General features: G+C 27.2%; 1 protein-coding gene across 1 annotated transcript; it reads left to right on the top strand.

Moving 5' to 3' along the window:
• Nucleotides 1–19,048: 19,048 nt before the first annotated feature.
• On the top strand, nt 19,049–62,134 carry LOC136076780 (NACHT, LRR and PYD domains-containing protein 3-like). Its single transcript, XM_065790231.1, has 4 exons — nt 19,049–19,313; nt 35,945–35,992; nt 36,788–38,134; nt 61,366–62,134. The coding sequence occupies exons 1-4, from the start codon at nt 19,067–19,069 to the stop codon at nt 62,004–62,006; spliced, it is 2,283 nt and encodes a 760-aa protein (XP_065646303.1). The 5' UTR covers nt 19,049–19,066; the 3' UTR covers nt 62,007–62,134.
• Nucleotides 62,135–72,089: the final 9,955 nt, after the last annotated feature.

Raw genomic sequence — 72,089 nt, 5'->3', positions numbered from 1 at the left:
TTCTATAGAAAATAGTGTGGTATTAACTAGGAAAACTTTAAATTAATTGGGTTTACTATCTTGTAAAAAGCCATTTTAGTCTAATTTCAGTTAAAATATATAATGCAAAACTTTTTCAGCATTGTGAAAAGTAAAAGATTGCAAACATTAAAAGATAATTTTTATTATATATTTTTATTTAATATTCAAATGTTACATTGACGTTATATTTATGTATTCATTTAATATTGTCATTTGAAAATATTAAATAGCTGAATACTGACCATAATTCCAAGGATTAATTAATTTAGAATTTTAAATTTGTTAATAATATATATATATATATATATATATATATATATATATATATATATATATATATATATATATATATATATATATATATATATATATATATATATATATTGTATATAAATCTTCTTGCTACTTCTTATTTTTATTATTATATAACTTCTAGAACTAAATAGTCTTCGTAAAGTTCCCCACAAATAGAAAAATATTTTTTTGGTTTGAATAAGTATATAAAAGCGATATATAATTGCATTTATGTTGTATATTTAGTATACACACATTAAACATTGACTGAGTGTTTTGGCTGAAACTTTGTTTTGCAAAGTATGCAAAGCATGGGGATTCCCATGGTTTGGAAGCTATGCAAAGCATGACAATCTCCATGCTTTCTTTAGAAATAAGAAGTGAATTGCTGCTCCTTTTTGTTAATTATATAAACATAATGTAATGAGCTTATCTTTGCAAATGAAGCTACATGTTGAATGATGATGCATAACTTCATTAAAACTGTCAGCCGGTAATCTTCAACTAAGGTTGAATAATGATTCTTTCATTACTTGTTTGAATAATAATCCTTTAGTGAAATGTTTTTTTTTAATATTGGCTTTAAATTTAAACCAAAACAATAATGAATAAGGATTACTCTTTAAGAAGCCTTTTTAATGCTTGTAATGAAATGGCCTTTTTAATGCTTGTAACGAAATAGCCTTTTTAATGCTTGTAATGAAATAGCCTTTTTAATGCTTGTAATGAAATGATTGTAATCGAAATGGAAACAAGTATGATACCCAATTTTTATTATCTTTTTGCTACCATTATCATTATATGATCTGTTGTTGATTTCGAAACATCTAAAGCTTTTTTAATTTTTTAGATTATTTTGAATTATATAATTTGTGTTGTCTTTTAATAAATTAAAATTAAATACATTATACAAATTAAATTAATTATACATACACTATATATTAATATACATTATAAATAAATTAAATACAAACTAAATACATAATGATTACATTAACATTATTTTTATTATACTTAATTTTTTAAGTTTTAAACTGAAACTAGTTTTGAGAAAAAAAATTTTTTTTATCCAATTACTTGCCACAAAATTTAATTGATAAAAGCTGTTCAGATATAAATGAATAGGGTTCTGAGTTTTCAAAAAAAAATAGACCAGATATGATACTGATTTAGGAAAAACATGCAATGGAGTGATGATACATCTACTGATTTATCTATGCCCCAACCCAAACCCTGTGTAACAGCACTCTCTTGCATGTTATTTCTAAATCAATCAATATAGCAGCTCTTGCATGTTTTTTGGAAATCAGTATGATGTCGGCTCTGCGCTTTTTTTCTCTCAAAACCTCAATTTGAGCCATACTATCTTTTGCTTACCTTCATATGGCTGCCACAATTAATAACTACAATTTTAAGCTAATTTATCAACAAGGGAGTATATTAAATATAGGATTATCTTTACGATTTATCTTTTTTTTTATAATAAAACACTTATTTGAAAATGTTATGAATTAATAAGTACTGGAATTAGGGCATCCAAACTGCTGTATTGTTGTCAAAATCGTTCTGAATATGCCACTGACCATGCAATGCAAAATTGAAAACATGATTATATAAACCATATTTTATACAATTAATTAAATATAATTAAATATCTTTTATATATTAAATGCCATTAAATACCAGCTTACAAGTTAACTTAAAAGTTATACTTTTGGTTTAAAAACAAGATAAAAATCTTCACAATAAAACTTTGGTTACATAAGTGCAGGTTTTGTGTGGGATGTTGTAATTGTATTTGATTAGATCTGTGAAGAAATTTTTTTTTTTAAAGTAACAAGTAATTTATTACAAGTAAATTTTAACAAGTAAAGTATAACAAGCAAATTTGAACTGCTATTTATAAAGTATTGATAAAAAACTAACCTTTTTGCTTTTTTAAGAAACTTTTTCTTCATCATTTTTTGTTGTAAAATTAACTTCACATTAAGTTGTTAACACATGAATTCATGAAAATTCATCTGCCATGACATAACATAAAGTCATGCCAGGACAAATATTAAAATTTTCAATGTATCATAGCATATACATATAATAATGATAGCAAGTTGATCAACTTCCCATGAAAACAAGTTGTTGTTACCAAGCCCTAAATTAATACATATAGTATAGATTTGAAAACCACTAAAGTCGTCAAGAAATATTAATATATAATTCTATGGGAAGTAGAATGACAGCTGTTTGAAATTGAGTTTTTAATAATAAGTTAATATACAGCTGCCCATAAAATAAGGCATTCAACAATTCTGACCTAATAATGTGATTTTGGCAAAAAATAGCAACTCAAACACAGAACAAGAGAAATAGAACAGAACAGTCTGCAGTAGTCACATACTAAAGACATTACACATTACGAATTGACTGGGACAGTTGCAGAACTCCAAAATTGATACTAAAAAGTTCGACCAGAAGGTTTGTGAGGTACTTAAAATTCATTACCATGCAATGCCCTTCAATAAAATAGTAGCAATCTAGACGAGGAACCATATGTGCCAACAAAAAATTGGATACCAATGTTTGTGTATTTATGTCAGAGAAGGATGAAAACATTCCAGCAACGTAAAATGGAACTGGCTGAATGAAGAGACTAAAGCTGTAACAATATTACTTTCTATTTGAACTAATTGCCACAAGATATATATTTTAAATATTAAAAAATGTAGTATATTAGTAATATAGGTATTGTATTAGTAGTAAACAAATTATGTAATAATGTAACTATTGTATTTAAATAAATAGTTTGTATTTAAATAAATAGTTTGTGCATTATTAAATAAAACTACAACTATATCCAATTCCAAATTAATCAGCTAGAGTATGTAGAAATGTTAAATGTTTCTTTGCAAACTGTTTTAACATATGGTATCACAATGTTTTATCTTGTTTCTGAAAAGGTATGGATATGAGCGGGGTAACGTTACAGAGTATTAATATAAAATTAACAATAAATTATAATATTCTGGATTTAAGCAGTCATTGAAGCTTTTTTGCTCTTTAACACACTTTGTTTTCTATCAACTCCAAACATATGCTTGCAGCTTTATTTGCTGTTTATTACAAAAAAAAGTAACTCCAAAAAACAAAAGCATCAAACAATAACAAAAACCATTACAATTTTGAAAAGTTAAAAAAAATAAAAAGCATTATAATGGTTTCAGGGAGTAAAACCATAAATAATAAAAAACAAGTAATTTTTGTTTTTTGGTCCTTTATCTACTAAAAAAAACTTAAATTTTATTAAAATACAAAAAGTATTTTATGAAAAAACACAACACAACTGATGAACTCTTCTCCTTAAAATGCTGTTAAGTTTTAAGTTTTAATTTTATGTATTTTTAACACTATTTTTACAATATTATAATATAATTTTCAATTGTTGCTTTTCTTAAACAAATTAGTACAATTAGTAAAGTATAACAAGTAAAGTTTAACAAGTAAAGTATAAAAAATAAATTTAACAAGTAAAGTTATACAGTTTTTTTATTTTTATTTATTTAGATTTACTCCCAACAAGGTTACAAGCAATCCACTATTAAGTTGGGAGTTACTAGAAAACAAATAATATTGTTAAAAATGTAGGTTGCATGAGTCAGGAAAACATGATGGGAGAGAGTTCCAAAAGAGTTGAAGTGCAGAAAGAAGAATTAGACAAATAAAAATTTGCAGAGCATGTAGGGACATTTACAGTATAAGGATGAGACTTAGCTGAATAATGAGTCAAGCAAGAAAGAGTTTTAATTGATGGAACTAGAGTTGATACCTCTTTTGAGCAGCAACCAAAATATTATTTATGGAAGAGAGAAAAAGATGAAACTTTATGTCAAGGGGAGAGAGCCTCAAGCTTGACAGATAAATCAGGTCAAACTACATTTACAATGCATTTTAGGACCTAGTCTAGAAGAGAAAGAGCATCATTGTGATACCATATAACATCAAATTAGAGTGCCTTCCTCAAATTTTTAGATCAATGTTGTAATACGATCCTTAATTAGCACGAAATTCTCTATCAAAATTAATCATAAAATGATTGGGGTAGGCAACTGAAACAGTGCCTAAAGTTTAACAAGTAAAGTTTAACAAGTAAAGTATAACAAATAACTAAAATATAATTTATCAGTTTTAATAAATTACGAACGCATAAAACATAAATTTAAATTTTTTTTTTATATTCATTAAGGATTATTAAATCAATTAAACAGATTTCCAACATCCATTCTCATCAAAATACCAGCTGGTTTAATAGAACTATTTGTTTCTAATTGCGGATGTGAAGTAAACCAACTGAAAGTTACGTCATTGTCATTAGCTCTAGCTCTAGAGCTAATGACAATGACGGTTCTCTAGCTGCTAGAGCTAAAGATCCAGCAGCCGGTACCGTAGCCACTGCGTTAATTTTACACACAATAATTATGCAGTATCTGACATTACTAAATATAAGGTTTGATATTATAAAATTGATCAAATACTTGAAAAAAAAATAATTGTGCATCATTAAAAAGATACCCTATGTAATGTTAAAAGACACCCCCTACCTTAAAAAATAGAAAATAATTTAAATTTTTTAAATTTTTTATGAAAATAGAACAATGTTTTATTCCAAGCAAGTCTAAAAAGTATATTTTAAAAATGCAAGAGAATGTAGTGGTGATTGTTTGACACAATCAAGTGTCAAAATGTTTAATTTTTATTAATAAACTTATCTGTATTAATTAGTGAATAAATGGCTACCAAAATAAAACTTGAATTAGGCTTTCGATATAATCTAAATTTTCTTAAATATGAGAGATCTGCTTATTTAATAGTTAATTTAGTTTTTTTTAGTAAATTGGTCTTTATTAAAACTAAATATTTTGAGATAAACGATAAAACCATGTTTGTTTTTTCATTGTGATAATCATAGTAAATTTATTTAATATTTATATTAATAAATATTAAATAAATTATTAAATATTAATATTAATGTATATATATTAGGGTGGTTCAAAAAACAAATTTTAAAATAGTCTGCTACTCTTAACTAAATATGTTCTCTATAATACAAAAATACTAGATTTAAAATTTTTTTGAATAAAAAATATTTTTAGGGGTGCCTCAAGACCCTTAAAAATTTGATGAATAAATTTTTAATAACTTAGGGGGACAGATACAGTAAGCGAATGAGACTTTGCTGAATGACAAGCAAGAACAAGTTTTAGTTGATTAAACTAGAGCTTGTTTGAGTTAGGACTATAATAGTATTTTCAGAAAAAAGAAACAGATGCAACCTTACAATGACAGGAGAGTGGTTCATGCTTGGCAGATTCAACTACATTTACAATGTGCTTTTAGACCTTGTTGAAGATATGAATGTCAACAATATAGGTAATGTCAACAATACATTATAAGAATCTAATTAATAATGTTAAATTTAGTGCTGTTACTGCCCACACATGCATTTTGACATTGAACTAAAGGCAGCCATTACACCTAAGATATTTGGAAAGAAAGAGTCTCTTAGCACTTTTATATAGAGAGTGTAGAAAGTATATATACAGATGTAAATATGCGTCTAATTACAATATGTCATTTATAATTAAGCAAATGCAAAAGTTCCATTTATATAGTATTACATAAAAACATTTGTAAGAGTAAATGTCTAGGTTTTTACTATATATATTTAAAATAGCGGCAAGGTTATAAAAGTTGAAAAATGTATAATGCTAATGAGTGGATTTGAACTCTTGGAAATGACAGTACCCTCAAGGTCATCCGGTGGCATGGGACAACTCGTTTTCTCCAAGGGCGACTGAAATTTGTCTGTCAGTAACCTGGCACGACGACTAGACAGTTTTTTACTTATAAGAGTGTGTTTATTAATAAAACTATATTTTAATTGAAGTAGAAAAGTATCTAGAAAAATAGAGTGGATATTCAAGTAATATTTAAAACTTATTAAGGAGCTTAAACAACTTTATAAAAATATATACTGTATAAAAAGTTTAGCATTATAAAAACATTACTAATGGTCCGTAAAAGCGCGCGTTAGTTTTACAATCAACTAATAAAAACTTTTATTAGTTGATTTCAAAATTGATGCGCGTTTTTGCAGTAACATTTTTCATAATGCCAAACTTTGTAAATAATATACTATATTATTAAACAAATATTGTTTGCAAATGTAAAAAATCCACTTATATATTCAACTTATATAATAGTATATAAAAATGTCAGCAAGTATAAAAATTAATAGATAAGTTGAGTTTGCAGGTCATAGATAGAATAGTTGTATATATATAAGGAAATCTTTTTTCAAAAAAAAAATCTAAATTAAAAAAATTATATTGCTATATGTAATAAAATATCACATCCGCCTAAAATATCACATCCCCCATAGAAAAACCGAAATCGAGAATGCGTTTTCAAGTTATTGCACTTAGAAGTGTATCTAGTACGTCCGAAATATTTATTATGTACAAAAACAATAAAATTAAAAGCGCAACGATCAAGATTCATAAAGTGGTTTGTAAATAATATACTACAAATGAAGTTAGCATTAAATGGTAATATATTTTAAATTCATAGTTATGAAATTTTGATCTTAATATATTGCGTGACAATAATTATATAGATTACACATGGGGGATGTGATATTTTAGATACCAAATACTAATACTTTTCATTATTTTAAATGTTACATAGGGGGATGTAATATTTTAGAAGCCTGAATAAGGGGGATAAGATATTTTACGTAGGAATTTCAGCTTCTTATTGTGATATATATACAGATTACATATGGGGGATGTGATATTTTAGATACCAAATACTAATACTTTGCAGTATTTTAAATGTTACATAGGGGAATATAATATTTTAGAAGCCTGGATAAGGGGGATGTGATATTTTACGTAGGAATTTCAGCTTCTTGTTGTGATAATTAGTCACCACATATACTGAAATAGTGGTAGCACTTTTTTATTTCTTTCAGCTTTGTTGGAATATGTTTAAAAATATATGAAATATATATGTATACTATTTATGTTTATTTACAAAGCTTATAATAAATTTACAATTTTTTGTATTCTTTATTTTCATTATTTTTTTTAGCTTTTTAATTTTTAATTTAATCTTCTATTAAATTTAGATGCGATTGAGCTAACAATTAAAAAATGTAAAATTGTTCAACCAAGACTTTGAAAAAGCTTTTTAAAATGCATAAGGCTTCGAACAAGTTAATGAGTTCTAAAGATTCAAAAAGAACACAACTAACACATTTTTATGCTTGTATTTTTATGTGTTAGTGCATAAACATTTAAGGAAAAGAAATAAATACTGTTTGTCATTGTTGTTTCTTTTTTTGTATGTTTTTAAATTTAAGGAGAGAGGGCTAGAAAATATTTGGAATCTTTTATTAAATAAAAGAAGCTTCTTTATTATCCCAATACAGTAACAATTTTAGAATATGATTAAATTAACATTTTTTTGTGGGTGGTATGAGAGAAGGTGCCTCTGATTCTTGAATCATTTTTGAACCTTCTCAAGTCCAGTTTAGAAATCGATTTATATATATATTTATAATGATAAATGTAAAATCATTGTGAATTTTTTTATTAAGAAACATTAAATACCAATGTGTAATGATAAAGAATACTGTACCAATACTGTATGTGCATTGTAGTATATTTATAGTACTGTATAATATTATGGAAAAGACGAACATAAAAAATTTGGGAATTGCGATTATTTACTGTTAACTAATTTGAAATCAAAACAGCATGTTGATTATTGTTGTTTTAAGCCCACTGCGACATCGAAATGCTTTCGCGAATATTTTAATCATTTCGACAACGAAACAATTGAGCAATAATAAAAAATTTCTATTTGTACACACTTATAATATTTGGTTTCTTTATTTACTTAATGATACAAATGCTTTAAACCGTGTCCCACATTGTACGACGAGGATTTCAACAACAATTAAAAATCGTGCTTATAATGACAGCCAGATAGCGAGGAATTTGACAAGTTTAAAATAAGGATGGAAGCGTGGTGGTTTAATTAAAATGATTAAGTTAGATAATAAAATTGACTATATCGATTGGCATATGAAAGACTTTTTAATTTCAATTCAACGAGTCGAGTACAAACGCGTAGCCGTGGTAACAAAATTCCGAACATAAATTGCCGGTAATTATAATATTTGTCAAACAGTTCGACTTGAGCAGTTCAGGAAAGGACTGAGTTTAAGCAAAGTGAAGTGAAATTATATTAGTAAATATTTATTATTTGAGGTTAAAAGTTGAGCGCACAAATTTTTGTTTTGAATACACCTTCGTCTGACGTGTCAGAAACCCAGAGCTATTCAAATTTTATTACGCATAATACTGGTCTCAAAACATCTTTAAAAAACATTGAAAATATTTAAATAATATTTTTGTTACTTTTTTATTCAAAAGTTTCTATTCTACTAATTAAGTATTTTTACTTTTCTTCAACTTAATTTAATCTAAGTAGTTTAATTTTCTACGTGTAATCTTAATACAAAGTAGGCATTGAAATTTATCCCCCTTCTACTACTTGCCTTACCGAGTCACACTTTACCTACCAAGGCTAGTTGTACAGGTTAGTCAACAAAAAGCCTCTCCAGACCACAACATAAGTCACAATCTTTCGGCGAAGCCGTCAGCAACCCTTGCATGTGGAAATAGACGTTTTTAGAGGAAAAAAACATAAGTATTAGAAAATAGAAATATAAGCGTTACAAAGATAGGCATACAGAAAGGAGACAGAACGCTCATTTTAAAAGACAAAACTAAAAGAAAACAATAAATTTCTCTACAAAATAAATGATATTAAATGTTGTGTTTTTTCCGTACGAAAGACATAATTTAGTATAATAAAAGTCAAACGTGTGCAGCACATTTATCGTATATTGTATATGTAGCCAAACTGCTTTCCGTATGAGCCATTAAGACATACTTATTGATTTTCTTACGATTATGTATGTATATAAATAGTCCCTAACTCAAAATATGTAAACAGGTTTGATATACTCATTACAATTTTGAAAAACTTAAAAGTTAAAAATGGAAAAGGTGGAAAAAAACGAACATTACTTTAAAAACATTTTAGCATATTTAACAGAGAGCACTTATCCAGCTGGTTTTCGAAAAGATGAAAAACGAAGTTTGAGAAATGTGTCAAAAAGTTATTGTGTGCTAGGTACTGGTAATAAAAAAAAAAAAACTAAAATTCAAATATTTCATTGAAATAAATGAAGTTAAATGTATACTTGTTCAATATTTACTATCCTTAGATAACAAGTTGAAGCGTAGAGTAAAGATATGTGGAAACTTATATTATGCGGATATTGTTGTGGATACGGAAGAGCAAAAAAAAATTTTTGCTGCGGAACATGACAGTCCTTTAGGGGGTCATGGTGGCACAAACAAAACAATAATGAAAATAATGGAAAAACATTATTGGCCCAACATTACCGGAGATATTAAAAAATGGGTAAAGTATTTTGCTTTTAAATTTATTTAATTGCATTATTTTTATTTTATTATCATAGTAAGTTGTAAAACCACTACCATCGGCCTTGGGAAAATAAGATAAAAGGTTAAAAAAGGAATAAAAAAATAACTCTTTTAATAGATAAAACAATGCATTCAATGTCAAACATCGGGTCAACTGCTTTCCGCATCCGAACCTTTACATTCCATAAAGGTAACTTAATAAAGTGTTTTTAAATATCTTTCTAGAATTCGGAATCTTTAATTTAGTATATTATACGAATGTATAATGTATTATGTTTACTTTGTTAAGTTGCATTATGTTGAAATTTTGTGTTTAGACCACAAGATTATGGGAAATTATTGGTTTAGACTTCGCCGGACCATTTACTAAAACATCAATGGGTAACAGATACTTCATGAGTTGCACCGATTTCCAAATGGCCTATTGCTTACGCATTACAAAATAAGGAAGCAATAACGGTAGCAAGAGCGATTATTAATTTAGTTACAACCTTTGGTTTTCCATCCGTCATACTTACTGACAATGGAACTGAGTTTTGCAATGAGGTATTTTTTAATTTTTTTATATAATGCAGACCCGTAGGAACAACATTAGGTCGAATCCTTTAAGGATGAATTAGAATAAAACCTTTTGATTTTGTATAATACAGCATTTACGATAGCAAGTAATAAAAATAATTCATTTTTTTCCGTTATTTAATTAGTTAAACGATGAGGTATATAAGATCTTGGGTATCGAACGACGAAGAACTGCTGTTTATCACCCTCAAACAAATGGACAAGATGAAAATACAAATAAAAATATAAAAAGGTGTGCATTATTTTATCATTGTTTAAGTTCAAAATAAAATAATGATAATAACATCATTATTTTGAAATTACGTTAATTAGAAAAATCAGAAAACTTGTCGACGAAAACCAGTCAAACTGGGATAAGTTTCTCGATATAGTTTTATATCCATTACGAATTGAAAGACAAACGTCTACAAAAGTGTCACCTTTTGAGTTGATGTTTGGTGGTCGTTCACCTGTTTGCAAAAGTGAGTTTAAAGAAGTAAGTATATTTGGATATCATTTTAAGCAATTATATTTACTTTACAATCATAATTTAGTATACCAATACCAGTATGCATTGTTATTTAGGAGGTCGGTATTTTCCCCGCAAATGAAGATGAAGTTAAAGCTGAAATCGAAAAAAATAAAATTCATATTGAAAACTTAACCAATTTGGTCACTAAAGTAATCACTTATACCACTTAACTTTAATTTAATTTTTAAGATACCATCTTTTTTTTTATTTTTTTCTAATTACAATAGTTATAAATTTTAGAACATTACAGAAGCTCAAAAGAAACAAAAAAAATATTACGATAAAAGAGTTTCGAAAAATATCAAATCTAATGAAGAATGCATTGAAATTGGGGACAAAGTTTTGTTACTTGATATTAGAGGGAGGAGAAGCAAAGGCGCAGCTTTCAAGCCACGGTTTAAAGGACCTTATGAAGTAAGCGATATTACAAAATGTGGAAATTACAAACTGAGTAGTAATAAAGTTATTATAAAAGGAACCCACAAAAGAGCTCATGTTAAGAAATTTCTCGAAGGCATTTGTGATAAAGGTATGCGCACAACTTATATACAAGTTTTCCAATAACTACTTTTTTTAACTTTTAAAAAGAAAGCTAAAGAGTTTCATGAATATTATTGCTAAACAACCAATTTTTTCTAATTTGAAAGACTTTTGTACCCTCTACTTTAGAAACAACAAAAAATGAAATAGAAATCAAAAAAAAACATTCATTGGTGGAAAGCATAAAGGGTAAATAGTAACAACAGATTTTCTTTTTATGTTTCAACTTTTGGTCTGCTTAAGCATTTTTTTTCCATATTTTATTTTTTGTTCAATTTTCTAGAAGCAAATAAGGCAGAGCAGATAATTAAAAGCTTTGTAGTTAAAGATAGTGAAGGTATGTCTTAAAAAATTACCTTTACATTTATATTTGTTATCTTTTTATTTTAATTTCTATCCAATTTTTTAGAGGCAAATAAGGCAGAGGAGACAATAAATAGCTTTCTAGTTGAAGATAGTGAAGGTATGTAATAAAAAACTACCTTTTTATTTATAAGTGTTAACGTTTTATTTAATGTATGGTTTGTTTTGTAGAGGAGGCAGATTCAATAAAAAGCTTCGTAGTTACAGACAGTGAAGGTATGTATTAAATAATTACAGTTTCATTTATATTTGTTATCCTATCATTTTATATTTATGTTCAATTTTATAGACGAGACAAATAAGGCAGAGGAGACAATAAAAAGCTCTGTAGTTGAAGATAGTGAAGGTATGTATTAAAAAATTTTCTTCAAATACCTTCATGTTGGCTTTTATTTTAATTTATGTGCAATTTTCTAGAGATGTTTTATACAAAAAAAAGCTGCATAGTTGAAGATAGTGAAAGGTATATACTATTCAGTGGCGCACTAGTAAACTGAAGATTTCTATGTAAACTTACCTAAATAAAATCAATTTTAAACATTATCCCTACCCGGTGAAAAAATAAAGGTCTAAAAATTTATAACATTATGTTATCTTCTGTAAATGTAATACTGTCGTTATTTTATTTGATGAATCTGTGCTTGAATAATTAATTATTATTACATTTTATTAATAGGTCAATAATACAATATCTCTGTATTGTAAACCCTGTAAAAGCCATTATGGGTATATATCCAGATTTAGGTGGCTGCAAGATATATGATTATTCATTACAAGACACTTTAAACGAATGTCTCAGTGACGAAGTTGTTTATATTTATCTAAAACTACTAGTAAACAGTAAAAAAAAAGTATGATTAATGAATATACTTCAAAATTGAATTTTTGTACAAAACAAACAGTATTAATAATTTGTCTTTATTTAAATTAAAAAAATTTTAATTTAGATATAAAACAATAAATTGAATGTCATTCCATTTATTAATGCTGTGAAGAATCGAATCGAAGTATTGTCACCAGCTGGGTTGCTCTCACTGGACGAGTTGCCAATTAATACTGATTTAATACAAAGACGGCATGAGGTATTCACAAACTTTTAGCTAAAAAATAATGCAAATAATTAATGATAGTTATTAATTAAATTACATATAAATATATATATGTATATATATATATATATATATATATATATATATATATATATATATATATATATATATATATATATATATATATACATATATATATATATATATATATATATATATATATATATACATATATATATATATATATACATATATATATATATATATATATATATACATATATATATATATATATATATATATATATATATATATATATATATATATATATATATATATATATATATATATATATATATATATATTTATATATATAATTTAATTAATACAAATTTATTTACAGAAAGAGCTCTTTAAATTAGAAATGTTAATATGCTGCATGGTGGCAAAATTCCATTGGACGCTGGCTGTATGTAAAATAGTTTTTTGAAATAGTTAACTTCTTTGAGTTCAAGAAACCTAATTTTCAGTAAGCTTTTTTACAGGGAACCAAAGTTAAAACTTAACATTGAAACTTACTTCTGTTTTAGATAATTAAACCAGATGATAAAACCATTCATTATATAAACCCTATGGGAGAGCCAATTAATTCCATAAAAAAAGAAGAATCAAAATGGAAGTATGATGACTTTTTAATCTAGTGATTGGTATCTCAAAATTTTGTTTTTACATCTTTTATAATTTTTCTACTATTATACTTCAGTCGTTACTTACAACAGAGATATGGTATTATTGAAAAGTTTAAAATATTAACATTGCCACATGCTAAACAAGCTGACAGTATATCATGCGGAGTATTTTGCCTTAAGGTAACATTATTTAACTAAACGAAAAAATGATATATTTTATATAATATTGTTTTTATTCTTATATCATTATTATCATTATGTGAACAAGTAACCTTGGCATTTACAACATCATCAGTTGAGTTTCAAAATGTGTGTGAATTTTCTCACTTGTGATATATATATATATATATATATATATATATATATAGAACCCTTAGATGTTGTCCGAAAGTTTTTTCGATATTTTGTTGACAAAAAGTAAAAATTAAAATGCAAGACCGGAATTTTTTTTTTTTTAATAATGATTGACTGCCTGCCCCAACCAAACCCTCAGTCGATGTAGCAGCACTCCCTTGCGGGTCAGGCTATTTGTCAGTCGATGTAGCAGCACTCCCTTGCGAGTCAGGCTATTTGTCAGTCGATGTAGCAGCACTCCCTTGCGAGTCAGGCTATTTGTCAGTCGATGTAGCAGCACTCCCTTGCGAGTCAGGCTATAAGATAGTCGATGTAGCAACACTCCGCGCATGATTTACAGTAAAAAAAATAAAAGTAAAAACATTTTATTAAAAAAAATAAAAATAAAAACATTTTATTAAAAAAAATAAAAATAAAAACATTGTTTATATTGTTAAAAACATTCAAAATGTTATAAAAACATTCAGAATGTTTTTAAAAACATTCTGGTCAATTAAATTTGCGTTTATGTGGTTTTTTTAAAAAACGATTAATTTGTAATTAAATTAATGGTTTTTACTTTCGTCCAACACGGAAATGTTGGACGAAAGTCAAAAGTAATTAAAAGTGACGTATGTGTTGGCGTAAGAATCACTTTTTTCCTTCCGCTCTTCCTAAAGCCAACAAACTATAGAACTATATATATATATATATATATATATATATATATATATATATATATGCAGACCTATTTTAGTTTGCTGAAAATTATATAAATGGAGAAGAATTGGTGACCACCTTTCCAATTGAAGAAGTGAATGCATATAGGAAGAAAGTGGTGCAACTACTATTAGATGAAGGAGGTTAGTAAGGTTGTTTATAGTGTTAAAAATATTTATATTACTTTTATATAAAATTACATTTAAAAAGAAACAAAAAAAAAATGATAAAGCTAAATCAATAGGTCAAAAATGTTGGCAGGATAGTTTGTGTCGTATTTGCGGAAGTGAAACTGGTCCAAAAACTAGAAAAAATCAAAAAAAAGATAAATGGGTATTAAGAAATATTTCAATTACTTTTAAACATTATTTTCAAATAGAAAAATGATTTAACCTTAAATATTTATTTTTAGATAAAATGTGACTTTTGCATCCCGAATCGATGGTACCATATAGGATGCATTGTTTTTAAAAATGAAACTTCATTTTGTTGTGATCAAATTTATTACTAAAAAGTAAAATTAATAATACATAATATAACATTTATTACATAATAATTTGTGTAAAAAATTAACTAATACAATATTTATAACTTTAATAAATACATATTATAACATAATAAATAAATTTATACAATTTATTTAGGTTTTCCGCAAAACACTGCTAGAAGTTTAAAAAGAAAACAAGAAATCTCTCTCTCTCTCTATATATATATATATATAAATAAATATATAAAAATATATAAATTAACATGCAAAAATTTGTAGCACATAAAAATTTTGAAATATATTATTAAACGTATAAACAAACTTTGGTTTAAGTTTAATTTCACAAATTATCAAAAGTCAAAATAAGTAAAATATAGTAATTGACTTTAGACATTGAAGTAAATAAAAAACAAATTTGCATTCAATAAAATTGTATAACAAATTACATTAGAGTTCAAAAAGTTAAATATCAGTTAAAAAAAAGAATTTGCTTATAAAATAGTGTGCGAAAGAGATCCCCCTATGTAACATTTAAAATACTGCAAAGTATTAGTATTTGGTATCTAAAATATTACATCCCCCATGTGTAATCTGTATATATATCACAATAAGAAGCTGAAATTCCTACGTAAAATATCTTATCCCCCTTATTCAGGCTTCTAAAATATTACATACCCCTATGTAACATTTAAAATAATGAAAAGTATTAGTATTTGGTATCTAAAATATCACATCCCCCATGTGTAATCTGTATATATATCACAATAAGAAGCTGAAATTCCTACGTAAAATATCTTATCCCCCTTATTCAGGCTTCTAAAATATTACATCCCCCTATGTAACATTTAAAATAATGAAAAGTATTAGTATTTGGTATCTAAAATATCACATCCCCCATGTGTAATCTATATAATTATTGTCACGCAATATATTAAGATCAAAATTTCATAACTATGAATTTAAAATATATTACCATTTAATGCTAACTTCATTTGTAGTATATTATTTACAAACCACTTTATGAATCTTGATCGTTGCGCTTTTAATTTTATTGTTTTTGTACATAATAAATATTTCGGACGTACTAGATACACTTCTAAGTGCAATAACTTGAAAACGCATTCTCGATTTCGGTTTTTCTATGGGGGATGTGATATTTTAGGCGGATGTGATATTTTATTACATATATCATTTTTTTAATAGTATTTTATATTTTATATTATTCCGTTAAAAATTATACGCACAATTTATCTAGAAAATGAAGAAACACAAATTAACAAGTCATAAACTTTATATTTGATTGAAATTTTAACATTTTTTATGAGAAAAGTTTTTCTAAGAAAATTTAAAAAAAGACAATTTAAATACAGACCTCAGAGGTAAACTGCACTATGTCATTATTATCAACTTTTCAGTAAAAAGTTTTACAACAAAAATTTAAAACTTTTCAGTTTAAATTTTTGTTGTCAACAATAAAAATGGCAGCAATAAGTAAAAACAATTATTACTTTTTTAACATACTTTCTACTTTAAAGCATGTGGAGAGTTCTTTCCATGCATTAATATTAACATTTCTGTTTTATATGTAAGATGTGATATCATTTTATAATATAATAATTTAGTATAAGGTTTTTTTCAAGAAAGTATAGGAAAATAAACACTAAGCTCTGATATGAACATTTCTATTAAAAATTTGTTACTGAAAGAACGAACAGCAGGTTTAACTTTATGTTGGGTTTTTCCCAAAAAGGTTTATCTTTGTGTGGCCACTTAAAGATAAACATTCTTATAAAGTGTAACTTTTATAATTGACAGTGTGAAAATTTATATTTGTTAATTCTCGATTTCGTTTTTTATATAAGTCTTGTCATTTTTTTATTTTTATTCTAGTTTTCCTCCTTATTTGATGAATTTACTCATGCTTGCCACTTTTCAAGTTCATATAAAATCAATAAATATGCCAGGTTAAGAATTTTGTTTTTTGTTACATAAAAAACAATGTGCTTTTGCTTTTTTTTACTGTTGACATCACGTGATGTAATATTCAAAACTTGATTGGTTTTGGCTTATGGCGATTCACAATCTGACAAGGCCTAATATATTATATATTTTTATATTATTATGATATGTGTAATTATTCGTGTAATTATTCAAATAAAAATTTAAAAATTAAAATACTTGGAATTTTGTTGAATCTGAAATGTTTATATCTTAATGTGATAGCTTATGTTTAACTATCCACTAAAAATTTTTAAAATATTCATTAAATTTTTAGTTGAGGTTTTCTAATTGAAATTTTTAACAAAAAAAAAGAGATAAAAGCAGGTATTAATGAAGGTATTAAAGCACTGATAAATAACAGTTCACACAATGTGCACTGTAGTATTTAAAATTTTTAAAGTTAATTTTATTATAAAACTAATTTATTTTTACAACTTTAAAAAGTAGAAAACATAGTTTTCTCCCTCTCCATATATATAACTTTTTTTATTGTTTTTTTTTTGTTGGAAATAATTAGAAAAGTATTTAAAATTTCTATAAAATATAAATTTATTCAACTTGCCATGACTTTCTTTTTTTAAAAGGTTTGCTAAAAGTTACATCACAATTTAACAATGGGCCAAAACTGGTACTAAAACATTCTAATATCTAATACAATATATATTAAATATAAATTTATTTAACTTGCTACAACATTTCAATAGATTTCTGTTTATTAAAAACTACATCTAAATTTAACAATTGGACAAAACCTATACTAAAACAATTAAATATATTTTATCCAAATGGATATTATTGTCTGTTGCGGAGACTGCTGCTTATCGGAAGGTTGGATATTAGTTTTTGTTTTTAGTTTTAAAAAGTTTTAAAAGTAAGAAACCACAACCAAAAATTTAATAGTTTAATTTATTAATATCTTTATATATAATATATAAAGTTTATATATTATATATTTATATATTATATATTACTAATTATATTTTTTATGTTAAATTCTTTTTATTATATGAGATTAAACATGACTTTAATTATTTATTATACTTTACAGCAGCATTTCACAACCTTTCCGATGCCATGACCCTTTGATATTTGATATAAGGTTGCTTCTAAATCACTTCATTTTTGGAGCTAACTATTATGTTGTTTGACTTCTATATATCTAATTTTATTTATAAGCACCATCTTTTTTGTAACAAATTTTTTATAATTTATGATAATTTATCAACAATACAATTATATGTTTTAAATTATGCTCAACTTTAAAGTTTTAATTACATATTATAATTAATTAATATATTATATATTATACAGGATGCAGCAAATGCAGGACTTGAAGAAATAATTAAAGCTTTAGCTTTAATTATTTCTTCAAGTCCTTTAATAAATGAATCACATGCTGGACAGATGTGAGCCTGAGGTATTTTAACCCATTTCCGACAAAAAGCTGATTTTAACGAGTCCAAACTTTCAAAATTTTTAGAACATACTTTGTCTTCAAGAACACCCCAAATGGAGAAATCCATTGGATTTGTATCTGGTGAATTTAACAGCCACTGTTTAGACAAAATAAACCATGCAACATTTGCACTTAACAAATCTTGATTCACCCAAGATTTATGTAATGGTGCTGAGTCCTGTTGGAAAGTCCATGGTCAGTTACCGAAAAAACAGCTTCCAGGACTTATTTTTGACAAACAGTCATTATATTTGACCCGAGATTCCAAAATAATCAATAGTTACAGATCAATTGCTGCACCCTGTATTATATGTTCTAATACACTATTATCATTTTAATATACAATATGTTTTATATTAAAATTTAATAAACAGTTATTAATATTATTATACAATTCTAAAATGTTTAAATATTTAAAATGTATAGAGTTCTATAGTATTTTGAAGAAATGAATGATAAAATATATAAAGAAATTTTGCTAAAGATTGGAGATAATTTGTTGGAAAAAAATATTGAAGATCTTAAATATTATTACTCACAACAAATTGGTGATGGTATTCTTGAAAAGATTAAAAGACCAACTGATTTTTTTAAAGCTTTAGAATATCGTATGCTTCTAGGGGTTGATAACTATGATGCGTTTGTCAAGGCACTTAGCATAATTGGAAGAAATGATCTGGCAAAACATTTTTCTGGTTAGTTTTATAGTATTTTTATATTTATATTATTTTATTGCTAATTCAATCTATCAGGTTTAATTGCTCTGAAATGTCACATTGATGTGGTAAAACAATATATATATATATATTATATATATATATATATATATATATATATATATATATATATATATATATATATATATATATATATATATATATATATATATATATATATATATATATTTATATATATATATATAAATATATATATATATATATATAAATATATATATATATATATATATATATATATATATATATATATATATATATATATGTGTGTGTGTGTGTGTGTGTGTGTGTGTGTGTGTGTATGTATATATCAACTTTTTAGATGTCTTTAACAGCATGTTTCTCCATCATTAGGTTTATCAGGAAGAAAATAGAACTTTTTATTAAAAGAATTTGTTGGAAAGCCCATTTTTTCTTAAAATCTCAAAACAATAAAAATTCTATAATTGAAAAAAACCAAAAAGAAAATTTTGGATTCAAAACAAAAAATACCCCACCTTTTATTCCCAACATAGAAAACTTTGAAAACGATTTAGTTGATTAAAACAATAAAATTTCGAAATGTAAACAATGATTTCCAAAAAGAACTTAAATTAAACATTAATAATATAAAATCAAACCCTAATATTTTAGTTTTTGCTGATAAAACAAGTAACATATAACAAATTGCCCCAGATAATCACCATAATTTACTGTGCGATAATATTTCTAAAAATTACGCTAATGCCCCTAAAAACTTATAAAATTCAGCTAATTTAGAAGGCCAAAACATTGCTAAAACAGTTAATTTAGAAGCTATAATTGAATGAGTCACACCAGCGCTAGTGTTTATCACACTAAAAGATCATAAACCAAATTTTCAAAATAAACTCTCTTGTAGACTACTAGTACCTACAAAAAGTGAACAAGGGCACGTTAGTAAAATTAAATTAGACAAAATAAAAAATATTATTCGAAATAAATTAAAATTGCAACAGTGAAAAAATACCACTGTTGTTAAAATTTTCTAAAATTAGTAATAAAAATGAATGCACGCATACTATTTGATATTAATTTTTTTACTCCTCAATTACAGCCAATATTTTAGATAGCATCCTGATGAACCTAATGATGGTGAAACATGCTGTTGGAGACAACTAAAAATTAGATAAGCGTTTTTACTAATTTATTACTGCTCTGCTCTTATATACAGGGATGAACCCAGACCTGTTTTAGTACCGCTAATGCAGTATGGGCGCCCAAAAATTTCTTTTATCTTTTATCTTTTCTTTTGCTTTTTTATTAAAAATATAAAAAAAAGTTTTGGTTTTAAATACAGTATATAAATAGTTTTCACTTTATTTTAGCTACTTCACCCTTTAGGACAATGAAATGAATTAAAAAACAATTGCTTTTTTCACATAATTATGTGGCATAACTGTCATTTGGTTACCGACTGAATGTTAGTTAAAAAAATGAATATCACTATGAAACTTAATTTTAAAAACATGTTACGAAATTTTATAACAATAATATGCATAAAAAATTTGCTTTTTTGAAAGATAGAACAATTTTATAAGATCCATTCAGATAAAATTAACTTTTGTTTGTTGGCAATTAAGAGTGAATTGCTTTTGATAATAAATGTACAAAAGTATAAAGTTTTGGTCGTAAAAACTATTGTGCATATTTAATTTTTGAATGAATGAACTTTTGATCTTAAGCTTGCAATTTTATAAGAGGGAAACAAAAAAACGAAACATAAACTTTTTCAGAAAGTTTGGTTTCTTTTCCATACTCTTTTTTACTTTAAAAATAATAAAAATAATGAAAACAATTACTTAGTATAAGTTTTATAAAGATCTAAGTTTTTTTTAATGAAAAAGCTAATTTTAATTTTACAAATATTACGCGGTTTAATATTTGTAATTCACATAATATTTTTAAAATTAACAAAATAGATTTAAGTCTTGTATTCGAATAACTATATGTAATGTAATTATTGATTAAAAATTGTTCAAAGTATATAAACATTTAGTTACTAATTATTTAAAACATTAATAGCCATTAAAATTAAATTTACTAAAATATAGTTAATAAATGTTTAAAATAATTTAAACAATTTTCAATAACTATTCACAAAAAGCGTGGTAATTCCAACAAAAGCGTTTACTAAATTCTTAAGTAAAATAGTTTTTCAATGTAACTCAAGTAACATGGTTACGTTTACTGGTAAATTCATGTATTCAAAGAAATGCTCTTAAATCAGCTACTTATCGCAGCACCAGTTTTAACTAGGGGAGAAGGGCAGGGGGGTGGGAATCTCAAGAACATTCCCCCTCCCAACATCGCAAAAAAAAGTAGTATTCCCAAATAAGTTCTAGGTTCGTCACTAATATATTTATATATATATATATTTATATATTTGTATATATGTATATATATATATATATATATATATATATATATATATATATATATATATATATATATATATATATATATATATATATATATATATATATATATATATACACACACACACACACACAAGTTCTTAAGACTTTCAAAGAATGTATAGTGCTTACTGGGACACCATGGAGTTTTGTGAAAATAATAATACATTAGTTAAAATACTGAATATAATAGGAAGGCGCTAGTTACAATCATTATTAAATGTTTCTAAGTACTAAGGGACTGTATGCATTCCCTACTTAAAACCCAAGAAATATCATTCAAGTAACCATGAGCGAGACTAGGTTTTTTCAAACCGAGACGAAAAGTTCTCAAACCGAGACGAGAAGTTCTCCGAGGCGAGTACTTCTCGTGAGAACGAGACGAGATATTTAACAGTTTTTGAAATCAAATTTATTATAATCCAAGTAAAAAAAAAAAAATGTAAACATGGTTTTGACAAATAGACACAAATGACATTTGTCAAATGTAAACAACTTTTTCAAATATTAATTCAGAAGTTTTTTGCCAAACTTTTCCAACAAGACAATGTTTTCTCTGATTAAGATGATTTGTTCTACTTTTTCTGGGTGTAAGTTGTGTCTGGATGATCGGACGACATTTCCACCTGAGCTAAAAACTCTCTCTGATTTAGTTGAACTTGCTGGAACAGCTAAAATTTGTCTAGCTAATGAAGAGAGTTCTGGCAATGTATTTGAATGCAATTTCCACGAATCAAGAATCTGAAAGTCTTTTTTGGCATCAGTGAGATATTCATACTGGCACATTTCGCTCAAAATAGGATTCAGTTCAGATGTTGGCTCTTGTGTTTCAAGTCTGACGTTTAACTTGCGCTTCAGTTTTGAATTAGGGGACAAATCTGCTGAAAGGACTCTGGCAACAGGTTGGCACTCAACATTATTCTTAACCTGTGAGGCTAACCATTCTTTTGTTGTTTGAAATTTTTTGAAGGGCTTCAAGTGAAGTGCCTTTAAAGCAGGATTTAAGTAGTTTGCTGCAGCACTCAATAAGTTTCCAGTGTGACAAAGAGGAAATCTTTTCTCAATGCAGCTTTTCAAGTTTTTTGCATACAAGACACCGTAGCCATTTTTTTTATCCGTCTCAATAAATTGATCAATTTTGTCATGGATTAAATAAAGAGAATCGGCGACAGTGTTAATTGTTGGAATAGACTCAGCCGACCACGTTTCTGTAGCTTCTTTAAGTGGTGCCAAAATTTCTACTGCTCCCTCGATTGATTTCCACTATGATGCACTGATGATCTTTGAAGAAAAAATACCTTCATTTGCACATAAGCTGATAATTGCACTCTTTAGATGTACGACAGAAGCCATGCAATCCAGTTTACTATTCCATCTTGTGTCAACAGATTGGCGTAACTGTCTAAAATTGATTCCTTGAGCATCTGATTCTGATTCAAGCAACTCAGCTGCAACTGTTGACTGGTGAGTTAAACAAGCCAAATCTTTGCATGTTTGCAACGCATCATCCATTCCAGCAGTCATTCCAAATGAGTCTCGAACTGCACATTGCAAAATTTGATTGTTGCACAAGTAATGGTCAAGGCGCTTTGACAATTTGACTGCAAGTTTCATGTTTCTTGCCTGGTCGTTCACGCAGTACATTGGCAAATCAGCAGGCAAATTTAGTTCTTCTAAGAAAGAATCCAGCTTTCCTTCAATTAAGATACCTGTGTGTCTGCCTGGGAACTGTTGGACATGGGGTGTCCAGTGATGTAGTCTCCAATTTTCGTCAATAGCATGAAAAGTCCAAGAGATATAGCTGTACTGAGCTCTAGAAGTCCAAAGGTCAGAAATAAATGCAGCACTTTTTAGATTTGGCGTAATCTCCGTTATTATGCTCTTCATTTCAGCTTGAACTTCTCTTGACCAAATTGAAAGCTTTCTTGAATGTGTTGTTCTGTGGTGAAGGCTCAGTTTAGGGTTTGCAATGTCAAACAATTTCTTGAAACCTCTTCTTTCGACTGCTGAACAGGATGCCAGATCAGTGCAAAAGTAATCCAGCATTGCAGAGTCAAACTGTTTTTAAATGGAATTGTCTTTGTCATATTTGGACTTTGTTTCAAGCATTTCGACCATGGTTCGTTGTTTCTTCTTAGGAGGAGGAAGAAGAGAGTCCTCAGTTTTTTCAGAATACTTAACGTAATCTTGGCTGTGTTTTTTTTCGAGGTGACAATGAAGTCCGCTTGTGTTTCCATTTTTTTTTTCAAAGACTTTTTGCACGCCTTGCATTCAGCGCTGTCACTTGTTTTTTGAAAATATCTCAAGATTTTGTTTTTTCTTGGTGACATTTTTGATCGTTGAAATGAGGCAAGAATATTTCTTTTCAATATGAACAATATGTGTCAAGTTGAATTCCACTGGTAAACTAATGAAATTAAGTCGAAAGTGCACCATTTTATACAAAAAGTTTTTGTATTTAAAATCTAATTAAAATTTTTTAATTAGATTTTTAAAAAAAAGTCTAATTAAAAAATCTAATTAAAAATCTAATTAAAAACACGGAGTCAAAATATAAATTAATTAAAAAAAGAAATTATTAAGCATTTTGTAAATTATAATAATTTTTAATTTGGAAAATAATATAATATTTAAGTCTCGTTCTACTTCTTGCGAGAATTTTCTATTTCTCGTTTCTCACGAGAAGTCCCATTTCTCACGAGAAACGAGAACGAGACGAGATCTCGATCATGGTTACATTCAAGTATTCAGCAAAATAAACTAAATTTAGTTTTTTAATAATAAATTAACTTCAGATGTTAAGATCTTCTGATGAGACTAAAAATAGAAAGAAAAATTAAATGACACAAGACACGATGCACGTGTGATCCGTCAAAGCCAGTGTTGCCAAAAAGATACCAGCAAAAGCATCTCCTTTTACTTTCAATTTAATGAGTACTGAAATCTTTTTTGAAATCACCCTTTACTTTCCTTTTAATGAGTACTAAAATCTTTTAACCAAACCCCTAACCAAACCCCCTAACCTTTATTTCCTTTAACTGGTCTTCAAGGAACGCTTTGTCTTCCACTTTAAAGTTCTTTCTCTTTTTTACTTTAGCAGGATTATTTTTTTTAATTATGTTTTTCAGCTTCATCCAATCCTTCACTATATTTTAGACCTTGATTTTATAAAATGGAAATATTATTAAGTACTTAATAAAACTAGATAATATTTTTTAGTATTTTAATAAAGTTATACAGTTTGATCTATTTTTACCTTCTGAGTTCTAATGAGTTCATCTTGTGTCCACAGAACTACAAGTTAAATATTATGTGACTATATAACTGACTGGTAGAACAATTTGGTGATAAATGATCCACTTTTTTTAAAGTATCCAACAATAAAACTCAGTTTAACTTAAGATTTAGATTTTAAATAAAATTTTAATTTTTAAAATTAAAATTTTATTTAAAATCTTTTTTATTCTTCATTCAAAACAAACTTTGATCAGCAAAAACAAAATCTTTTCAAATATAAAATCATACAAAAAATTATTAAAGTTTAAATGTAAAATATATTTAAAAATACCTACTAAAATACCTTGAAGGTTTATTAAAAAAAGAGCCCCTTAAACTTAATTATTAGAACTCATTGCCATATTAGTGAATAATTTAATTTTTATATTTGAGATTTAAGGGTCCTGCAAGCAAAGTTAAGTTTTCCTAAAACAGGGGAAAAATTGACCATTTTGCCCTCTGTGGGAACCTTTCTGAAGCTCAAGAAAGGACTGGAGCTTTTTTCACTATATATATATATATATATATATATATATATATATATATATATATATATATATATATATATATATATATATATATATATATATATATATATATATATATATATATATATATGCTAGTGGCCATAGGAATGGACACCCCTTGAAAATATATGAAAACTTCACTTTGGTGTGTTTTTAAAAGAAACTAATCATATTTATGCGGTTTTGTATATTGATTATTATTTTTTGATGTGTTTAGATTAAAAAAACTAAAATTTTGATTAAAATTCACAATTTTAATATAAAAATATAACAATTTAATGACAAAGTGGGAAATTATGGTAAATTTATGTTTTACAGCTTACAAAACATGTTATTAAAAAAACGGCTTATTAAAAAAAAACCTAATATTTTGTTGGATATCCTTTATTTTTTGTTACTGCAGCAATCCTGCAAGGATTGCTGCAGTAATTCCACACCATTACACTTATGGGATGCTTCATTGTAACCAATGTGCACTCAGGTAAAAGATCTTAACCGGGCCTTCTTCTCACATAATTGATTCCATCAATTCCAAAAATGGAAATCTTGCTTTTATCACTCCAAATAACTCTTGCCCAGTCTTCCTTTGTCCACTCCTTGTGTTCTTTTGCCCAAATCAAACGATTTTTCGTTGTTTTTTGTTTAAATATGGTTTTTTTCTGGGTCTTCTTGCTTTTAAACCATTTTCAAAAAACCTTCGGCATATTGTTCTTGAACTGACTTAAACTCCAGCTGCCTCTAAATCATTTTAAATTTCTGCTGAAGTTGCTCTTCGGTTTTTAAGTGCAAGCCTCATTATCATCCTGTCATCGTTGGCAGTTGTCTTCTTAATTTTTCCATTTTTTGACATATTTTTGAAGGTATTGGTTGCCTTTAACCTTTCGTACACCTTCCTCACTTCAGATTTTGTTGCTCCATTTCCCAACTTTTTGACAATTTCCATGTACGAATAACCTTCTCCACGTAATGTAACAGCTTTGCATCGCTTTGTAGGTGACCAATCTTTCGCCATTGTAAATAAAAGTACAATTTTAAAAAACACACTAAATCTTTGACAGCACTGTCGACTTTTCACCTGCAATTGTTGAAACTCAACTAAATGACTACAAAACAATGATCTTGTATTTATAGCTTAAAAGATTTATGGATAAAAATGTTAATTAATAACGTAATTAACTATTAGTCATCACAATAAATAGACTAATTTTCACAAAAGCACAAAAATAATGAGACATTCAACTTTTACTAGAGAAACCCATTAGCTGAGCAATGACTCTCTTTTGACACCAATTAACAATAATAATCCATAATTATGTTTAAAATTGATATAAATGATTAAAATTTGCGGTTTCCTATAAGCGAAATAATAGATGACGTGGTTTAAATATAAAAATAAATAATTAAATCCACCAAATGCATGATACGTCAACTTTTCTAAGAAAAATGGTAAAAATTACCGGGGTATCCATTCCTATGGCCACTAGTGTATTAAGTTTATAATCTGCCCTGAACCCAAATTAGTACTTGAATTTTTTAACATAAATTAACCCATTATAACCCATAAATTGACCCATTTAATCTTGGTTATATATCTAATCCAATGTTTATGCCTAAAATAATATTTTAATGCTCCAACTTTATCCATAATACATTTTTCTCATTTATTCACAATGTGAAATAATGATTATCACTACCCCGTGAGCAAAACCACTTAAAGCCCATCATAGGTTACTGCACTTTGTTCCTTAGTGTGATTGAATTTTTTTGAATTTTTTTAATGGGACAAGTATTTGCAAACACAAACAAAGTTGTAATATCAGGCTAGTATAACCATATTTGGATATCTGCCCACAGTATAACCATCTGTTCTAGTATAACCATACAATATGGACATCTGTCCATATTATTAATAAAAGTAAGTGATTTATTTAATATTTTTTTTTGTTTATTAAAACAAATTTTCTTTTCAGTTTGTGGTGTGTTTATTTTTAATTTTTCTTCAGTTTGGTTTTTTTGAGATTTTTAAAACATGCAAATTGATAAAACATTCTAAGTGCTGTGGCAAAATAAAATATTCATCATTTTTGATGAGTCTTATTGATGTCTTATTAATGAAACAGTGTTAAATGAAAAAAGTTTGATAAGTAATTTCTAATAATTTATTGCTCTGTTCTTTTAAGAACATTGAGCACTCTTTTTTGTACAATACATTTAAAATTATTTGTTATATATATATATATCAAGCCTTCCTGGGAAGCGCATGCAGTCGCACACCTTGTTCGTTCACAATTAAAGTAATTTTTTTAGAAAACTTGACTTAATAATAAAAAATGAAAATTGTTGTCAAAAAAATAATATACTTAAATATTCAACGTTTTTGTTTTCTTATTTTTAAAGCGTTTGTTATTTTTAACTACCAAAATTGATGCAAGTCAAAGAAAAAAGTAGATAAGAATAACGAAAATAAAAATATTTTTCGATATAAAATTTTTTCGCTACTTTTTACAGTCAGTATATAAAAGAAATTAAAAAAAAACTTTATAAATTGCGTTAGAAACTCAGACAATTTTTAATTTTTTTTTTTAATGTCTTTGCTAAACTTTACTGTTTTAATAGCGCTCGCTTCATAAGCGAGAGGTTCCGAGTTCGATCCCCACCACGTCCCTGGTAGTACCGCGCTCAACTTGTTTCTCCGCGCAGCGGCCTTGTTCGTCAAGGTTCGTGTTTCGGAGTTATAGAGTTGAGAGAGGGTTATAACCACTATTAAGTAACCTCCTCGTCTGTAGTGGCCTTCTCGGCCTTGAGGAGGTGAATAACAAAACAAAAAAAAAAAAACAACAAACAAAAATCAATGCACAGGAAAGCAAGAAATCTAATTGGTATTTATTTGTAAAAAAAAAAAATTTTTCATCAAGTTTTCTATGTAAAAAAATGAAATGATGATGCAAAACTTTGTGGGCTAGTACATTGTTAATTTACTGAACTTTCTTAACAAAATTTTTAGGAGCAAATTTAAAACTTTTTTTAAAGTTTTTAAAAACAATTTTTTAAACAGAGCAATCATTATGCTCATTATTTCTGATTCGTATTAATAATGGAAATACGGCAATATAAAAGAAATAATTTCAGACATGCATCAAATGCAGTAAATACATTTATTAAAGAGACTATGTTATTCTTTTGTTTAACTTTTTCTGCCGTGGTCAGTTAGTCTAAAAAAATTACTTTAAATGCGGACGAACATGGCGTGCGACCAGACAGGCTTCCCGAAAAGGCTTTATATATATGTATATATATATATATATATATATATATATATATATATATATATATATATATATATATATATATATACATATAAATATACATATATATATATATATATATATATATATATATAATATATATATATATATATATATATATATATATATATATATATATATATATATATATATATATATATATAAACTAGGGTGCTTTTCTTTTATATGGAAAAAAATTTTTTTTTATAAATTTTTAATCGCACAACATCTTTGGTGAGGTCTGTTTTTTTTTAAATTTTTTAATTAACTTTATTTGGTGAGATCTGTTATAAAAAGTATATATTTAAGTTTTTTTGCAAACTGATAATGGGAAGTGGTCTCCCGGACCCTATTTCGGAACCCTAAATTGATCAAAATTTGTCTAAAAACTTAATCTTGTAATTCTATTTTTATTTCATACAAAATACTGCTATAAATTGATCTAAAAATGAACAATATAAAATATTATGTTACAACATAGATAGTTCACAGAAGACTGGAAAGTACAAGCTAATTCAGAATTACCCCCTCAGCATTATTTACCAAAAATGCCTCCTTAATTTCATATTTTGATTTCATTATCTAAATATAGGGAAAATAGGGGGTGTATCATCTAAGACTTAATTTTTTTATTATTTGGCCTAACATTTATTAAAGCACTTTTATAGTTAGTTAAAGAGCACTTTATATTTATTAAATTTCTATTTTATTTATTTATTTTCTATTATAAAAAAAAAGTATAATAATATTACTTAAGAAGATGGGTGCTTCAGACAAAGCAACACGCTCAACTTTAAATGTATGGCTAGTTGGACATATTCTCTCAATAATAGATGAGCTGAGTCAGTTGTCAACAAGTGGTGCTGCCTTATGAAGAGTTTTTTATGAAATAACAATCAAAAAGTCAACTCTTTCAATATCCTGTGACACAGTTGGAGATGAAGTTATGATTTTCTGGCTTGAGGCTAGTATTCCAACTATAGCAAAGCCTCATCTAGTTGCTAAACTAAAGAGTATTCGCAAGCAACATGTTCAAGTGTCTAAGCCCAGAAGTAGAAAATCAGCTTCACAACATAACTATCAAGAAAAATTCACTGCCAAGATGAATACACTTTTTGATATTGCCCACATATACTAACATTATACCAATAAACAGCCTCCAGTATGCTGCACGGAACTCTCTTCCTTGTTCTTTTGACAGTTTGTTGACATCGTTCTGAGATTCCATTTCCAGAAGGTACTTTAGCGCACCTGAATCGAAGTTTAACATTCCATTTATTTACAAACTGCAAAAATAATGTGCTTCGAAATGCAGTAATGTTGTCTGTCAGTATTTCATCTGGACCTCCTCGTTCCAGAAATATTGCGTTTAATTCTTGAATAACACACATATATATATATATATATATATATATATATATATATATATTATATATATATATATATATATATATATATATATATATATATATATATATATAATTTTTCGGCCATTTTATTGGACTTGTGTTGTGTAATCTTTTTTTAACCAACAAGTGTCTTCGATTATATTGCGATCAACTTCGACAACCATGCCTAGTGCTATCAAATTAGCACCTATATTGCCATCAACCTTGACAACCATGGCTAGTGCTATTGAATCAGCATCTACCCAAATTCTTGCCTCGTTTCTATAAACACTCTAAATTGCCTTAGCAGGATTGTCATTCCATGTTCTTTTAACCATATCATTAAGCATTTTTTCCAGATAATTGCATTTTTTTTTGTCCCACCTTTTTGTCAGGGCATTTGCTGTTCTTTTAACATACAACGAGGCCAAATGCAACTAACCACAAACTGGAAGATTCCATGTCATTTTTCCGCACAAAGAAAAGATGTTATGCCTTGTTAGTGAATTCGGAATTTCACCAAAATCATTATCTCTTCTCCAACACAACTTTTTATTTTCCATTCCGACTTGTAAACCAAGAACTCTTGCTTTATTGATACGCAGGCCACCGGCTTGCAATGAAACCCATAGATTTCCGAATGATCAAGTACGCGACAAACAGATATTATGTCTTCGTTCACAAAAATATCATCAATGTATCATGACGTTCCTTTCCAGATTGTTTCATCTTGCGATAGCACTTAGTTCAACACTTCTTTCATTATGCACAAACACAAACATAAGGCAAAACGTTTAGTTCGAATCCTAAGCGTGTTAAACAAAGTCTTTGTCCACTGAACACAACCAGTTTGGTAAACCGAGAGTTTGTCATCAATTTTTAGTTGCATGTAAGATGAAGATAAATGCATGTAAGATGAAGATAAATCAATTATTAAAACATTTTCTCCAAACCATCTCTAGTCTCGAAGTTTGTCAGCACACGCATCTGTGTTTGCAGCGAATGCTTCAATAAACGTGTTCAGCTCTCTGAAGTTTTATACTGGTTGTACTTTTTCTTTGTTTTGCTGCACCACTGCCATGAGAGAAACCAAACCCATTATGGGACTGTGTTTCTTCAAATTGTACTTTTGCAGCCATTTTTTCTCTATCCACACTTCAATTTCTTTTTCGTTACGGTGTTTTATGCCAACAGGGATAGTGTATTCAGCAATCTTATTCACTAGAGTTTTAGGTCGAGAATTATTATTTCATTTCCACACAATTATCCATTCTCGATTTTATTTTTCAAACGAAGCTGTGAAATTTCGAGCTATTATATTCATAATACTGACATCTTTTGTCACTTGTCATTTCTTAGTCCAAATAAACATGATTTGTTTTTCCCATAAAACAAGCATCACAAGTTGCAGATATTGATACTCCACCAAAAGCCGCTATTCCATCCATACTCGTCAAAAAACAATCACCAAGTGGTTTAAAGTCAACTACAAGTGCTTCCACAAAAACTTCATTCCCATTTGGTGTGGCAATTCGAGTTCGATCTTCGCACTGTTGTTGTTGTCCATTTACAGTTACCACGCTAACAACTTTCTTCCTAATTTTTGGCACAAATTTTTTATAAATGATGCAGTAGGTATATCCTGAGTCGATTAACACATCCCGAGGAACGCCATTATTGTCCAAATGTGTATTAGGTAACGCCATTATTGATTGTTTAGGGAGAGAACTAGTGCAAACATCTTCTCTCTCAGCATGTTTTTTAGGCACATTTTTGATATGTGTCCTTCCTTGACACAAGTAACACAAAACATCGCTTGTCACCCGTCTTTGACCCGACTTGTTTCGATTACTATTTTTTTGCAGATGACAATCTCTTGCAAAATGATTGGGGAGTTTACATTCGTAGTAAATTGGTTGCGTTTGATCTTTAATCAACAGCCGCTCAGCACGTCTTTTTGTTGCAGAAGTAGCAAAATTTTCATATGTTCCATTGTTCCATTATTCAATCATAAGTGCTCTTGCTCGTGCAAGTATTAGTATAGTTGTAAGATCATCCATACGAGAACTTGATCTCTGCATCCTTTGAACTTCCTCATGGAGCCCAGAAACAAAAGCACATGCAATTGCTCTGTCTGGTAGCCCACCAATCAGCGTAGATAATCTTTGCAGTTTTGCCAAATAAACATCAACTGCCTCTCCATGCTTTAACTTTCTTGTAACAAACTGTTCGTAAGCTGTAAATGCATCAACAGCAAATGCTTTAAGCAACGCCTTTTTTATCGGTCAAAATCGTCTTTATCAGTTTCTGCTAACTGTTGATAACTGTTGACTGCAAATGCATCATTTGTGAGTCGGAGGGGAACAACACTTGCCAGATTGGTTACGCCACATTCTACAGACTTGATCATTTATTCAAGCGCTCTTTATTCCTTAGAGTTTCAGTACATGATGTCATTGATTTTTTTTGTTTATGTAAAAGATTGATTATGCAAACAAACTTTTTTTTTATTTTTATCATGTTCTATCATATAAATATATATATATATATATACATATATATATATATATATATATATATATATATATATATATATATATATATATATATATATATATATATATATATATATATATATATATATATATATATATATATTTATATGATAAAACATGATAAAAATAAAAAGTGTTAAAATAACAAATTAGGTAATAATCTTAATATTTGGTAATGGCACCTTTTGCAACAAATATACCATTCAGCTTGGTAGTGTTTTTTTAAATTATATCCTGTTCTGGGAAATCCCTTAGATTTCCTTTTTCGGATCTGGGATAGTAGTCTGTTTTCCAGTACTCTTTTGTACTAGCTCTACCTCATGGTTGCTTCCACAAAGTAGAAGCAACCCATATCCCGAGCTGAGATCACATTATAAATTTTTTTTCTATTCCTGGCTATTAACCCCTGCTAAATCTTATAATTATGCCTAGGCCGGGGTCAGGTTTGCATAAAGTCTTATTTTTATCCAGGGCTGGGGCTGGGGCCATGGTCACTTCCTTTATAGCTATGTTGTAAATGATCTGCCCCCACTTGTTGCTCATCCTCCCAGTTTTCAACAATATAAAATAGGTATTTTGGGCTAAAATTTAATTTGTTGTCATTAATATGTAATTAAATACGTAATTAAGTGGTATAGTGGTGCTTTAGCTTTTTTAATATAGAATTTAAAATTAAAAATTAAAGAAAAAACCAAAATAATAAATTTAATTTCCACTGGAAAGTACCTTGCTTAACATTTCTCCACACAGCGGCCAAGCAATCAATAATTTCCTACTACTTGGCAGCGTGGAAAATAAGTAATCAAAGGCGAGCGGTCAAACTGACCGGCTAATACATAAAATTGACGGTCAGTTGTTTTTTTTGGGCGGTCAAAATTTTAATTTTTTTTTTGGTTTAAATTTTTATCGTAGCAATTATTCTGCATGACGAAACTTTTTAAATAAAACAATAACTTGATACTTTAAAATGAACGAATTCATATTCCTTTTTTATTTGTATTCTATTTTTTAAAATAATAAAAAATACACATTTTTATGATATATCAAAAAAATTTAAACTGAATACTTAATCAAGAATCGTTTTATATATTACAACTATAATATATGCCTAAGTTACAAAAAACAAAGTTTTATGTAACTTAAAAATGTTTTTTCAAAGATACGTTTCATCTGATTCATTACCTAAAGTTTCATCGAAAGGCGATATTAAATCTAAAGACTCGTCTGCTCGTCTGATGACGATTCTAAATCAATTAATGTTTTTATGGTTTTTTTTTTTTTTTTTTTCTTTTTTTGAATAATTTCTTCTTTCTTTTGAATAAATTCGTCTTTCTTGTGTAGGCCTTCGCAACGTATTTTTGGCCCATAATTCAATGGCAGGGTTCACATCAAGTTCTTCACTATTTGTTTCATCAGTGCACACCCGAATTAAATTATTGAGCCGTTTTTCAGTTAAGCGATTTCTTGTGTCAGTTTTAATTCTATTGAACATTCTTATTATTAATTATTCTTTTCAACAGGTGGTTTTAATTCCGATCCTGCTTGAGTTAAAAATAAAAGTGTTGTTTGTCTCATCTTAGTCGCCTCCATTTTGAAGTGCTGATGTTTGACGATTCTCTTACAATTTAATGATATAAAAAATGTTCAAATTCGCAATTGTTAATTTGAAATTTATTTAAAAATAACTCATTCATTGCTATGACTTCAGAAATTGCGGGAAAAGGTACGAGAAAAATGAATGAAAACAAGGAGAAAATGCTCTTAGTTACATTAATTAATTTTAAATAATGGTTTAATAAGAACTTCAATCGTTACCGACATTGAAAAAAAAAAATGATTGCACATTTTATATATCATTTGTATCATTTTATATCTTTCATTCATTTTTATTTAAAATCATTTTATAAACTGTTAATGTTATTTAGTTGATAATAATGTTAATGCCTCCCGCCGGCAGATGCTGAACTAATATTTAATAAAATCATGACAATCGTTTTATGAAATACTTTCAAAATTATTTACGTTACTTAAAACGAAACTTTACACTACAATATATATATTTTTAAGATTTTAATATTCAAAAAAAAAAGCAAACACGCATTTGGTTATTTTAAATTTATCTAAATAATAAAGTTAAGTTTTCAGTCACTCAGCGTCAACCGAACAAAGAGTCTTTAAAATAGAGAATATAAGAACATCGACAATTTCAAATACGAACTTTCTTTTTTTCCGGAGTCTTAACTAATCGAAATCTAAAAAATTTATTTTCATCACAGTAGGGCTTGGTGTGCGGCTCTTAGTCGATAATTTATAAGTTTTTTTGACTATGGATAAATTAAACTAAAAATAAAAAATAAAAATATTTTTTCATTGCAATTAGCAGCAATAGGTAAAATGTAAAAGCAAAAGGTAAAAAAAAAGAAAAATAAATAAAATGATATAAAGAAAATATAAATAAAATGTAGGAATAAAAAAATGTTCTCAGTTAATATTATATTATTATTAAAACAATAATAAAATAAGGACTTCAATCATTTATGAAAAAAGCGGTTATGGATTTCACCACCAGTAAAATAAAATTAGTCTTAATAAGTGAAGCAAAAAAAAATTAATAGTTTACGTCATTTATAATACTCACTAACGAAGCGATTTAAAGTAGCATACAAACGATAAAATTATTTTAGAAGCTTTTTTCAAAGATTTTCATTTTATGAAATTTTGGTATATGCATTTTCAAACGCATCCTGATAATTTGTCAAACGTTATATATCTCTTTTTTTTTTCAACCAGTCAACCTTGACCGGGAAGAATTCGTTTTGAGAGGTCAAAATAGCATTTTCAGTCATTTCGGGCGGTCAGTGACCGTTGACCGCCCGTTATTTTCCACGCTGACTTGGCGCCATACATTTTGTTTTTGTCCCACTCAATTATATTATTTTTTAACCGTTAGTTAATAGTTAATATTATTTTTCTTAAATAATGTTGAATTGTTAAAGTAAAAATTCTCACGATAAGTAAAATTAATAACTATGGTTTATATAGAAATGATAACTATAATTAACTTTATTAGAAGTATTATATTCAAATTTATACAACTATCGTTTAGATTCTCTAAATTCATCAGAAATCACTTGCAGATGTAATGTCAAGGAAGGTAATTATTAAATTATAATAATTATTATATTATATTAATGGTGATGATGTAATTATTAATTATGATGATGATGATGATGATGATGATGATGATGATGATGATGATGATGATGATGATGATGATGATGATGATGATGATGATGATGATGATGATGATGATGATGATGATGATGATGATGATGATGATGATGATGATGATGATGATGATGATGATGATGATGATGATGATGATGATGATGATGATGATGATGATGATGATGACAGCCCTTGAAGTTAGGGTCAGCATTCAACAATGTTGAATGTTGACCTAGAAGTGTTTGAGGTCAGCAAAAATCGCTCACTTTGTTTTTAGGTTTAATGGTAAAACCTTTTATTTTAATAAACTTTTAAGTTGCAAATAATAGACTATATAGCGCAGTGTTTGCATAATTAAAATAATAGTAATTACGCTTACTTTTTGTTTGTCTATTATTCGTCTTGTAGTCAAATAGTTTTGGTCTATTTATATTATAATAATATTATATTGTAAATACAATCACTATTTAAGATTAAAACATAATAATTTTAATAATTTACATAAACAGGGCCTTTTTAATAATAATAAAGAGATAGTTATGGTAAATAAAATAATTAAAAAAATATATAATTAAAAAATTTTTGTTCATAAAATAAATTACATTAACTAAGGATTTTTTTAAAATTAAGGATAATGAAGTCTAAAAATAACTAAAACTTAATAATATATAAACTAAGAGTTATTAAAAGATGATGATGATGATGATGATGATGTTTTTAGATATATCTGAGATATGCACAGCACTCAAGAGTTATTATCTTAAAAAATATTGGGAAATAGATGAAATTCAACCACCATTAAGATCACCCACAAATGTTGATCTAATACATAAATTTGTTAATCTATGTATCGTTGATGCAGTTAATTCTCAAATAGATGCTGTTTATAGTGTTGAACGAAAGGAATTTCTTGAAAAGCAAATGAAATATACACTTATTCCATATAGTGAAATTTTTATGAAAGAAAAATCTGTAACATTAATATCTGGAATAGCTGGTATTGGGAAAACATGGTTGCTTAGAAAATGTTTGCTTGATTGGTCAAATGATCAAATTTGGAAAAATGTCAAACTTGTGTTTTATTTGGAATGCAGAAGGCTCAATCAATATCAAAATATTTCTAATATTAATGAATTACTAAATGTTTTCTACAAAGATATTATAAATGATTTTAATATTAGTAATCATACTGTACTGTTTGTAATTGATGGATTAGATGAGTTTAAATATTTGAATGAATTAATAAATCTAAGTTCGATTTGTAACTATCCAGTTGTTAATGTCTTAAAAGAAATTCAAAAATACAAATATGTACTTGCTGGTAGAGTTTATGCAATTGATAAATACCAAAGTATATTAACGGAGCATAGTGATAAGGTAACCATTCAAATAATGGGGTTTAATGAAAATGGAATAAATAATTATATAGAAAATGCTTCGGAAGAAATAAGAGATGTTGTGAAAGCAACTTTGAAGGAATCTCCAGTTGCAAAATCCATGTCATCTGTTCCATTTTATTTATCTTCCATATGTAAGATTATAAGTGTCTCAAAAAATGTAGAAAAAAATTCTTTTTCAACAATGACAGATTTGTATGCAAATATTTTTTTATACTTTTTACAACAACACATCTTCAAAAACAATGATTTGATCTATCAGATAATGGAAAGCGATTCCAATAAAAAATATGTTTTAAATATTTGTAAAATTGCGTATCAATTGTTTGTTGAAAATAAAGTAATTTTTTCTAAAGAAGATATTCAAACTTTTATCATTGACTTTGATGAAAAAAAAGACAATTTTTTTGGATTTATAGAAATGATTGAAACAAATCTAGGTTATCACTATCAATTTGCACATCTAACTATAATGGAGTTTTGTGCATCTGTATATGCATATAATTGTTTAAATAGTGAAGGGATTATGGCTGATAAAAGGTTGGAGAGTTGTTTATCAATGATTTGCGGATTAACCAATACAAACCAAAATAGTTTATTAAAGTTTCTTGTTAATCTGATTCCTTCAAAGCAATCTTCTGAAGAGTCTTTATTTTTGTTATCTATTTTAGGTAAGTCCTTAATACTTCTTTGGATTAAGAGTCATTTTAAATAAAGATACAGGTGTTTGAAGTATATAAGTAATGTAGAAATTATTTTAAAAGTATTTTCTGTTAATAAATTTTTTTTTCCTTGTTTAATAAATTTAAAATTTCATTATAAAATTGAATTTATTAAAATCAAAAGTGCATCTAACATTATTTAGATAAGTTTTGACATAATTTGTTTTATCATTATTTTGCTAAATGGTTGACTATTCTTTTATATTTATGTTTAACAATATTTGGATTTCTAAAAATGATAGACTATTTTTTTTTTTTTTTGGTATAGTCAAATAAAATTAGTTTTTCATAATCTATAGTTTTTTTTAGGAAAACATTTAAAAATACATAAGTTATTAGCCACAAGTCTATATCTGCATATACTGTTTCTTTAAATATTTTTCTTAAAGTATGGAGTATAAAATGAGGCATGAATAAAATGCTTTTATATTTCATGAATAAAATATTGATTTTCATCATAACATGAAATAATTTTTGATAAAGTAACCAATTGCCTCGAAAGACAAGTTTAAGGCATTCCTTTAACAACAATTATGTCTATAAAAGTCATTAAAATTTAAACAGCCAAAAAAAATACAGTTAGAATGTATGTTTTAAGCAAATTCTCTAGTTGTTTGTTTTTCAGAAACATTTCTTCTGTAATTTTTTTCTGCTGATATTGCCTCTCACTGTATGTTTATTCCGGGTAGTTACATTGAGTGCACCTTCTGTAAACTTAATAAAGCTTGTTATTATCAGTTTACAGGGTTTATACTGTACCTGGAAAACTTGGAAAATTTTTTTTTTTTTAATTAGATAGGGAATTAAACTAAAAATAAAGAAAAGAATTCTTAACAAAAGGGAAAACAAAATTGTAAAGTAAACATACGAAATTGATACCCTTAATTCCATTTTAACCCTCAAATTACATTTGGAATAAACAACTTTGAAAACTTTTCAAAACAATTTTGAATCAAAGTATCAAATTTATTTGTTTATTACTAACAATTATTTTCAATAAACACATTTTAATTAAGTTATCTATGGTTGTTATTTTTTATTACCATAATAGTAAATGTTTCTTTTTTTATTTATAAAAAAAACTATATATATATATATATATATATATATATATATATATATATATATATATATATATATATATATATATATATATATATATATATATATATATATATATATATATATTATGATCAACTTATATTAGACTGAGAGAAGGATCAAAAGTGATATGATACAGCATTTTAAAATAATAAGTCAGATTGATGTCATTGACTGGCATCACCCACCGATGTCTCTTTCCTTCTTTCTTTGCGATGGACCGGCTGGTGGTACTCGTGGTCATGCTATGCGATCAAAGTGTCAACTAGTAAAGCATTGCGAACAGATGCAATATTTTTTCACAGATCATATAGTGAAACACTGGAACTCTTTGCCAGAGCAAATTATTGATGCTCCAGAATTGAGAAATTTTATGGAGCTATATGATAGTCATGTTGTAAGAAGAAACATTATAGCCTGATTTATGATGCTAGTGTAACTTTGGTAGTGCAACAACTTTGGGTTCCGCACTGGAATGCTAATACCATTCCTTCACAAGTCTTTATTTTTGTAAAATAACTTGTTCAGAAAATATCTAATAATAACTTAAATTGTTTAAAACTATTTCTATTTGTTTTACAGTAAACTTTAACTTTAAACACTTTTGTGTCTTCGAAACAAAAAACTTTTGGGGTTTTTTTAACTAATGTTATATAATTTACATAAAGTTTCAAAGATTTTCGACTAGTTTTGAAAACTCTTGAATATTTTTACAAAAAAAGTACTGGTCATTACAATAATATAGTAATAATTTAGAGATAACTGATTTTTCAACAGGACACATGAAGCAATAATCTTTAGAACTCATTGTATCAAATTCTAATAAAATCTGTGCAGAAATCATGTGGGCATTGCATTGTTGCTTAAATAAAATTTCTAACAAATAAAACAAAGATGCAACTAATTTGTTCCAAGCTATGTTTTCTGACAGTGAGATTGCTAAATCGTTTCAGATAGGACCAAATAAAGTTGGATATAGCATTACTCATGGTCTTAAGCCTTAATTTAAAGCTTTACTTAAACAAGATCTAAGCCTGTCTCCTTTGCTTTTTGTGTCCTTCTATGAATCTCTCAACAAGAAAACTCAAACTTGTCAAATGGATTTACTCATCCGATATTGTAATAATGAAAAAATGCAAGTCGAGGTGTACTAGTCTTGATTTACTGAATCATTTTAATGAAAAGATTAGTGATCTCAATATCAGCAAGATTATTCAGGCTTCTATGGATTGACCACCGAGTGTCAACTTAAAATTTCACAGAGATACTCAAAGCAAATGCGAAAAACACAAACTATCTAAACTTATTGACATAGGCTGCTGTTCCCTATAAATAATTTATGGTGCTTTTAAAACAGGAGTAAAATCAACTGAGTGAAAATTAAAATAACCTTTAAAAGCTACTTGACCTTATTACACGATTCTCCTGCCAGAAGAAGTGACTTTATCAGTATCATTAAAGGCTCTGTGTTCCCACTTTCATTTTGCGCAACCAGATGGGTTGAAGACGAAAAGGTAGAAGAAACATTATTTAGTATTTGGCTATCTAAAATATAAATGATTTTTATTGTAAGGCTCTGCTTAAAAGTAAACGGCCATCCTGCAAATCATATAAGTTTGTTGTAAATGCTGTTTAAAAAGAACTTTTCCTTGTAAGATTCCAGTTCTTTAGCTACCAGGCGAAACGTTTCTGAGGCTCTATCAGGCATGTTTAAATAGACATATACAAATAGTAAAAATTACTCAAAAAGCTTCAGAAACAAGTAGATTTTCTAGATATAGAAGTGTAATGTAAATTAAGAGATTTAAAGTTCAAACCCACATCCAAACCTGGAAGTACTGCACTTAACCTGCTTCTCAGCACAGCAGTCTTGTTTCAAGCTAATTGATTTGGGAGTCGCAAAGTTGACTATCTTATTAGGAGATCACGAAAGACAAAAAGCTAAGCTATTCAGTGTGACCAATTACAACAACATTCATTATCAGGTAAATAGATAAGGTTTGGAAAATTCAAGAATTTTTTCACTTAGCTTAAGATTAAAACTTAATTTTAATAACTTTGACAACAAGGTTTGTGTTTAAGAGTTAGAGTTAAGATATTTAAAAAATAATAATAATTTTCTGAAGTAGATCGGAAATGTAGTCCTCCATCATATTTTTGTTATATTGTCCTTGATAACGATGTTCAAAACCCAATATATATTGATGAAAGTTCTTGCCATGCTCCTCTCAGTAAGCTTCCATGTTTTCCTTGATTTTATTGAGATCATAGTGACTTTGAGTCACATTCTGCATCTCATTTCATCTAAATCTTTATAAGAAATTGAACTAACTCCACATAGTTTTTAGCTGTGTGATTATGGTTATGTTCACGGCATCATATTCTTTGATTTTTATGATTTTATGGTTCAACTAAAACACTAGCTCTAATCTTAGTCTCAGACAGCTTCTGAAAAAGATATTAATGAAGTCTAACTTGATATGTAATGGTGACAGCTCTTTCTGATGTTCTTTCAGCAGCTCCCACTTCCCTCTGCACTTGCCTACAGAAACTCAGTCTGTTGTCAGTTACTCTGTTTGTTGTAGCCAGCTCTTTCTGTGGTAGTGGCTTTAGTGTCACTTTTGTCCCAGAGGCAATGGAAAGAGTAAATAGATACAAAATACCTTGAAGATCCAATAGAATGATACTATTTGTTAGTCTTTTATGATATTCTATCTTTAGTCGTCATACATCAAGGCTTGTGATCGACCAAAATTCTAATTTGGTATTGGTTTTGGCCAAAATTTCAATTTGAACGGTATTAAAAAACCTGCTCAATAAAACTTGCCTAAAAAAACCCAACCTGGGTAATCGTTTTTTTTTTTTTTGTTGATTATATATTTTTGAAAATATAAGCATGTTATAGTTGCCTGCTATAAAGAGAAAGCTTCAATTCAAACACTATTATTTTTAATGAAATATTTTTTTACAATGATATTTTTTGAAACTTTTATGCTACGATTGAAAAGTAAGGATTCAATAATCTTAAAGATGTTGCCGGATACACCATAAGAAGAAAGCCTATGGAGAAAACCAGCATGCCAAACTTTATCAAAAGCTTTCGAAATGTCAAGAGCGATGGCCTTAACCTCTCCACCTTTATCTAATGCACGATAAAACCTATCAGTTATTACTGTTAGCAAATCAGCTGTAGAACGAAAAGATTGAAATCCATATTGATGGTCAGAAAGTAAGTTATTAGATTCAAGATGAGAAATTAAGTGTTTGTTAATTAAAGATTCAAAAACCTTGCTTATGATAGGAAGAAGATTTATGGGACATTAGTTAGACTAATCAGATCGCTCTCCAGAATTTTTGAAGATAGGGATAACAGATGCCGCTTTCCAGTAGGCTGGAAAACAAGACTCTGATAAGCACTTGTTGAATAGTTTTGTGAGTATAGACGACAGCTCCGGAGAACACTTCTGCAAGACAATAACAGGTATGTTGTCCGGGCCACACGCTGTAGAAGAGTCTAGGCATGAAATCACTTTAGATACAGAAGCTGGAGTGATATAAATGTCAAGCAATGGATCAACCTGTTTGTTGGCAATATCAGGTAGTACGCAACTGATATTGCCAACAAACAGTGGAATCAAGAGACGATATCCACGAAAAGTTCTTAGCAAACAATTCAGCTTTGTCTTTAGGTGAGGTGACAATGTCTGAACCATACAAGAGAGGTGGAATTAAAGATTTGCCTTATTATTGATATTATTAAAGATTCTCCAGAAGTCACAAGAGCCTAATTTTTTAGATAAGATACGAGATTTTATGACCTGAGAATTACGGGTTATGGCGTTAGGCAAAACCTTTTTACAATGGTTTCTAGCAGTAATAAACAGACATCTGTTTTCTGGAGAATTGTTTTGCTGATAAATATGGAAGTAACGGTTTCGATTGGCAATCGCAGCAGCACAGTGTGAGGAAAACCATGGAGGAGAGTGAGGCTTGACCTGGAATCGTCGAGAGGGAACAAAAGATCCTATGCCTGCCTGAATCCATGAAGTTATGTAAGAAGCACATTTGTCGACAGGAAGACAAAAGATTTCTACCCAAGGGCCATCATTAAGAAAATCACGGAAAGAATTCCAGTCAGCTTTACTGTAGTTGTAAGAGGTTCAATAATAGTCCTATAAAGTTTTATTTATTAATAAAATCTTTTTTAAAAATGAATTAAATACTTGGTTTAAAACAACACCAAATATTTTGAGTTGGGTTTGAAAATTGTTAGCTTCTCTAAATATTGTTTGATTATTAACAGTTTTTCTGGTTTTGTTAGGTATATCATGATTATCTACTATTTCTTGTATGTTTTTATACAGTCAATTTAGGAGTTCCATCAAGTATCGATTGGTAGTCGAGGCATATGTCTTCCTTTCTCACACTACCATCCCTTAAAAGAAAAGTTTAATAATTAGCCTTAAACTTTTATAAATTTTTTATACTTGAAGCTAATAATCCACAAATACAAAATAATATTACTGTGTTTGATGTGTATTGCGGAAATATTTATGCACTTCAACCACAGTTTAATGACATCTGGTTGTGTTACTTCCTTTTCTAAAAGATTTAAATAATGTGCAGAACACCAATATGTTAAAAGATTTTAATATATTTCTTATAAGAAAATAACTTTAGATTGATAAGTGCAATAACTTATTTTATCCTTTAGATTGATGAGTATATAATAATTGGTGTTATGATAATAATGATTGCATAACTTTTTATTGCATAAAATATTACTCAATTTCCATGTTCTTGATTGTTTAGATTGATTTTAAAATCACCTCACATGACTCTTTTAGGCGTTTTTAGATTTTTTTTACCATTTTTAATTTTTATATGATCTCATACAAAAAAAAAATAATAATAAAGAATAATTTTATAATACTGGCTCTTTTAGATGTTTTTAGATAAAAGGTCATTCCATATTAAATCATTTAGTTTTAAAAAGAGCCTTAGTACCACCTCAGAATGGTTTCAAATTTGGTCTACTTGCAGATTTTATAAAAAAATAAAATCTTGAAATTTTTAGCTTGATTAACCAACCTGTCAAAGGTTATGTTTGAATCAATGTTAAGTGAGAAATTTAAACTTCCAAGAAATGTAAATTTCTGGAGCGCATAGTGGATTTTTGACCGTTTTTTTGTAAATAAAAAAGATTATTACCTGAAATGAATCATTTTGGTAAAAAACTATTACTATACAAAATTTCAAGCGATAATAGAGGAAGTGAAACTCTATTATAAAGTACATTAATTTTTTTTACAGGATGTTTATTACTCATTCTATACCAATTAACACAAAAAAGTTAATTGATAAGCTTGATTTTATAACAATCTTTTATTATTAGTGTGAAACACACAATAAAAAACAGTAGACAAACAAACAGTAAACAAACAAACAGTAGACAAAGTAAATTTATGATTGTTATTAGAGCACTAAAGGAGAACTAAAGAAATAAAAAAGATGAGATAATAGAGGTAATGAGATAATAAAGGTAAAGTTATATAAACAAACAAACAAAAAATAAATAAAAAAAGCATATAGCAAAATGTTTATTTTTATTAGAAATAGGATCCTTTTAATTAAAAACATTAATGTTTTCATGAACAGATAAGAACACAACAAAAAGTACATACACTGTGAAAAATTTTTTACATTGAAATTACTTATTAGATACCCCTTAATTCAGTGATAATTGTTAATTGTTATAAAACCTATTAACTGCTATTTGAAGTATTCACAAAATATTAACTGGCAATAAAATGTTATTTTGGCATGGAGAATCTTCAACACCATAACAGCAGCAAATCGTTATAATATTTTGCATGTTCTGCTAAAATTTTGATGCTGTTTTTGTAGAAACAGAAGTTATATTTTTGTTAACAAAATTTGTTTATAACTTAATATTTAAACATAACTTAATATTTAAAAAAAAGGAAACAAAATTGGTAGTTTTTTTACAAATTTAGATATTTACAAACAAAATTTAACAAAAAAAGATTAATAAAAATAAACATATTAAACTAAAAACATTACCTACATCTTCTATTTGTAGATCTAGTTATATATTTTACCCTGCCCACTCTAACTCCACCTAATTCACTCTTAGTAAAGATAATCCCTTTCCCTTTAATGAAATAAAGTAAATTTTTTCCCCTATTATGGGCCCACACCCTGTGTGCACTATAGGATGTGGGATATATAGATAAGGGGTAATTTTTATATATGATTGCTGAAATAGCTGAATGATATTTTAGTTGCATACTAAACTATAAAAGCTTCAAATCATTTATTTACCAGTTACAGATAAGGGGGGTGCAGCAGCGATTGTTGCTGAGATTGTTACAACTTAATTGACTAAAATAGATATTAAAAAAAAATAAAATCATAATCAAAAATAGTAATCAAAAATTAAATACAATTTAAAGCAATCAAACCATTAGTAAAATATCTCATAAGACAAAATGATAATTAGAAAATAATAAATTTTTTCAAAACTAATTTCAAAGATCAAGATAAATTAGAAATTAAAACCAACAATATGTAATAAGCTGTGTTACTAAAATTAAAATAACAATTAAATATCATTATTCCATTTTAAACATTTTGTACAAAATGTTGAATAAGAAACTAAAAAAAAAACATATTTAAATTTTTTAAGAAGTAAATTCATACAATTCTTTTTAAGTAAATTTAACTTTATATAATCATAACATTGTAAGTAATTAGATTCATATAAAACATGATTGAATATCCAACATATAATTATTTAAAACCAATAAAAAATAAAAAGCAACTTGCTAACATGTAAAACATAGTCATCTTTAGCTTTTATATAATTAACAGCCTGTCAAGATACAATTTTAATTTAATTACTTACAAAACATGCTTCATTAAAACATTAAAAAAATTAATTTTAGAAACTTTAAAAACAGATTAAAAAATTAAAAAGCGCATACTATTTATAAATAAAAGTATATTTAAAAATTATATTATTTATGGTAATTATAATAGAAGATTGAACGATATTTCATTTGCAGTGTCTTGTGCATTATCAGTTAAAATCGTTGACTTTTTATTATTTTTAAAAATTTTGATTTAAATAAAATGGTGTATTGTAAATATAAAATTCAAATTTTCAATTATGTTCTTAATAAAAAACATATTTTTTAAACCCCCATTACTGTTTCAAAAAAGTAAAGGTCGCCGCATGGCAAGTTCAAATCATCAGCTTACTTTTTAATTTTTGTTACTTAAAAAGCAAAACAAGACAACTTTATAGTTCTATAGAATTTATATATGTTATATACTTATTTTCCTTGCACAAACTCAACTTAGTTGTAGAAAACGTGAAATGTAAAACTAAAATGACATAAGTATCTCAATCATGACACATATGCAACAAACTTCCCCCCATTTTATGATATTTTCAGAATTTTCAGCTTTTTTAAAAAAATTTTTGTTTGTTAAAGATTATAATATCGTTATATATCTTTGTATAAAATCTCTATAAAACTTCAAGAGTATTTTGATTTGAAAATATGCAATATTTTCAAATACAAAATTCTCTTGAAGTTTAAAATGTTTGTTCACATTTTCTTATAAAACTAAGTGCTGCAACTCTTTCTCGCCATTACCTCGGTTGCAATGGCTGCCAAGGGTTTCGTGTCAAACATGCTCAAAGGGACACTACTACTATTAAATTTGCTAATAAGATTAAACCAGTTGTTCATTTGTATGAGATCTCCTTGTATTCTTCGTTATTTTAAAGATGTCAATTTCAATATTTTCTAGTCTTTCATTGTATAATAGATGATATAGCTCAGGTACAGATTTCATTACATGTTTTTGACTTTTTTCTAATATGTTTATATCTTTTTCAAGAAAAGGACTCCATACCTGTATTACAAATTCTAAATGTGGGCATATTTAACTACAAAACTGCAATTTTATTAATTCACTATCTTTATACTTAAATGACTTGCATATTATACCAAATTTATATTTTGCAATAGGCAATGCAATTTTAATTTGTGGTTCCTATTTTAAGTCATTTGAAATTAATACGTCTGTGCATCCGTTTGATTATTAACTTCAGCTATTACTTTAAAATCATCTGCATACAACAACAGTTGGTTTGTAAGTTGACTTGGAAGATCATTGATGTATATTAAAAATAAAATTGGACCAAGCACAGAACCTTGTGGTACACTGCTTACTGTGTCCTCCCATGATGATACACTTTCTCCAAGTACAACTCTTAGCTTCTTATCAGTTAAAAAAGAAATTATCCACTTCAATGACAGATGTAAAGCCATATGCTTCAAGTTTTAGTGTTATTCTACTATGTAAAACTTGGCTATCAGCGCCAATCTCCTCAAATACCATTAAAACATCCCCATTATTATCCAATTCTTTTTCATTAATATCAAGTTTGTTTGACTCTGTTATGCCAAATATAACAACATTTTTTTCTTTATATTTTATATCATTTCGCTCAACTGTCATTGCACTAATAACATCAACTGCAGGAACATTAGGTTTGTTTGCCATTTTAAATAGGCTACTAATTCTTAATATTGGATTTTCTTCTGACATTGTAGAATTTTTTTCTAAATTCTTGACCTTTTTCTTTAATGCATTGTTTTCAACTTTAACTAACTTAATTTAGTCTCCAAAATTTTATTCTTCTCTTGATGTTCTTTGATCTTCTTGCAATTTCTCTTCGACTCGTTTCATTAACTCAGCAATTTCAGAACTATTTTTTTGAACCAACTTAATACAATATATAAGTTTCCAGATTTTTATTTGAATAGTTAAAACATGTCCAATAATTATGTAACTTGCGTGCTTCTTTTGTATGTGCATGCGTGCTTCTTGTTTTTTAATAGTTAATCTTAAACTTTTATATATTTTTTATACTTGAAGTTAATAATCCACAAATACAAAATATTATTTACTGTCGTTGTGGTTAATGTGTATTGCGAAAGTACTTCTGCACTTCAACCGCATGTTTAATGACATCTGGGTGTGTTACTTCCTTTTCTTAAAGATTTAAATAATGTGCAAAACACCCATAAAATCCCATATAATAAAAGATTAGTATAAATTTCTTTGTATAAATCTCTTTTTTTTAATCTTATTTTCATTATTTGTTACCACAGTGAATACTTCTTTGTTGTAGGTTTCCTTAAGATCTTCAATGATATTACAAAAAGTATGGAACAATACTTGGTTGTTTTTTTATTTAATGCACAATCAGTTATGCATAAAGTTTAGACTTTAATCCATCATATGCACTGTAAGCAATAATCCGATCATTAGCAACACAACTCTATCCATCTCACATAATCATTTTCTTATATTGGGTTAGTTGATCCAGTGCCATGGCTAATGGATCAACTTACCCAATATAAGAACCCCCCCTTCTTCAAAAAAAAAAAAACTTGTCGTTAGGGCCCTAATTTATTTTTTTAATTTCTATCATTACACCTTAGTGTGTGTGCAATCTTGTATGTTATTGGTGCATTTAAAAAAAGTAAAAATAATAATGAGTATATAATAATTGTTGTTATAATAATAATGATTCCATCACTTTTTATTGTATAAAATATTACTCAATTTCCATGTTCTTCACTGGTTATATTGATTTTAAAATCACATCACATGGACTCCTTTAGGTGTTTTTAGATAAAGTTATTTTTACTTTGAATTTTTTTTTTAAACCAATTTTTGTTTTTTGTATGATGACATAAGTTAAGAATAAATAACAATTTCAAAATCACCGGCTCTTTTAGATGTTTTTAGATAAAAAGTCATTCCATATGAAATCTGCTCAGAATGGTTTTAAATTTCAACTATCGCAGATTTTGTAAAAAAATAAATCCTACAATTTTTACCTTGATTAACCAACCTGTCAAAAGTTATATTTGAATCAATATTAACTAAGAAATTTATATTACCAAGAAATTTAAGTTTCTAAAACTCATTATAGATTTTCGACTTTATCTTGTAAATAAAAAAGATTATCACCTGAAATGGATTATTTGGGTAAAATACTATAACTATACAAAATTTCAAGTGATAACCTCTTTTATTTATAAAGTTATGGTTTGTCAAAAATCAACAAATTCTACTGTAAATTTCAGATATTCAAGTTTTGGTTATAAACATCATTCATCGATTCATAACTTTTAAGCAGATCAAGTTCAAATTTTATGGATTATGTTTTGTTTGTTGTTGTTGTTTTTTTCATAAAATATGTGGGTAGTTAGAGTTCGAAGCAAATCTGAGGTGCTATCCTGGAGCCATTTGATATGGAATGACCCTTAAGTTATATATTTTAGGTTTCCTTTTTTTTTAACCTTTTTGATTTTAGTTATGCATAAGAGAAACTTTAGTAAACAAATTTAAAGACACTTTTTTTTTTTTTTTTAAAAAAGTGTTAAAATTATATGAAATCTGTTTTAAAATATATATAGCTGTATCTTTTGAGTGTCAAAATTTATTTTGATGAAATCTACTTATAAATTATGATGAAAATGTTTTGATAAAAATTGAAATCTGTTTATAAATATATATAATATACATAAGAGACACAATTATGTTAGTGTTATTATTTTCAGCAAGGTAATGTTTGGTTAGGATTTGTTTAAATCAGTTGCTAAATGATGTTTTCGGATAAAACATCATATATTCTTTAAAAAGAAAAATTAGTTTGTGTAGTTCATGCTTCTTATAAAATTGTATGTTAATGATAAATAATTTCATTTGGATGATAATTTTACATAATGAGATTCCATTTCAACTAACAAACTAAGTGATAATAAACTATCGTACTCTTTGTTACCATAGAACATCTAAATCAGTGCATAAAAATCTTAACAAGACACTGGTTTTTCAATTTCATACGATACCTAAAATCAAGATCTAAAAGCTTGACAACCTACTTTTTTTGTTGTTGTGGTAAACAACTAAGAACATTCTTAATACACTATAAGTTGACATTTTTTATGTTAATTTACGATAAAAACTAAAGTTATTTATTTGACAACTTTTTTTGTTGTTGCAGTAAACAACTAAGAACATTTGAGGAGTGTATTTGCAAAACCTGATAATTCACTTCTTTTTAATTCCGATATATTAATAAAAAAGTTTTTCTATTGGTTAAACTGATGAAAATCAGAAGATATAGTAGAAGGAATGTTTCAGACAAAAATTTGAAAATCATGCTATTTTTTTTTTTTATTTTGATCGAAAAATTAAAAAACGTTCTATCTGGTTTTGTTTGTCAATTTTTTTTATCTGGTTTTGATAGGAAATTTATTTTCTAACTGAATTAAAAAACAATTTTTTGAGGTAATCTTGACTAGTGACTATTTTAATAATAAATATGAAGAGTTTAATTTAAATAGGGTAGGTTCAGCAACTGCTTTTGCAGGTGGCAAGTTTTTTGGGGGCAGCAAAAAAAAAAATTACCTGACAAAAATGCTAGAAAAAAGAGTTTTTAGGATGGCATGACAAATTTTGTATTATATTGGCAAGAAGGGTAAAGCCCGTATCAGACAGAGAGATGTAAAAACTCCTGGGCCATGTTTATATATTATATATATGTTTTCCATTAAGTAAATGGAATTCCATTCCAGTTAGTAAATGATGTATATTTTTGAGCTTTTCTGAACTAATAAAACGATTTTCCATTATATTTATAGGATTGAACGCATGTTTCTTTCCTTTATTTTCTATGTTTGTGAACTTTTTACTTAAATATAAATCTTTTAAATTGTAAAAATCCAACAAAAGGTTAATGTCAAAATGGATGATATTTTCCAGTCTTTTACAAACTATTTTAAGTTAAGTCTGTTTTATAGTATTACAATGCACAGTGGGCCAGAATGCACTTTTACTGGACAAAATTCATAACTAATTTAATATTAGAGCTATATTCACTAAAATTAGTATGAGTACTAATATGATGTCTGCGCTTTTTATGAAGGTAATATTTTTTTATTTCGTTGCTATGGATACCTTTATTTTGCTTAGCAACAACCTACTTTTGTTATCTGCAGATATTTTATAAGTGCTATATTCACTAAATTTGGCATGAGTACCAATATGAGATCACACTTCTTACAAAAGTGATAATTTTTTAAGTTTAGTTGTTATGGATACTTATATTGCTTAGTTACCAGATACTTTCCTTAGTTACAATGTGGTAAATTGATATTTGAATATCTTATCGGATTTTTGACCCACCTATATTGAATAAAAATTGAGTATTTAGGTAAATAATGTTTTAGGAATAATAAAAGCAAAAAATAGTGCAAGAAAACGTTATCAATTTTAAATTACATCAAAAAATTATAAAACAATAATATCGTTTGAAGATTGTTTAAGTAATTGTAAAACATCTGAAGGAAATGATTTATGATTTGTTTGGTGTGATGTTGATTTATGCAATGATGAAATAACAGGATCACTGGAAACTAGGAGTCTATTGATAAGATCAGTATTTGTTGCTTTTCTGGATGTTTTTCGACTGAAATTTTCGCGATAAGATTTAAAGTCTTTATTTCTAGCCTCTTGAGCTTCCTCTGACATAAGTCCGATGGATAATGTAAGGCTTTTAATTATGTCATGTCCATGTATCAATACTTTGTGAACTGATTGAGCCATGTAATACCATGGATAAAGGGACACACATAGTCTAAAAGTGTCAAAACAATAATCCTTGAACTTTAAGCAGTCTATTTCATATCCTGAAGAGAGCGTTACCAAGATAATGTAAAATCTGAATAAAAGGTTTTGGTCAATACCCAGAATTTCAGCTGTTTGTTCATATGCTGCAAAAGCACGCCTTGAGGTATTGCCATCATTACTTGTTCCAGAACCACCACTTTTAGGGAAATCAACAACAAGTCCCATTTTGTTCATAAAATCAGTCTGAATCTTTTGTTTAGCTACAGATGCCTTTTCTTTGTGTTCTTTAGATCTTGCTTGCCACTTTCTTGTTTCTTTTTTATATGCAATGTGCAATAACATCTTAAAAAATCGAATCCATGCATGAAGACTGGAAAGACCATATTTGAACTCTCTGTTAGTATAATCTATATTAAGGATATCAAGACTATTCATATTTTTTGGAGAGACACCACACACTGAACAGCATTGGTATGAGTTATTTTTTTCAGATAATATTGTTTGAACCTTCCCATCAATCATTGTAAGTTCAATAATACAATTCACTTCAATAGAAGATCCGCAAACCTCTAATAAAATCATACCCAAGCTTTCTATCTCACTTTTAATGTACTGATCTTCTTCAATCACAGATTCCTTGGATTCCATTTTGTATGCAAATCTTATGGGTCTACAATAGGCTGTGGAGGACAACTTTTGATTTCTCCAAATAGGCACCTTTTCGTTGCTGTTGTTAAATCCAGTCAAATCCAATGGGACAAGTCAAGTAATAAATAATGATTCTTCACGCTTTAAATCTCTGTTAATGTCGGGTTCTGATAAAACTTGTTTATAAATGCTTTGGCCAGTAGCACCATCAAAACCAGCCTTACACGTTAGTGTCATTGTTTTTATTGCTTTGTCGTTCAATATCAAGTGCCTTAGCACAGGTTCCTGAACTGCACAGATTCTTTGCAAAGTATGAGTCATTAAATCTTTTAAAGGAACTGAAGCTGAATAGTCCTCCACTGTTATGTTTGCAGGATAACATTTCAATTTTGCATCTCTGACATCATTGTAAGCGGGGTAGATGTTATATTCTTTCTCCAAGGCTCCGCTTCTAATCAATTGATAGGAAGCTTTTGTCAGACTTGCATCAATTATTAAAGCCAGTGCTTCGTCTGCTGAATATTTAGTTGCTTTATCTGTATTTGATATATTTAAAACATTCTTGGCAGCAATAACAACAGATTCATCTCTAAATTTTTTATTAGCAGCAAAAAATAATTCATTGGATGAATGAGATTCAGTTAAACAAGATACACGCCGTTTTTTAGTTTTATTAGAACTATTATCAAATGCAACTGGTTTTCGACCACGTCTTCTTGCAGTTGGTTCATTGTCTTTTTTTCTGACAATTAAATATTCATTAAGCCAGTTCACAAACTTCTTTTCAAAATTTTTCACAGTATAGTTTGCAGATTTCCACTTTTTTTTATACAAGTAAACAAATCGTTGAACAGCATGTCTAAAATCAACGTCTTTAAAATCAGCAAATTTTGGCTGAATAAATTTTAATATATCTTCAGTAATATTTTGTTTTGAAATACTAAGATTGTTTTTTTGGAGAAAATTATGAATGTCTAAGTTTAACAAAACCATATCTAAATAATTATTGTAACAAGTATTTTGTATTTAAAAGTAAAATGTTATAATATATATGCCGCCTGGACTACTAATACTTGTTAGTAATTAAGTTACTACAAGTGTTAGTAATTAAAATTAAAAGTAATTAAATTACTGTCAATGTTAGTAATTAAATTACTAACAACTACCGAAAATATGTTGTTGCTATGTTATGCAAAGTAAGGTATCCATAGTAACCAAAAAAAGTTAACCTCATAAGAATTCTGAATCTCATTTTAATACATACCCCCAATATTGTGTATTTAGCGCAAGTAAAATACTGTTAAAACAACGTTAATGTAAAAATGAGTTGTTGCTATGCAAAATTTAGTACCATAGCAACCAAGTTAAAACATACATAAAATCTGAACGGGGATTTAAGGGGATGAGCAATCAATTAAAACTCGATTGAAGCATCATATAGCTCAAATAAATATAAGACAACACATGGCAAATTGTGGTAATTATTAGTTATTGTGCGGCAAAAAATAAGTTTCTTAAGAAATTTTTTTTTTTAATCTGTGATTTTCAAAGTATAACTGAGATAACATGCTATAACAAATTTATTTCACACATTGGTTTTTCTTATCTCTAAATACTCTAGAATAACATGTGCTAATTTTTTGTTTCAAAAACGTAGATGTAATTGAAATATAACACAACGTTGATGTCACCGTTAATTACTTATTTATAATTTTTATTTTTTATTTTATCTCAATATTTAAATGCTTAGAGTCCTGGTAACTAAGGGATTTAATATAAATAAATTATCAATAGATTTCTCCTAATATATGTAGATACTAAAATTAAATAGGTTTTCAAGATTAGACAACTAAAATTTTTCCCATTTTGTCCACCTACTGGCCCACTGTGCAATGACTTAAAAATTGCACAAAACCACTGGGCTCTAGTATTTCATTGTTTGCCTTCAGATCTTTTCAATCCAGTCAAATAATCTATCACATGGTAAATAAGTATGTTTTATCACTGGAAAAACTTAACTTTCTTCATATGATTTGATGAATTAAACAGCCAAAATTGTGCCATTGCTAACACAATTTTGTTTTTATTTTGACCTCTACCTCCATTACTAACCAAACGAAGTGTATCATAATCATTAGTGAAATGCAATGATTTTGGCATAAGTATTGTTAGAAAATGATACACTGCACTGGCAACATCATTTGATCCTCTACCTGCTTGGAATTCTAACCAGGTGTAAGAGTTTAATTTGCTATTTAAATCATACAGGCCAAAATTATACAAGCTAATTTGCCTTGAGTAAAGTGTTTCTTGTATCGTAACTCTTGTGAATTTTCAGCTTAAATAAATAATCAGCCTTTCCAATACAAATGCAATTTTTAATCATTGTCAAATGTGCAAGTATCAGAAGCAGGCGGTTCAAATGAAAAGAAATGAATTAAATTCACCAACAAATACTCTGTAAAATATTTTGTATACAAAATGTTTTTCATAAGAAACAAAAAATGTTTCTTATAAAAAATACAAAATGTTTCTTATAAGAAATAGAAAGATCAATCATAAGTGACTTTTTAAAGATATTGTACAACTTGTTAATACATTTTAAACATGTTTGAAGATAAAGTTTTACACATTTGTTGCAACCATAATGACTTTCTCTAGCTCAGAGACTTGAAATAAAACTTCTTATTGCTTCGTTTAACATAGTTTTTTGTTTCTCGTCTGTTTCCATCGCGAGTTTTCTTAGCTAATTCACCTGGTAAATATTGGCGAGGTAACACACCATTAAATCATTTTCCCTAAATAGGAAATATTTGTCAGAAAAATTTCTTGCAAACACGAATTTTTAAATGGTTTTGGTTGATGTAGTATTGTTTTCCCTGTTTTGGTGTAAACAAGAATAATATTATCATGTTTTATCTTATTGCATGACTGAAACAATATATTTTTAAGTTTCCGAACAAGTTGGCTTGGGTGGATCCAGCATTTTTTGGTCTTTAAGATAGCTGACTTCCAGACATAGAGCAAACTCCAATCGTTTATATGTTTATACTTATGTCAAATTAGAATGCTTTGCAAAAAAACTTCAATGATTTTGCCTGTGAGCTCTCACGTTTGCGGCAGGGGTGTGGGGCAAAAATTTTGATTTTTTTTTTTCCCAAGCTCCAATCATCGTAATCTCAAAGACCAAAAAATGCTGGATCCTCCCCTGCAAATTGGTAACCATACAAGTTCTTTTCTGACCGAATATCTGCAAAAATATCTGATAAGTAGCAAACATAAACTGAATTAAGAAATTTATACAGTAAATATATAGATTAATACTTGTTATGACAATATATAATATGTTATCAGTATACATATAAATATATTTTTTTAACATATATATATATATATATATATATATATATATATATATATATATATATATATATATATATTAAAAATATATATATTTAGATTATACATACATAGATGATTATACTATTATACTAATCTATTATAGATTATTATAGATTATCTATATACATATATATATGTATATATATATATATATATATATATATATATATATATATATATATATATATATTTATTTATATATATAGATAATCTATAATAATCTATAATAGATTAGTATAATAGTATAATCATCTATGTATGTATAATTTAAATGTGTTCAAGAAATATATATAATTTATCTTTGATTTTTAAGGACATTGAGATAGAATTCTTTTGTTATATGTTTTCTTGTGTTGTTGTTGGATTCATTGCTTATTTTGTTTTTATTTAGACAGTTTACAACATTTTAATACTTAAAGTGTAAATAATTTATTCGTAAAGGATGATTTTTATATTTTTAAAGCAGTGAAATATTTTTGTTAATTCTCTACTGTTTTAGTTTTATTCATGAGTTATGTATAATTATTACTTTTAAAAATAGTTTGATAAATAAATAAATAGTTGGTGGCGTTAATAAGACATGTTTTTTTTTTACTCATCGAATAATTTTGAGTCATTGATGATAAATGATACGGTCAAATTATTATATTTCAACCAATGTCCTGCGGGTCACCATTTGATTTTCCTGATTTTTACATATTGTTATGTGCATTATGTAGTTAGGTTAAATTCGAAATTTCAGACTTCCAAGTACAATGGTTCAGAAAATATAGCCTTAGAAACATGACATAGTGGCCCCCTTTACTTTAGCATTTTACTATTCATCCACAAGACTTTACAGATAAGTTTTCTGATTAGCTACTATTGTCTGCAATAAGTGGGCAAAATTAGAATTAATATCTTTTAAAGTATATGAGGCAGATGGGTTTTTTTTAATAATAATGACAAACCATTATGAAAACTGAAGAAATTTATTGAAAAAAATTTTTAAATACATATTTAAGCGCAATCAATCACCGTCAATTACAAAATAAGTTTAAATTCAGATTTATTTCAAATTCAAATTTAGATTCAGAAAAAGTAAAATAAAGAAACTAAGTAAAACAATGTTTATCTGTAAAATATTTAAATAAATTATTTGGTTGATTTGTCTTCTTCTCAACAAAACAAAGTTATAAAGTTATTAAAGGAGTAACCACAATCGTTATGTTATAACATTAATGACATTTAATTAACGTAATTAAATTTATTACTTATAACTTTACTTATAGCATAATAAATATATGCTTAGGTTTTTTTCAACAAATTAGTTTTTTAAAAAGTTGTCTGTATGTGGTCCATACCACATACAGACCACTGATTACCTATGATAAAATAAAATTTAAAGAAATAACGATTTCAATTTAAAATTAATTTAGATATTAAGTTTCTAAATATCTAAATTAATTTAGAGACTTTCATTTGAACCATAATGAAGGTCTCTAAAAAGTTACTGCCCCCTTTATTTGTGCCCCTATCTTCTACAAAGACCAGATCAATGAGAGGGCAGCCAACCATATCTTTCTTTTTATTAAGAAATGACTTATTATTAGTTGCACTCTTCAAATAGGCCAGCAGGCAGATTAGAGGGGCACTGGTCTCTAGTAACGCATTCAACCGCTGATAAATGAAAAATACAGTTATTTATAAATGCATTTTTAGTGTGAATTTGACAAGTTTATAATGTTTGCATTTTCAGATAGTTGGGTCTAATGGTCTTATTTGCTGTTAATCTTCAATCAAAACAAAGTGTTAGAAATTTGACTTTTTTGGCGAATGGATGTTTTGCTTTTAGATATATTTGAGTTCTAAACTGCAACAAGCTGCCTATATTTTGCCCACTTATTGCAGACAGTAGTACCTAATCAGAAAACTTATCTGTAAAGACTTGTGGATGAATAGTAAAATGCTACAGTTAGTTTTATTTTGGCATATTTTAACATATTTAGGAATTTTTCCAAAGTTGAGGAGGTCATAATTTTTTTCTAATTTAATACATGTTAATAAAAACCACTTTTTTAAAGAGAGATTTATCCAGAAAATAGTTTTAGAAAAAATGAGACACTTGTTGAAAGTAAGAAAAAAGTTATACAGCTCTAAAGTAGTCTGTTTTAACCATTTGTTAATCGAGGGGTGCCACCATGTCATGTTTCTAAGGCTATATTTTCTGAACAGTTTTACATGGAAGTCCGAAGTTTCAAATATAACGTATCTACATAATGCACATAACAATATGTAAGGATCAGGAAACTCAGAGATGGTGACTCACAAAATTTTCATCAAATTGGTTGAAATATAATGATTTGACCCTATATCACAAAAAAACATGTAAATTTAAGCTGAGAGATCAAAAAAAGGCAAAATGTATTAGAATGGAATGTTTTAAAATTTTGTAAAATTTTAAAACATTTGAGGTTTAATAATTTTTTTTAAAAAGTATAAACGGCTAGTATTAACATTTTTTTCTTTAACATCTTTCTTATTTTGGGAATTTCATTATAATAAACGACAAACTGCGTCCGAAAAAAGTTCAATCAACGAATAAGTATCGCCCAAAGTTGTTTTAAGTATTTACTTTAAGCAAACATAAAACAATAAATTTAAATTATCCTTAAATTTAAAATATGCTTTAACCAATTATAATGTGTCCTAAAAAACCAGTCTTAAGCAGTCACATATACAAAGTATTTTCTATAAAACCTTTTTTCCGTGTGTTTTCCCTATTTTTTTAACCTAGTAATTTGCAATTCTTTTTTTGTAAAATCTCACACAAGTCATGAGCGAATTGCATTTAATTTTGTTAAAATGACAATATAAAAACACAAACTTTAATCTTGGATCTGATCAATGTAAAAAAGTCGTGCGAATTTATTTTCTTTAAAATAATGTTTATTTCACTTATCTCTTAGTGACTTTAAAAGGACGATAATGTAGGGTTGCCAGACGTCCCGGTTTTACGAAGGAGAACTAAGTAAAAAAAATATTTTTACATATTTGGCGCAGAATTCTCCTTCGTAAAATCGGGACATCTGGCAACCCTAGATAATGTTGTCAAAAAAAGTTTTTTTTTAATTCTTATCGTTTTTATATTATTTTATTTCATAGAAAATCTTTAAAATTATTAGTTTATGTTCTCTAATGAAAATGTCTAAATTATTAATCTACATATTGTAGTATATTGTAACGTAGTTACATATACTACATATATACTAACGTAGTTACAATATACTACAATATCTATTAGCAATACGAATTTCCTTTGTTTTGTTCGAATTTGTCAAAAGATTTTTAAAGTTCGATGATCGAGTTTTAAAATGTCATTTTGTTATCATTGTTTATTAATTTACTTTGGTTACAAAACTTCTTAAACTTCGTGAGTATATTTCATTATATATTTAATTATTTGTTTTTATTTTAAAAAGTTTTGTTTTGAAACTAAATTTAAACAAAAATAAATTTTATATAAAGTAATTTTTGTTTTTTTAAAAAATAACAAGAGAAAAGTGCAAAAAAAAGTAAACAACTTCAGCTTATTCTTAATATAATATATTAAAAAGAATAAGCTGAAGTTTTTCACTTTTTTCGAAAATTAATTAATAAAAAAAATTAAAATTAATATTTATAAAGTTTATATTAAATATCGATTATAAATATAATATATATAGATCGAAATAAAACATAATTTTCAACATAACTCGGGTTTTAATTGTATTTTCAACAGATTGTATTTTTCACTGACTTTCTTTTCATCTTTGATTGACTTTCTTTTTTCTTTTATATTATTCTTTTTTTATTGGTATGAACTGTCCATTTAAATGAACATGTACCGATTGTTAATTTAACAGTTGGTACAATTTCATCTAAATTCAGTCATTATTCCAGAAAGTTCATTAAATTTTTTTTTTGCTTACAACAGATGTTAAATACGCCGAGATTATTACTTTGGCTTAAGAATACAAATTAATATTAAATATTTAAAGTTCATAAAAATACCATTATATAAATATATTTATAAAATGGTAAGTGTCGTGAAATAACTTTTTTTTTTCAGTGATAAAACTTATGTTTGTAATATTTGTTTTAAAAATATTTTTACGAAAGAAATTTTAAATTTGATTGATTATATTATCGATTTTTATCTTATCTAAGTTTGTTGCTTTTTTATTTCTAAAATCATTTATATTTTATAGCAACTATAAAACATATAAATGTTTGTACGTAGGGTAGCATCGTGAAAATCTTGATTTTAATAGTGGTAAGACCGTATAGGCTTCTTGGAGCGCCTTTAGGAACAAAATAAAAATAGGTTTGGCACTTCTACGTAAAAATCAGCACTTTGCTTTGGCACTTTGCTCTTCTACGTAAAAATCGGATACCTGGTAACCATAGCTTTGTAGCTATGCTTTAATTATAAAATTATTGTTTATTATTGCGATTGTATAGATATTATATCAAATGTTTTTGTTATAAAATTTATCCATAATTACAAAGTATATACTGTTATAGCTAAAAAAAATTATAAAGTATATAAAAGCGCTCTTTTTTAAGTTTCCAATCAACGTCGAATTCGAATAAACCAATGTTTAAACTCTCACTCTTTGAGTTTTGTATAATTTATTGAAATAAATTAAATTAAAAAAGCTTGTCGAAGGAGATTTTCGAAGTTCTAAATTTAAAATTACAAATTCGATTTATAAAATCATTTATTTCACTCGAAATCTGTGTTTAAATAACATTTGTTTTCTTGGTGTCTTATTACATTATGTGATTAAACATAAATTAATGTTTAAATTTATTTTCATTAATATTATAAATATGATTTTGTCTTATATTATTTATAGTACGTTAGATTTATGATAAAATGAAATTATTTTGTTTTGAAAATGTGATAAAAATTATGTTCAAACTAATGAAAGTTTTATTATAATTTTTAATAAAGAATTATTATATTGAAAGTTTCATCGTTTTAATTTTTTTATATACGATCCTAATTTAATATTAATGTGTATAGTTTAATTTTTTTTATTTATGATCCTAATGTTTATATTAATGTATATAATTTTATTATGTAATGTATTTAATAATAATATATTGTATATAATTTTTTAGTTAATTATAATTTAATATAAATATATGTATTAATATCTAGATTATTTTAATGTATATTATGTTTTATAATTTCGATTATTAGTTAAATTATTATTTATTTGTTCATTTTAGTATAATATTTATTTTTTCTTTAGATCGTCTATTTAAATTATATCGTCAAAGTGAAAATGAAAACGATTATCGACTTAAAATTAAACTTGAAACTTATTACGTTAATTTATTCATTGAATGTTTTTATGAAAGTCAATCATCATTTACTGATGAAATAAAATTTATCGTCGATGAACGAGAGTGGAAGATTTGGATTGACGATGGAGAAACTTCTTACCAAACTTCTTGTGAAAATTATTTCGTAAATCATTACATTAAATCTGGAAGAAAGTTATCGAAGTTATATGTTAATAAAAATATTTTAAGTGATGAAGAAAAAAATCTTATTATTCAATGTTTAACAAATGTTCGCGATGTCCACTTTCATTGTCCAATTAAATTCGAAGGATTGAAACCGAAAGATAAGATTGAAGATTTGTGGATAGACATCTCAGAATATTTTATAACGAAAAAAGATTTTGAAGAAAATTTTCTTCCGTGGATTAATCTTTGTGAAGGATTAAATCTTTTCCTTCACGACGACATCGATTTCATTGATGAGATTTGCGAATGGATTCGTTGTTCGAATGTCAAGGAGTTGTGGATCAGATACCGTGGAAAAATTTTTTTTAACCTCGATGAATTAAAAAACTTATTAACACGAAAAAAATGTTTAATATCTTAAATGAAATATAAACAATAATTATAAATTAATTAATGAAATATTTAATATATTATTTTATAATTAAATATGTTTTAAAATATACGAATTAATTTTAATAATATTTAAAAGTTTAATAAATTTTTATTATTAAAGGATGAAATGATTAATTTGTCTTGAAATATATTAATAATAAACAATTATAGTTATTATAATATATTTATTTATTATTATTATTATTATTATTATTATTATTATTATTATTATTATTATTATTATTATTATCGTTGTTAGTCATAATTTTATATTATAAATATTTATAGTTTTATTTAATAATAATAACGTTGATATTATATTTTTTCAAAATGGATGTTTGAGTTTTTTCCTAAGTTTATTGTTTAATTAACATTAATTATAATGTTTATTACATTGATCATGAAATATATAATTATAATTAATATAAATAAAAACTAGATTAACTTTTGCTATATTTTATTTATTAAGTTATTTAATTTTAAATATTTTTCTAAGGTTTTAAAACCTCAAAAAATGTTTGTAAAGTTATATTGAAAATTTTTTGTTTAATGTTATTTATTTTTATGTAATTTTGTAGATATATAAATTTGTAATGAAAAATTAAAACTTTCGTTTTTGATTTACACAATCTAAATTTATGTTAATGAAAACTATTTTTAGATTTAAAAATTTCCGCCATTTGTTTCTTTGAATGATTTTTGTTGTCAACGAAATAAAAAAATTCGAATGTTTCTTTGAAGTTATTTTGTTCGAAAGTTGAATTTTCAATTAAATAACTGTTTACCTAAATATGTACTTAAATATTAAATTTTCAATAAAACGCATTTATAAATTTAGTAACTATATCTTTCTCTAATTTCAATAAACAATTAAAATAAGTTTTTCTATACAAAGGATAAAAGGAAAGTTTTTTTTTATTTGAGGTACTATATCAAAATTAGAAAACAAAATATAGCAAAAACATTTGCTAAAAAATATAATCTTTTTTGTACTAAGAAGTAGAAAATAAACTTTTTTACTTTAAATTTAATAGTTCAGTAAACTAAAGATTGACAGGTCTGCACAAGGTTTATATAGAAACATATCTGTCAATCTTTCGTTTACTGAACTATAAAACTTAAATTAAAAAATTTATTTTCTACTTTTTAGTAAAAAAAAGTTTTAGAAAATGTTTTTGTTATATTTTAGTTTTTTCAGAGAATATTCCAGCAATCTTAGCTGATTTTAAAAATGAAAAGATGTATTTATAATAGATTTGCGAAAGAAACGATTACACAGATATCGATCAAAGTTTACTTGTAGGACGACAAAGTTACTTGATGAAGAGTTCATATCAACTGAACTCTTCATATCTTTGTCAGTTCGTCTAACAGTACTGTTGTACCTTCTAACTTCGTGTGCAATTCCTGTCCGCTTTCTCTATGCTACCTTTTTAACACAACTTCTATCTTTCACTCAAATATACCTTCGTTCTTCCCCAACCTCACTTTACATTTGGTCCGTAGAGCAGGAAATAGCGCTCCTTCGGGAGCTGAACCTGTCTTTGCGGGCCTTGGTAATTTGGCATCCACAAGGCAGTTAGCTGGCTAAACCACAATACCATCAAAGTCCACTTGTAATAATGCGCAATAGCTCAAAATTATACCTCAAGCAAATGCTTGAGGTGGGCAGAATTGATCTCTTTTTTTTCAAAGGGAATGACCTTATAAATATATAATACATATATTTATAAGGTCATTCTAAAATAATAACTATATTGGAAATTCAAAAAAAAATTAAAACGTTTAGAAGTGGGCAATAATACCTTACATGCATCCTATAAAGACCTATTTAGTTTCAGGTAAAGATATTGCATGTGGAATAATAACTTTTTTGTAATAGCTATTAAAACTTGTGTCAATTATTGATATGCTAAACAATGATAGAGACGATCTAATACAACGAACTTAATTATCTTTACTAGACATTCATAAACTAATTGATCTCTGTATTAGTAAGTGTTATTTTTTATGGGAAGATGAAAGATGAATATAATTTTTTTATTACGATTTTTACTGAAAATGGACATTCTTATAAACAGTGTTTAGATATTGCTAAAAATTATAAAATACTCCACAAATCCGTCTTGTTCTCAAAAAATTGATACCAAAAACCTTGTTATTTTGCCACGGGTCCCAAGTTAAGGCCTTGCTCTTAGAAGTGAGTTTCGTAAAGTCAGTGTTAAAACAGTCTTCCGTTTTGGTAAGCCCTTGATCGATATATTTTGTCGAAACAAGTCTAAACTGCCTCTATATAGTCATCCAAGAGTGTGCCAACTTAATTGCACATGTTGCGCATGTTATTTTGGCGAAACAAGAAAAAAGATTTCCACACGAATTCAAGAACATAAAAATAATGTTACAAAAGCCAACTGGGAAACATCTGGAATAATAGAACATTCACAACGTTGTAATGATAAAATAAACTGGGAGAAACCTAAAACGCTTTCTGTTATTTCAAATAACTACAGAAGATAAATTCGTGAGGCCTTTGAAATACAACGTATACAATGTTCAAAATCTAAAAAAAACGTTTTAAATTGTGACAATAAATATATATATATGTATATATATATATATATATATATATATATATATATATATATATATATATATATATATATATATATATATATATATATATATATATACATATATATATATTTATTGTCACAATTTAAAACGTTTTTTTTAGATTTTGAACATTGTATACGTTGTATTTCAAAGGCCTCACGAATTTATCTTCTGTAGTTATTTGAAATAACAGAAAGCGTTTTAGGTTTCTCCCAGTTTATTTTATCATTACAACGTTGTGAATGTTCTATTATTCCAGATGTTTCCCAGTTGGCTTTTGTAACATTATTTTTATGTTCTTGAATTCGTGTGGAAATCTTTTTTCTTGTTTCGCCAAAATAACATGCGCAACATGTGCAATTAAGTTGGCACACTCTTGGATGACTATATAGAGGCAGTTTAGACTTGTTTCGACAAAATATATCGATCAAGGGCTTACCAAAACGGAAGACTGTTTTAACACTGACTTTACGAAACTCACTTCTAAGAGCAAGGCCTTAACTTGGGACCCGTGGCAAAATAACAAGGTTTTTGGTATCAATTTTTTGAGAACAAGACGGATTTGTGGAGTATTTTATAATTTTTAGCAATATCTAAACACTGTTTATAAGAATGTCCATTTTCAGTAAAAATCGTAATAAAAAAATTATATTCATCTTTCATCTTCCCATAAAAAATAACACTTACTAATACAGAGATCAATTAGTTTATGAATGTCTAGTAAAGATAATTAAGTTCGTTGTATTAGATCGTCTCTATCATTGTTTAGCATATCAATAATTGACACAAGTTTTAATAGCTATTACAAAAAAGTTATTATTCCACATGCAATATCTTTACCTGAAACTAAATAGGTCTTTATAGGATGCATGTAAGGTATTATTGCCCACTTCTAAACGTTTTAATTTTTTTTTGAATTTCCAATATAGTTATTATTTTAGAATGACCTTATAAATATATGTATTATATATTTATAAGGTCATTCCCTTTGAAAAAAAAGAGATCAATTCTGCCCACCTCAAGCATTTGCTTGAGGTATAATTTTGAGCTATTGCGCATTATTACAAGTGGACTTTGATGGTATTGTGGTTTAGCCAGCTAACTGCCTTGTGGATGCCAAATTACCAAGGCCCGCAAAGACAGGTTCAGCTCCCGAAGGAGCGCTATTTCCTGCTCTACGGACCAAATGTAAAGTGAGGTTGGGGAAGAACGAAGGTATATTTGAGTGAAAGATAGAAGTTGTGTTAAAAAGGTAGCATAGAGAAAGCGGACAGGAATTGCACACGAAGTTAGAAGGTACAACAGTACTGTTAGACGAACTGACAAAGATATGAAGAGTTCAGTTGATATGAACTCTTCATCAAGTAACTTTGTCGTCCTACAAGTAAACTTTGATCGATATCTGTGTAATCGTTTCTTTCGCAAATCTATTATAAATACATCTTTTCATTTTTAAAATCAGCTAAGATTGCTGGAATATTCTCTGAAAAAACTAAAATATAACAAAAACATTTTCTAAAACTTTTTTTTACTAAAAAGTAGAAAATAAATTTTTTAATTTAAGTTTTATAGTTCAGTAAACGAAAGATTGACAGATATGTTTCTATATAAACCTTGTGCAGACCTGTCAATCTTTAGTTTACTGAACTATTAAATTTAAAGTAAAAAAGTTTATTTTCTACTTCTTAGTACAAAAAAGATTATATTTTTTAGCAAATGTTTTTGCTATATTTTGTTTTCTAATTTTGATATAGTACCTCAAATAAAAAAAAACTTTCCTTTTATCCTTTGTATAGAAAAACTTATTTTAATTGTTTATTGAAATTAGAGAAAGATATAGTTACATCAACAAAGATTCATCATTTCTGATGAATCTTTGTTGATGAAACACAGTGTAAAATGGAAAAAAAAATTTTTTAAGTGATTTTCTAATATATAATTGTTCTTTTAAGAACATTGAGCACTCTATTGTGTAGAATACTTTTTAAAGTTGTTTAAATATATATATATATATATATATATATATATATATATATATATATATATATATATATATATATATATACATATATATATATATATATATATATATATATATATATATATATATATATATATATATATATATATATATATTTTTAGACAACTTTAAAATGTATTCTACAAAACAGAGTGCTCAATGTTCTTAAAAGAACATAGCAATTATAAATTAGTAGAAAATCACTTAACGAAAATTATTCTCATTTTACACTGTGTTTCATCAATAAAGACTCATCAAAAATGAAAGATCAAGTTAATAAAACTTCAATTTATACCAAAAATTAAATTACAGGAAGTCGCAAATGTCTTACCTACTGTAAATTTTCACACATTTGTGGAATTTGCTGGCACTATTATAAAAAACTTCTTTAGAAATGATTACTTATGCTTTTTTTAAAAAAAAATTTTCAAAAGGGGGACTTAATGTAACTATTATTTGAGCTCATTTGTTTTTATAGTTCTTTGCGAGAAACTTATTTTCGTGTCTCCATTTAGAAATTAATTCGGATTTTTTGTTTAATAAGCATTCTTGGTTTGCATGTGTATTTATTTCAAATTTTTCTTGTAGGCATAGTGTGCATTTTTTGGAAATATTGTTATATGCAGGCACTGCTTTAAGGATGGACCAATTCAGTATAAAATCGTCAATATTTTTGCCTTTTAATTCCCATATATATTTTGACAGCATGGTGTCTTTTAAATACTTTTTATTTTTAAAAGATTGCTTATGATTAGCAAAACGTTTTTTCCATTCACCCTCTGTTATGCCAATATATCGTTTATCAGGTACATTCTTAGAGGAAGCAGCACCTTTATATACCACAATTTTTGATAAACAACTTCCACTCATTGGACAATTGTTTTTTTGTTTACAATTACAATTTTCTGTAGTTTTTTCATTTAGGATTTCTTTTTTGTTTAACAAAGCATTACTGTGACCTTATATAATTCTTTCCATATTTTTTGTGCAACTGTAACTTACTTTAATTGTATTTCGATTAGAAATTTTATGTAATTTATTAGAGGGCGGGAAATCCTTATCGACCAATTTAAAAACACTTTTCCTATGTTATTGGAAACATTATTGCTATATGGGTGGTTGAACCAAACTACATTTCTAGTTCTATTTCGCTTTTTTGTATTCGTTTTTTCAGGGTCAAATTTTAGTTCAAACTTTTAAAACTTCTTTTTTTAAGGGCATCTTCAAATATTCTTTTAGAGGAATTGAATACATTTTCATTTGAGGAGTTTTGGTTTAGCCTGTTGTTAATCGAAATCGGGATTTGTTTTAGAATTTGGGGTGAATGATTTGAGTTAATATTAACATACAATAATTCATCGTTTGGTTTTTTGAAAGGCTTATATGAATTTTCAGAGAGGTAAAATGTGACATCAAGAAAATTCACAATTATTAAATTTATGTTTATTTCAATATGAAAACCAATATTTTAAAGAAAATTTATATCTTTTTTAATTTTATCGAGCTGTGGATCAGATTATTTTCGCATTATTATTAAACCATCGTCGCGATAAAGGCCTAAATCTTTTATATTGATTATTTTACTTAATAAATCTAAAAAATATAGTCTAACGAATTCACAAATTTTTGCTTCATCATAGCTTCCCATTGTTAGATCAAAGCTGTCATGTATGTTTTTCTTTTTCCTTATTAAGTTTCCTTATTAAAATAAAGTAAGGTTTTTCTACAATGTTTTATTATACGGATTGTGTCATCAGGAATAACTGTGTGACTTTTTGCAAATTCAATTGTTTTACCTAAAATATCTGCAGTTATTGAGGGGTAAAAATCATTAATATTTAATTGAATAAATGTACAGTCATTTTTATTTTCGATTATGGAGAACCAATTTATAACATCAGTGTTATTTTTCCATTGTTGCAGTTTTAATTTATTTCTAAAGAATATTATTAATTTTGCCCAATTTAATTTTGCTTACATGTCTAATCTCACTTTTTAAGGGAACTAATAACCTACAAGGAAGTTTGTGTTGAAAATTTGGTTAATGATCTTTCATTGTTACGAAGGCTTGGGCAGGGGCAGTTGATACGATTCTGTTATCAAGGTTTATTTTTTTAGCAATACTTTGCGCTTCTGAATTAATTGCGTTTTCCAAATTTTTACGGGCTTTTTCATAAGAACTTGTAATAAAGTCGCGTAAAATTTTTTCATAGTTTTCTGTTGTGAGTTGGTAAATGTTATTTGTTTTATCAGCAAAAACCAAAATATTAGGGTTTGATTTTTTTAACATCTAACTTTAATTCGTTTTTTATCGGGCGAAACTTTATTGTTTTAATTAAATGCAATAGATCATTTTCAAAATTTTCTAAATCGGGTATAAAAGGTGGGGTATTTTTTGGTTTAAATCCATAATTATTATTATCTTGGTTATTATCAAATACATCATCTGTGTTTGTATTTGGTTTTAAGAAAAAATGGGCTTTTCAACGAATTCTTTTAATAAAATGCTCAACTTTTTCAATCAAAGAAATAGTATAACTTTTTCCATCTAGTATAGATATATTTATGCCTATGCCAACAAGAAAAATTTGAAATAATTACTCATGCAAATCAAGAATGCTTATTAAACAAAAATTCCGAATTAATTTCTTAATGGAGACACGAAAATAAGTTTCTCCTAAAAAACTATAAAAATAAATGAGCTCAAATAATAGTTGCATTAAATCCCCCTTTTGAAAAATATTTTTTTTAAAAAAGCATAAGTAATCATTTCTAAAGAATTCCTTTTATAATAGTGTCAGCAAATTCCACAAATGTGTGAAAATTTAGAGTAGTTAAGACATTTGCGAGTTTGTGCAATTTTATTTTTGGTATAAATTGAAGTTTTAATAATTTGATAATTCACTACTGATGAGTCTTTATTGATGAAACCAAGTGTAAAATGAGAAAAATTTTTGTTAAGTGATTTTCTACTAATTTATATATATACATATTAGGGCCCTGCAAATCACCGTTTTTGGTATCGAATCTGAATCGAATCAGGCGTTGATTCGCAAATCGAGTCGAATCTCGAATCAAATTAGCATTTTGAGGATATGTATGCTTTAGTTAGACTTAGATTTTTTCAAAACGCTTATTAAACTCAAGATTCAATTCAAATTGCGAATCAAGACTTGCTTTGAATCGTGATTCGACTCGAAACTAAAAATAATTCGCAGGGTCCTAATATATATATATATATATATATATATATATATATATATATATATATATATATATATATATATATATATATATATACGAGTCAATTGTCTCGTATGTATATATATATATATATTTATATATATATTAAAGCCCTGCGATTTATTGATTCGAGATTCGATGATTTATATGATTCGAGACTTGACTCAATTTGCGAATCTACGCATGATTCGATTCGGATTCGATTCAATACCAAAAATATTCGCAGGGCCCTCTCGTATATATATATATATATATATATATATATATATATATATATATATATATATATATATATATATATATATATATATATATATATATATATATATATATATATATATATATATATATATATATATATATATATATATATATATATATATATATATATATATATATATATAGTATCGGACAAAACGAGTGCAACCAAATAATGCTAATTTAGTTTCTTTATATAAAAGTGCTGCATTTTTTCAATTTAGAGAAATAACTATGTAACTGTTTAGAGACAAAGTTCTTCAAGTTTTATTCATCACAAAGTTCATTATTTGTACACGAAAATTAATAAATTTATCAAAAGTAATAAAAAAAGTTGATTTCCTTCTGGACAAAACAAGTGCAACTCGACAAAATGTTGACCAAGCTGTATTTCTCTATCAATATTTCGTGGCGAATCCTTTGTTTTTGATCACAGCCTTGCATCTTTGAGGCATAGATTCAATCAGGTGATCAATGAAACTTTGTGGAATCGCTGCCCAGACCTTTTGGATTTGTTCAAACAGTTGATCCTTATTATAAACACCTTCACGATTAATTCTGCGGTAGACGATCTCCCACAGGTTCTCAATAGGGTTGAGATCCGGAGATTGAGGCGGCCAATCCATCACCGATAGGCGGTTGTCTTGAAACCACTGCTTGACTACTTTTGCAGTGTGTTTCGGATCGTTGTCTTGCTGAAAAACCCATTTTATTGGCATATTCCATTCAGCAAGAGGTAATATTACATCTTTCAGGATATTTTTATACATGAAACGGTCCATTATTCCATCGTTTTGATGTATTGGACCTAGACCGTTAGCAGAAAAACACCCCAGACCATTACATTGCCTCCACCATGCTTCACGGTCTTAGGGCAGTAACGTAAATCGAGGCGTTCTCCGGCCGGTCGACGTACACGGCAAATGCCATCGCTCCCAATGATGTTGAACTTCGATTCATTACTGAACAGGACAGTTTGCCATTTCTGCACATTCCAGTCAATATGAGATGTAGCAAACAGGAGTCTTTTCTTCTGGTTTTTAAGTGAAGTCAGCGGTTTCTTTGCAGGGCGTCGAGAAAACAATCCGGCTTCAACGGCACGTCGTCTGATTGTTCGGTCCGATACAGGCAGCTCTAATTGCTTTTGTATCTCGACTGATGATATCCAGGGATCCTTCTTGACGGATCTGACGATTATAGAATCCTCTCTAGAAGTGGTGGAACGCGGTCTTCCACCTTTGTTATCTGCTGCCAACTTCCCCGTAGAACGATATTTGGAACATAGTCTTGATACGGTCCATTTTTTCAAGCGATATTTATCACAAATACTTTTTTGTGACATTCCACTTACGTAATCGCCAATAATTTTCTTTCTTAGTTCCAATCCAAGACTGTCGGGAGCCATTTTTGCACTTGAAGTTATAAAAATAATAAAAATAAATAACCACACTTCTCAAGGTTTACCGTGTTACATTTACCTTGTGATGATACAATAATGCTCTGTGGAACACAACGTCTTGGTTGGATGTGGACTGTATTGATGTAATGAAACACTTGTTGTATTTCACTTCTTGTATTGATGTTCTTTGATAAAACACTTTGGTAAAACTCACTTCGATAAACTGTCTTGATAATACTGACTGATTGACTTCCATATACAGACTGAATTACATGTCGATTTACATGTCTCTTATATAGTAAAATGAACCTGTGTGAACCTGTTCTGGAAGATTCTAGATGCTTCTTTTCGATGTTTCTGGAAGCTTCTGGATGCGTCTAGATGCTTCTGAATGTTTCTGGATATTTCTGGATGCTACTGGATGCTTCCAGATGCTTCTTTTGGAAACTTCTGGAAGCTTCTGCATGCTTCTGGAAACTTCTGGAAACTTCTGGATACTTCCTATAATTATTAAAAAACTTCCGTGACGTTGACACGGA

The sequence above is a fragment of the Hydra vulgaris genome, chromosome 02 (assembly GCF_038396675.1).
Source record: "Hydra vulgaris chromosome 02, alternate assembly HydraT2T_AEP".
Lineage (NCBI taxonomy): Eukaryota > Metazoa > Cnidaria > Hydrozoa > Anthoathecata > Hydridae > Hydra > Hydra vulgaris.
This window is presented reverse-complemented; position numbering and strand designations above follow the sequence as displayed.

Coding starts and splice junctions, on each gene's coding strand:
- LOC136076780 (XM_065790231.1), top strand. CDS start 19,067: ATGAATGATAAAATATATAAAGAAATTTTGCTAAAGATTGGAGATAAT. Junction 19,314..35,944: donor TCTGGCAAAACATTTTTCTG/GTTAGTTTTATA, acceptor ACTATCGTTTAG/ATTCTCTAAATTCATCAGAA. Junction 35,993..36,787: donor CAGATGTAATGTCAAGGAAG/GTAATTATTAAA, acceptor TGATGTTTTTAG/ATATATCTGAGATATGCACA.